The sequence below is a fragment of the Camellia sinensis genome, chromosome 11, assembly GCF_055761805.1.
Source record: "Camellia sinensis isolate YWXY chromosome 11, ASM5576180v1, whole genome shotgun sequence".
NCBI lineage: Eukaryota > Viridiplantae > Streptophyta > Magnoliopsida > Ericales > Theaceae > Camellia > Camellia sinensis.
In genome coordinates this window covers 133,307,663-133,379,751 of record NC_138971.1, presented here as the reverse complement: position 1 = coordinate 133,379,751, position 72,089 = coordinate 133,307,663, and the positions used below count along the sequence as shown (strand labels likewise).

At 34.0% G+C, this 72,089-nt stretch overlaps 2 protein-coding genes across 11 annotated transcripts; one reads left to right on the top strand and one right to left on the bottom strand.

Moving 5' to 3' along the window:
• Positions 1 to 31,326: 31,326 nt before the first annotated feature.
• Positions 31,327 to 42,768, top strand: LOC114313343 (nuclear poly(A) polymerase 4). Of its 7 annotated transcripts, none has more exons than XR_003647162.2 (12): positions 31,327 to 31,512; positions 32,149 to 32,290; positions 32,387 to 32,464; positions 33,229 to 33,336; positions 34,979 to 35,041; positions 35,157 to 35,318; positions 38,995 to 39,108; positions 39,190 to 39,252; positions 39,369 to 39,698; positions 39,811 to 39,975; positions 40,101 to 41,009; positions 42,478 to 42,768. XR_003647162.2 is itself a non-coding variant. In XM_028259726.2 (11 exons), the coding sequence occupies exons 2-11, from the start codon at positions 32,171 to 32,173 to the stop codon at positions 40,926 to 40,928; spliced, it is 2,031 nt and encodes a 676-aa protein (XP_028115527.2). In that variant the 5' UTR covers positions 31,327 to 31,512; positions 32,149 to 32,170; the 3' UTR covers positions 40,929 to 41,433. The 7 variants fall into 7 exon arrangements, 2 of the variants coding, with proteins under 2 accessions (XP_028115527.2, XP_082752366.1); XR_003647163.2 differs by having other exon boundaries at positions 41,738 to 42,768; XR_003647161.2 differs by lacking the exon at positions 42,478 to 42,768 and adding an exon at positions 41,233 to 41,433.
• A 566-nt stretch (positions 42,769 to 43,334) lies between these two features.
• LOC114313344 (mitochondrial import inner membrane translocase subunit TIM17-2) lies at positions 43,335 to 46,848 on the bottom strand. 4 transcript variants are annotated; one of them, XM_082896241.1, is made up of 3 exons: positions 46,603 to 46,848; positions 43,757 to 45,157; positions 43,335 to 43,647 (listed from the first exon to the last, which is right to left on the bottom strand). In XM_082896241.1, exon 2 carries the CDS (start codon positions 44,478 to 44,480, stop codon positions 43,782 to 43,784), a length of 699 nt encoding a protein of 232 aa, XP_082752367.1. In that variant the 5' UTR covers positions 44,481 to 45,157; positions 46,603 to 46,848; the 3' UTR covers positions 43,335 to 43,647; positions 43,757 to 43,781. The 4 variants fall into 4 exon arrangements, with proteins under 4 accessions (XP_082752367.1, XP_082752369.1, XP_082752368.1 ...); XM_082896243.1 differs by having other exon boundaries at positions 43,757 to 44,645; XM_082896242.1 differs by lacking the exon at positions 46,603 to 46,848 and having other exon boundaries at positions 43,757 to 44,645; positions 44,996 to 46,594.
• Positions 46,849 to 72,089: the final 25,241 nt, after the last annotated feature.

The window sequence follows — 72,089 nt, the reverse complement described above, 5'->3', positions numbered from 1 at the left end:
GTACAAACCAAGTGAAGGAATCTCGTATTGATATGTTTGTTCATAGTTATGAATTGTTTAAAATGAACTCTGATGAATCTATTTCAAGTATGTTTACTAGATTTACTGAAATTATAAATTTTTTGAAATCTCTTGGCAAAATTTATACTAACAGTGAGTTGGTGAAAAAAATTCTTAGGTGTTTATCAAAGAATTGGGAAGCAAAGGTCACGGCCATTATAGAAGCCAAAAATCTCTCCACACTTGGATTGGATGAGCTTATGGGTTCCCTTATGACTCATGAGATCACCATAAAAGGACATGAGGATGTTGAAAACAAAAAGAAAAGTGGAATTGCATTCAAAGCCTCATCAAATGAAAAAGAACATGAAAACTCCAGTGGGGATGAAAGCTATGCAATGTTTAGTAGAAATCTCAAAAAACACTTCAAGAAAAACAATTATGGAGGAATAAGACATTTCAAGAAAGAATACAACAAAGATAACAAGAAAAAGCCTATTATTTGCTATGAGTGCAAGAATCTGGACATATGAAGATGGTTTGTCCAAAATTGAAAAATCATGGAAAAGACTACAAAAGAAACAAAAAGGCCATGGTAGTAGCTGTAGACACCCCATTTTGACCGGCCTTAAGACTTGGGCGCTTTCTTTTGATTACCCGATGATAACAATTAGAATGTGTTTCTCACAGAGTCCTCAGTAAGAAAGATGGAATTTAAGCTTTAATCCCAACGTTTACACATTTTTTGGCCAAACTATTTCAGACCTTAAAACCCTCTTTTCAAAATAATTTTTTTTTAATGTTTCTACGATGTCCCGAGGCTCCAATTTCGATTAAAATATTGCCAGTAAACCGAGTAAGGACAAAGGGAAAATAAATTGAAGAGAGGTGAACTCTTTGAGAAATATTTAAAAACATTTTTTTTATAGGTTTGGAGTTGAAGGAAATAGGAGGGGATGGAAGAAAACGAGTTTTAGAAAAGAATGAGCATCAAATCATTAAGAAGGAAATGAACAATCTTCACTAAATTAGGCATATCTCTTTGTACACTTGGAATTTTGAATGTGAGGCCACTACCATTGAAAAAGTAGACTTCTGTGGCTTCAATTTAGACCCAAGAATCACCTAAGAGTAAGTCCGGATAAGGGAGATATGCCCATTTGAAGTTGGGCTTAAGAGTAGATTTTGTTGACCCAGCGTGAGACAGCCTTCACTAAATTAGGCATATCTATTTGTACACTTGGAATTTAAATGTGAGGACACCATCATTGGAAAGTAGACTTCTAGGGCTTCAATTTAGACCCAAGAACCACCTAAAACCAAATCCGAACGAGGGAGATATGCCCATTTGAAGTTGGGCTTAACAATAGATTTTGTTGACTCAGCCCAAAACAGCAGCAGCCCATTGTTCGGTTCGGTTGGGACACCCCATTGACCCATTTTCTAACCCAAACATGTCCCAATGCATGTATACTCATCTCCCATTACCTAGTATTTGCTCCATTGAAGATAATGCTCCATTTTTACTCCCATTAGCTCTATTAGTGTTCCTTTAGCTCCATTACCTTCATATATGCTCTATCTTGTCTTCCACCATGTCTTCCACCATTTCTCCACTTGCTTAGCCTATAAGTATACATCTGATTGTTGAGAGGAGGAGGAGAATAGATTAAGGAGAGAACATTTGAGTTAGAGAAACAAGGAAGAAAATAGAGAAAAGTTGAGTTTTTGAGCTAAACACACTTCTATCTTCCATATACCTTCCATATAAACTGAAATTTCATATTTTCGACATCCAAAACTCCTTCAAAAATTATGAAATACTCGAATTTCAGTAGCTTTGATCAAGAGGAAGAGTGGGTGTTGGTAAAAGTGAGCAAAAACAAGAGAAACAATCACTTTTGACCACATACATCTCCAAGCCATCATTCTAGCAAGAATTCCAAGCTTTCAAATTGAAGATTGAGAATATAATTCATACACTTGAGGGTGATCAAGAGGAATTTTGGAAATCGAGAAGTTCAATCTTTTTTTGGAAGGTGAGTTTCTAGTCTTTCATTTTTTTTTTTTTATATTTTGTATCTCATATTTATTTTCTTACTTCTTATTTCATAGTGTTTTGTTATAATCCAAGTGGTTTGTTTAGCTCATAATAATAATAATAATAATAAATTATTATTATTGTTATTATTATTATTATTATTATTTTTTATTTTTTATTTTTTATTTTTGTACTTATTTGCTTACTCTTGTTTCATATCAATTGTGTTGTAAGCTAACCGGTAGTCGTTAATTGAGCCACTTACATATTTTTTGTTTGTTCCTTTTTTTGGTTTCGCAACAAAACAGGTTTTGCTCGGCCTATTTGGCCGGTTGGTTAGCTTCTTTCGGACAAGATGGCGTAATCTCCTAATGTTGACCAATTTTCGTCGACGATTCCAAGGAACGTGAAGCTTTTATTTTGTTTATTTTTATTTTGAGTGTTTTGTGAGGCTTTATTTTATTTTATTTTATTGCAATATTCCCTCATCTTTCTCGTATTTGGTCTGTAATAATTTATTCAAAGTGTTGTAATAATTTCCCGCCCCACTTCTTTTTATCCCATTCTTTTACTTGCTTTCCTTATTTGTACATAAACATCATATTTATTTTTCATCATATTCATGCTTTGCATCCATGATTCATGCATCTTGATTCGACTAAGTTTGTATTTGTGGATTTAATCAATTTCTATGTGGTTATGTGCGCTACCTCATGTTCTTAAGATAATTCACATGTCATCCATGATTCATGCATCTTGATTCGGCTAAGTTTGTATTTGTGGATTTAATCAATTCCTATGTGGTTATGTGCGCTACCTCATGTTCTTAAGATAATTCACATGTCATATTTTAGAAGCCGAATCTTTAGTTGCATCTCATGAGTGAATTGTATTAGGATTTTGTATATAAAGATCATGCATGTTTTACTAACTTTGTTTTGTAGCTGTTCGCGGGACGTCAGTAAATATATAAGTTTTTATGCTTTAGCATCCGGCTCGTGTGTGTTTTTCTTATTATGTTTAAGCATCCTACCATGTGGCTACTTACTTACTTGATATAACTGTATGAATGCCAGTGGATGGAGGTTGTGTCGCTTAATTTGAAATGATGTTGATTTTTCATGCTTGTAAACTCAATTTATTTGGGTTGTATATTGTCAAAACTCTTTCAAAATGTATGATATCAAATTGTTCCAAAATGAATGGCATAGTCTATACTTGTATACTTCACATAGTAAATTTTAGAATTTATTAAATAATCAGAACATGAACATATAAATAAAATAAAATTCATATCATGGTTTAGTAGAGGTCGATCTTTGGTTGGGTGAGCGGAGGTGCTTATTATTGACCTCCCCCTTTTATACCTAAGGTTCCGAGCCAAGCATCTTTGGTTATGATGAACAGTGGCCTTGGCACGAGTCATGGGTTTCCTAATTTTCTCAAAATAAATATTAGGTGGCAACTTTGAGATCTGATGACGCAGTCCATTTTTGGCAAAAAGTTTTGCAATAAAATTGATTTTCAATAAACGTTGTCAAATCTGGACTCTCATCCATGTTTCACATTGCAGCGCTCGTGAGACTAGATCAAAGAGATCGAGGGTCCGAACTGTTTAATGCGCACGGGTACCCTCCGGGCATGTTACAGTTTCTGGCGACTCTGCTGGGGATTTTATGAAACCTTGACTCGAACTCCATGATATGACTTTTATTTTCAATTATATGTTTATTGCATTGCATACATTGGTGCACTGAAAGTTCCTGTGTTGCCCAGATACTGGGAGCACAAGCACACTTTTTTGTGACACTACACCTATCTCTACGTTACTTTGGAGGCCTTGTGTTATAATCTTTTGAGATCTGAAAGTTCTCAGACTTTGAAGAGAGGCTAATATTGACTCTTCTGAGTTCCTAAGATCTTCATTGGTTATGACCCAAAGGACTCTTTGGTAACGCCACCTTGACTTCAACCCGTAGAATAGAGCTAACCTTGTACATATAGTGAGCTATAGTACCTTTCAAAATTAGGACAAGATGCTCTCTCATTCCTAGGATGTATGATACCACTTGTTTGAATAGTGAAACCCCAGATCATTTCAAAAGCTAGGACAGGATAACCCTACCCTCCATAGGGGTGTTTGTTCTCTTTCTTGCTATGTCTTATGTGCAATGTATTGAATTTATCCAGGGGTTCTCAAATTCAAATAAGTGGTTCAAGCAGTTCAGTTTAGCACCATTACTTCAAAAAACAAATAAAAATAGAAAAAATAAAAAAGTATGATATCCCACAAAGTCTACGAGTGTAAACAAATAGAACTTGTGGGATATCCGACCATCTCTGTGATTGGGGAGTGACCACCTGTTGATTGCACAAACTTTATTTTGAATATTGTGGCTGGCCCACACTTTGATTGGCAATTTGAGAATGGTTTTATTTTGAGTTCTGAATTGAGTATTGAGTCTAAGTTTGATTCCACCAAGTTTGTAGAGATGGGATAGGCTCAAGTCATTCTAGTGAGTCAGAGTCTATTGATTTCGGGAGTGCTAACCTAGACATTTCTGTCCTGTCTAGGTCTTCTTTGTCATTTTTTTTTTGAGTCTGTTGTCATCGTTGTGTCGAAATGTCTTTTCAATAAAAGCGCGTCATCGCTGAGTCAAAATATATTTTCAATAAAAGTGCCATAGAGTCTGCCTACTTCTTTGTGCCTTTAAATCATCGCATTGACCAAAGGTTTTCAAATTTTTTTTCAAAACTCTAATAAAAATAAAGAGGAAAAATTTCCTCGGGATTTGCAAATTTTGATCAACTGAGAGGAAGAGAGGTGTGCTAAGCCTTTGATGAATAAAATCATTTCTGTTAATGTGGGTATTGAAAAGGATCCTGGCTTGGTCCAAATTGGTTCTATATTGTCTTCGTAAGAGCACGAGTGATTAGTCACTTTGTGAAGAGATTTCAAAAATTGTTTTTGCGTGGTCCTACGAAGACATGCCTGGAATTGATTATACAGCACATGATCCCTTTTGACTTGAGGTCCGACCTCCTTAGCTCCTTAGCTTTCAAACCGTGATTCGAAGTATTCAATGATCAATCAAAGTGTAAGGCTTGCATAGCCGAATTGGAAATAGCCCTTGCATTAGGGGCCATGATGTGATTCAAATGGAGGCAGCCCTTCAACTAGGGGCAATAAGGTCGAATGTGATTCAGATTTGAAACAGCCCTTGAACTAGGGGCAAAAGTGTGAGGCTTGCATAGCTGAAATTGAGGCAGCCCTTGAACTAGGGGCAATAAGGTACCACCCTTGAGAGGCTCGCTGGGCTAAAAATTCGGAAGGGCGATCCAGGCAAAAGTTAGATCACAAAAAAATAAAAATAAAAATGAAAAGCTTGCAAGGTTGAAAATCCGAAAGGGCGGTTTTGGCAAAAGTTAGGGCGTAAAAGGAGAGTGTCAATACCCAAGTGAACCTTAGCCAAAACTATGTAGGGCTTGTGATTTAGATTGGAAACAGCCCTTGAACTATGGGCAAGAAGGTCAGATGTGATTTAGATTTGAAGCAGCCCATGAACTAGGGGCAAAAAGTTGGATGTGATCAAAGAGTTAAAACTGTATCGTTTCCCAATGACGACCGCCCAGAAAGGCAAAACCTAGAATTTGAAAGAATGAATTTTATTATTGAAGGACAGTCGAGTTCCTATCCACTACACTAGGGGCAAATTCAGACCTAATTAGCCTAGTCCCTATATCATCATATCTACTGGTCAAGTGTAGCAGTCATTCTTATAGATGGCCTAGAGTTTTCACACCCAATCAACATGGACAAGCTAAAATGAAAGTAACCTTTGAGAGGCTCGCTGAGCTGAAAACCTAGAAGGGCGACCTAGGCAAAAGTTAGAGCAGAAAAAAAAAAAAAAAAAAAGAAACTCAAAAGAAATTAAAAAAAAATGAAATGAACAAAATGAAAAAAAAAAATGAAAGGCTCGCAAGGTTGAAAACCCGAAAGGGCAGCTTTGGCAAAGTTAGAGCACAAAAGGAGAGTGTCAATACCCGAGTGAACCTTAACCGAAACTACGAGGGCCTGATTCCTATCTTTAGGATACGTAGGTAGCTTCATCGTGAAGTTCAGCCCCAATAATTTTTCAACTCATTCATTTCGTCCATATTTGATTGGTGTATCTTTAGTCGACTTGGTTGTCCTATCCACGTTTGCTTGGTTTGTATTCATTATGCTCGGTTTAGTTGGTTTGATTCAATTTGGCTCCGTTCAATTCAGTTCGTTTGGGTCCAGTTCTGCTCGGCTTTGTTCGGTTTGGATCGGCTCGGTTTGGTTATCCCCATTGATTATCTAGCTTGGGGCTATGCACCCCGATGGTTGATTCCATGTTGGTTGAGTAGTGGCTATTTGCAAAAATAGGTTTTGATTAATTTGAATGAAGCTGACTATTTTTCTCGAAAATTGTTCCACTTTTGCAAAACTTGGACCATGCTTTGGACTTAAAAAAAGGAAAATTTTCAGTGCTCACAGTTTAGCTTACATGATTTCAAAATAGAAAATGGAATAAGTATGCTAATATACTCTTATGTTGATCAAAACATTTTTACAAAAAAAAATCAAGAGAAAAAAAAAAAAGAGTCAAGGCAATGAACTAGGGGCATAGTCGAGTTAGAGATTCTGTCTTCTCCACCGCTCGAGTCAACTATTCAGTGTATATAAGTGTGTATTCATACCAGTCAAGGTATTCATACCAGTCAGTGTATATAAGTGTGTTCCTTTCATACCAATCAGTGTATTTATACCAGTCGGTGTATTCATACCAGTCGGTGTACATAAATGTTTTTGGATTGTTTTGCTTCATTTTTCCTGCGTTAAGTCATTCTTTGATTCAGGTCAGTATGGAATCAATGTCCAATTAAGAGTTCAAAATTCAATTATTCTCAAATTCAATCAAACAAAATTATTTTCAAACTCAAAGTGACATGCCAGTTACGCCATTAATGTGAAAAATCGAAACTAATTTTTATTACAGTCAGGGGAGGACATCCCCGATTACAGAGACTCAAAAAAAAAAAAAACTCAAAAATAAAAGCCAGAAAATACAAGAAAAAAGAGTTGAAACTACTTGCCCACTCAAAACAAAACAAACCTATATATACAAAAAATAAAGAAAAAAATAAAGAAAAAAAAGGAGAGAGATCTTTTGTTTTGTTTCAAGTGACGACCGCGTGCCGACTTCACTTATTCAACTCTCCCGCCGAGTTCTTTCTCTTTTTGTCGTCTTGGGTGACCCTCAAAGGCCCTGCTCCAGCGTTTCCGCCGAGAGAGTCGACTCATCGCCGACTGTCAAAGGCGAAGTAAGAAGGTGCTCCAAATCGGGCCATAGAGGTGGCCTGCCATTTCAGCTCTTTGTTATCGGCCTTCAGTGCACAAATCTTTGCTCGCGCATCTTTGTACATGCGTTGGAGCAGGGAGAGTTGAGCGTTGACCTGGTGTACTTCACTCGTCTTGGTCTGCAGTCGGTGAGAAAAGTTAGTGACCGCCGCCACTGTCTCCATGCAGGACCTCAATGTGAAGTGGTTGGCTTCTGTGTCGGATTGAGTGGCCATTATTTGCTTAATCAACAACACAGGACGGTTAGGAAGAGAAGCAGCAGGGCCACTCGGTCCAGCAGAGCTTATGGGATCGTTCAGGTCTAGAAAAAAGAGTGAGGGGACGGGACGAGGAAGCCATGGATGTGTGGTGAGAGGTGTAAGAGAAAGGAGACTCAGAGAAAAATAGCAAAGAGCAGACTGAGAGCAGACTGAGTTTTGGGTAGCCTTTCTCCTCTGCTTAGTCTCTCTTTGTTCTGTCAGAACTCTTTCGACAAAGAAGGGGATGGGAGAGTGATGAAGAAGAAATAGAAAAGAATGAAGAAGAAGACAGAGAAGACTAATTAAGAAGAAGGCTGAAGAGAAGAGGCTGAAAAGAAGAAGACAAAAAGGGAGAGAGCCGAGGCAAGCATTAATCGAGGCCTACTTTTATCAGCCAGTGACGCAAAAGCGAGACCTTGTGTCCAACGCGTTTCTCGATGAAAGAGAGAGACGCAGGAGAGTTATACATATATGTATATATATTGTATAGCTATGTATTATATATATTTGTTTGAACATTTGGTCACAAGAGTGGCTAGGGTTCAATGGTTTGGCTCAGTGGTTAAAGGCTGAAAGGCTGAGCCCGAGGTTAGGGGCTCGAACCCCACAACAAATGTTTCTTTTGTTTTGTTTTGGTTTTATGTATATGTCTCATATCTATGTATATATGTTTGTTTGAACATTTGGTCATAAGAGTGACTTTGGTTCAGTGGTTTGGCTTAGTGGTTGAGGGACCAAGAGACGACAACCTGAGGTCAGGGATTCGAAATCCCGTATCCCGTGTCCATCCATTTTCTAATTTTCATTTCCTTCTTGCGTGTTTTGCATACGTGTGCTGACGTCAGCAAACGGAATATGTCTTCTCAGTAACGACATCTTCCTACTGACAGCCGCAAGCGAAATATTTCCCGAATCAATATATGTATACCGTATGCCCGTATCTGTGTGTATTTTGTCTGTATATGAATATGTGTATACCGTATGTACATGTCTGTGTCTATGTCCGTATTTGTATGTATTTTGTCTGTATATGGTATGTATAAGTATATGGTGTTTTGAAAAAAAACAAAAAGGGAGAGAGAAATCATTCTACTACACCATTGAAATTTACCTGGTTAAAACCATCCCTCTCTCCGTATAAAATACGTTAAGATACGCCTGTTGGTTACATCATTGTTATTCTACCCGATTAAAACCTTCTCCCTCTCCGTATGAGATATGGTCAGGTACGCATGTTGGTTACACAATTTTTCCTCCTCTCATTCTGTGCATCTATCACACAATAACCTCATTCTGTGCATCTATCGCACAATAATCTCAATTTGTGCATCTATCGCACAATAATCTTACTTTGTGCACCTACCATACAAATTTCAATTCCACCGCACTGCTTTGTGCATCAATTTCAATCGCGCTACTTTGCGCACCGCACTGCTTTGTGCATCAATTTCAATCGCACTGCTTTGCACACCGCACTACTTTGTGTATCAATTTCAATCGTGCTGCCTTGCATACCGCACTACTTTATGTATTTCAAATTCAATCGTGCTACCTTGCACACTACATTGCTTTGTGCATTCCAATTCAATCGCGCTACCTTGCGCACTGCACTGCTTTGTGCATTCCAATTCAATCACGCTACTTTGCATATCGCACTGTCTTATGCATCTCAAATCAATCGCGCTACCTTGCACATCGCACTGTCTTGTGCAATTTCAATTCAATCGCGCTATTTTGCGCATCGCACTGTTTTGTGCAATTTTAATTCCATCACACTATCTTGTGCATTTCAATTCGCTGGCGCTATCTTGCGCACCCTTGTATCGCACTATCTTGTGTACTCTTCTGGTCGAGGAGACCTTAAATCCTCTAGAGGTGCAATTCCTTTGGTGTTTGTCGTGTCCGAACGACTTCAGGCTGTTTGGTATAGCCACCTACCTATGTTTTCAATGAGTTCTTACGAGACCAACTGCGAATGTGGAAACTAGAGTTCGAATGGCCAAGGCCTAGAATACAAAAGGTTTAGAATTTTTGAAACTAAAGTCTGGTTCAAATACCCATGGGTGTATCCCCGGCTTGAAATCTGTATGGCAGCCCATAGGTTGAGGTAGTGTGTATGCGCCTCAATTCTGGATATTGAACCAACCTAGTCTGTTACCCCTTTGGAGATTAGGAAAAGTTGTGTATGAAATACAGTTAGGTGCGCCTATCTGTTCACGTAATCCCTTCTTTCATTTGTGTAGTATGCGATGCACCCTCCTTTATTTCCTATCATTTGCACTAAGCTTGCCTCTCATGTTGCCATCTTCATATCTTTATCAACACTCCATGACATTGCATTGCATTGCATAATCATGAATTTTCAAACAACTGGCTTCGCGAAGCGTGTAAGTCCAACTTTCAAACTGCATTTTAAGCATGTCATTTGCATTCTACCCCTGAACTATGCTGGTTTGATTCCTTGCAAAGGGACACGTAGGCAACCTTCGGGTTCAACCACTTACGTTGCATCTTGTTCGTTTGCCCAAGTTTTACGGCTTTGTCAAAAGGGTTGTCTTCGGGCTTTGACATTCACTCACGTCATGAAATGACTTCGAGCTCTGTCAAAGTGGGGCAATTGTAGACACTCCATTTTGACCGGACCTAAGACTTAGGTGTTTTCTTTTGATTACTCGATAATGACGATTAGAATGTGTTTCTCACAGACTCCTCATTAAGAAAGATGGAATTTAAACTTTAATCCCAACGTTTACACATTTTTTGGCCAAACTATTTTAGACCTTAAAACCCTCTTTTCAAAATATTTTTTTAAAATGTTTCTACGATGTCCCGAGGCTCCCATTTCGATTAAAATATTGCCAGTAAACCGAGTAAAGACAAAGTGGAAATAAATTGAAAAGAGGTGAACTCATTGAGAAATATTTAAAACATATTTTTTATAGGTTTGAAGTTGAAGGAAATAGGAGGGGATGGAAGAAAACTAGTTTTGGAAAAGAATGAGCATCAAATCATTCAGAAGGAAATGAACAACCTTCACTAAATTAGACATATCTCTTTGTACACTTGGAATTTTGAATGTAAGGCCATCACCATTGGAAAGTAGGCTTCTGGGGCTTCAATTTAGACCTAAGAATCACCTACGACCAAGTCCGGATAAGGGAGATATGCCCATTTGAAGTTGGGCTTAAGAGTAGATTTTGTTGACCTACCTCGAGATAGCCTTCACTAAATTAGACATATCTATTTGTACACTTGGAGTTTAAATGTGAGGGCAATATCATTGGTAAGTAGACTTCTGGGGCTTCAATTTAGACCCAAGAACCACCTAAAACCAAGTCCAGATGAGGGAGATATGCCCATTTGAAGTTGGGCTTAACAGCAAATTTTGTTGACTCGGCCCAAAACAGCAGCAGCCCATTGTTTGGTTCGGTTGGGACACGTCATTGACCCATTTTCTGACCCAAACATGTCCCAATGCATGTATACTCATCCCCCATTCCCTAGTGTTTGGTCCATTGAAGATAATGCTCCATTTTTGCTCCCATTAGCTCCATTAGTGTTCATTTAGCTCCATTACCTTCATTTGTCTTCCACCATTTCTCCACTTGCTTAGCCTATAAGTATATATCTGATTGTTGAGAGGAGGAGGAGAATAGATTAAGGAGAGAACATTTGAGCTAGAGAAAAGAAGAAGAAAAGAAAGAAAAGTTGAGTTTTTGAGCTAAACACACTTTTATCTTCCATATACATCCTATACCTTCCATACAAACTGAAATTCCATCTTTTCTACATCCAAAACTCCTTCAAAAATTCTGAAATACTTGAATTTCAGTAGCTTTGATCAAGAGGAAGAGTGGGTGTTGGTAAAAGTGAGCAAAAACAAGAGAAACAATCACTTTTGACCATATACATCTCCAAGCCATCATTCTAGCAAGAATGCCAAGCTTTCAAATTAAGGATTGAGAACATAATTCATACACTTGAAGGTGATCAAGAGGAAGTTTGGAAATCGAGAAGTTCAATCTTTCTTTGGAAGGTGAATTTCTAGTCTTTCATTTTTTTTTTTTTTTATATTTTGTATCTCATATTTATTTTCTTACTTCTTATTTCATAGTGTTTTGTTATAATCTAAGTGGTTTGTTTATCTCATATTTATTTTCATACTTTATATTTCATAGGGTGTTGTTGTAATCCAGGTGGTTTGTTTAGCTAATATTAATAATAATAATAATAATTATTATTATTGTTTTTGCTTATTTGCTTGTTCTTGTTTCATATCAATTGTGTTATAAGTTAATCGGTAGTGGTTAGTTGAGCCACCTACATAGTTCTTGTTTGTTTCTTTTCTTGGTTTCACAACAAAATAGGTTTTGCTCAGCTTAGCCGACCGACCAACTAGGCCGAGCAAAACCTGTCTTGTTGCGAAACCAAGAGAAGGAACAAACAAGAAATATGTAGATGGCTCAACTAACCACTACCGGTTAGCTTACAACACAATTGATATGAAACAAAAGCAAGCAAATAAGCATTAATAATAATAATAATAATAATAATAGTAATGAGCTAAACAAACCACCTGGATAACAACAACACCCTATGAAATATAAAGTGTGAAAATAAATATGAAATAAACAAACCATTTGGATTATAACAAAACACTATGAAATAAGAAGAAAGAAAATAAATGTGAAATAGAAAATAAAAAAAAAATGAAAGTCTAGAAATTCACCTTCCAAAGAAAGATTGAACTTCTTGATTTCCAAACTTTCTCTTGATCACCCTCAAGTGTATGAATTATGTTCTCAATACTCAATTTGAAAGATTGGAATTCTTGCTAGAATGATGACTTGGAGATGTATGTGGTCAAAAGCAATTGTTTTTCTTGTTTTTGCTCACTTTTACCAACACCCACTCTTCCTCTTGATCAAAGCTATTGAAATTCAAGTAATTCAGAATTTTTGGAGGAGTTTTGGATGTAGAAAAGATGAAATTTTAGTTTGTATGGAAGGTATAGGGTGTATATGGAAGATAGAAGTATGTTTAGCTCAAAAACTCAACTTTTTTCTCTTTTCTTCCTTTTTTCTCTGGTTCAAATGTTCTCTCCTTAATCTATTTTCCTCCTCCTCTCAACAATCAGATATATACTTATAGGCTAAGCAAGTGGAGAAATGGTGGAACACATGGTGGAAGACAAAATAGAGCATAAATGAAGGTAATGGAGCTAATGGAACACTAATGGAGCTAATGGGAGCAAAAATGGAGCATTATCTTCAATGGAGCAAACACTAGGTAATGGGGGATGAGTATACATGCATTGGGACATGTTTGGGTCAGAAAATGGGTCAATGGAGTGTCCCAACCGAACCAAACAATGGGCTGCTGCTGTTTTGGGCCAAGTCAACAAAATCTACTGTTAAACCCAACTTTCAATGGACATATCTCCCTCATTTGGACTTGGTTTTAGGTGGTTCTTTGGTCTAAATTGAAGCCCCGAAAGTCTAATTTTCAATGGTGGTGGCCTCACATTTAAATTCCAAGTGTACAAATAGATATGCCTAATTTAGTGAAGACTGTCTTGAGCTGGGTCAACAAAATTTACTCTTAAGCCCAACTTCAAATGGGCATATCTCCCTTATCCGGACTTAGTCTTAAGTAATTCTTGGGTCTAAATTGAAGCCCCAGAAGTCTACTTTCCAATGGTGGTGGCCTCACATTTAAATTCCATGTGTACAAATAGATATGCCTAATTTAGTGAAGGCTCTTCGTTTCCTTCTTAATGATTTGATGCTCATTCTTTTCCAAAACTAGTTTTCTTCCATCCCCTCATATTTCCTTCAACTCCAAACCTATAAAAAAGATGTTTTAAATATTTCTCAATTAGTTCACCTCTCTTCCATTTATTTACACTTTGTCCTTACTCGGTTTACTGGCAATATTTTAATCGAAACGGGAGCCTCGGGATATCGTAGAAACATTTAAAAAATATATTTTGAAAAGAGGGTTTTAAGGTCTAAAATAGTTTGGCCAAAAAATGTGTAAACGTTGGGATTAAAGCTTAAATTTCATCTTTCCTACTGAGGAGTCTGTGAGAAACACATTCTAATTCTCATTATCGGGTAATCAAAAGAAAGCACCTAAGTCTTAGGGCCGGTTAAAATGGGGTGTCTACAGTTGCCCCTCTTTGACAGAGCTCGAAATCATTTCATGACGTGAGTGAATGTCAAAACTCGAAGGCGACCCTTTTGACAAAGCCGTAAGACTTGGGCAAACAAACAAGATGCAATGCAAGTGGTTGAACCTAAAGGTTATCTACGTATCCCTTTGCAAGGAATCAAACCAGCGTAATTCAGGAACAGAATGCAAATGACATGATCAAAATGCAGTTTGAAAGTTGGACTTACACGCTTCGCGAAACCAGTTTTTTGAAAATTCATGATTATGCAATGCAATGCAATGTCATGGAGTGATGATAAAGATATGAAGATGGCAACATGAAAGGCAAGCTTAGTGCAAATGATAGGAAATAAATGAGGGTACATCGCATACAAAAATGAAAGAAGGGGGTGCATTGCATTCAAATGTGCATACCGCACAAATGAAAGAAGGGGTGTCGTGAACAAACAGGCGCACCTAACTGTATTTCATACACAACTTTTCCTATTCTCCAACGGGGTGACAGACTAGGTTGGTTTAGTATCCAGAATTGAGGCGCATACACGCTACCTCAACCTATGGGGCTGCCATACAGATTTCAAGTCGGGAATACACCCCTGGGTATTTAAACCAGGCTTTAGTCTCGAAAATTCCGAACCTTTTGCGTTCTAGGCCTTGGCCATTCGAACTCTAGTTTCCACCATCGCAGTTGGTCTCCTAGAAACTCATTGCAAACACAAGCAAGTGGCTATACCAGACAGCCTGAAGTTGTTTGGGCACGACAAACACCAAAGGAAGTGCACCTCTAGAGGATTTAAGGTCTCTTAGACCATGGGAGTGCACGAGATAGTGCGAGTGAGATGCACAAAACAGTGCGATGTAGGGGAATAAATGCACAAAATAGTGCTATGCAAGGTGCACAAAACGGTGCGATGCAAGGCAAATACACAAGATAGCGCGATGAAAGGTGAATGCAAGGTTCACAAAACAGTGCGATGCAAGGTAAATGCACAAGACAACGCGATATAAGGTGAATTCACAAAACATTGTTGTGTAGGTGCACAAGACAGTGTAGTATATTGTAAATGCATAAGACAGTGCGATGCAAGGTGAATGCACAAAATAGTGTTGTGTAGGTGCACAAGACAGTGCGGTACATTGTAAATGCACAAGACAGTGCGAATGAGGGTGAATGAATGCACAAAACAGTGCTATATGAGTGCACAAGACAATGCGATATGGGTGAATGTGTAGAATAGCACAATGTAGGTGCATAAGACAGTGCAATGGAATTTGAAATTGCACAAGATAGTGCAATGAATTTGAAATTGCACAAGACAGTGCGATGCGCAAAATAGCGCGATTGAATTTGAAATTGCACAAGACAATGCGATGCGCACAATAGCACGACTGAATTTGATGCACAAGACAGTGCGATGGAATTGAAATTGCACAAGACAGTCCGATGGAATTGAAATTGCACAAGATAGTGTGATGCGCTAGATAGCGCGATTGAATTTGAAATTTGCACAAGACAGTGTGATGCGCATGATAGCGCGATTGAATTTTAAATTGCACAAGACAGTGCGATACGCAAGATAGCGCGATTAAATTTGAATTTGCACAAGATAGTACGATGTGCAAGATAGCGTGATTGAATTTGAAATTGCACAAGACAGTGCCTTACGCAAGATACCGCAATTGAATTTGAATTGCACAAAGCAGTACGGTGCGCAAAGTAGCGCGATTGAATTGAAATGCACAAAGCAGTGCGGCGCGCAAAGTAGCGCGATTGAAATTGATGCACAAAGCAGTGCGGTGTGCAAAGTAGCGCGATTGAAATTGATGCACAAAGCAATGCGGTGCACAAAGTAGCGCATTTGAAATTGATACACAAAATAGTGCGGTGCGCAAAGTAGCGCAATTAAAATTAATGCACAAAGCAGTGCGGTGCGCAAAGTAGCGCAATTGAAATTGATGCACAAAGTAGTGCAGTGCACAAAGCAACGTGATTGAAATTGATGCACAAAGTAGTGTGGGGCGCAAAGTAGCACGATTGAAATTGATGCACAAAACAGTGCGGTGGAATTGAAATTTGTGTGGTAGGTGCACGAAGTGACATTATTGTACGATAGATGCACAGATTGAGATTATTGTGCAATAGATGCACAGAATGAGATTATTGTGCGATAGATGCACAGAATAAAACGAGGGAAGGTGATGTAACCAACAGACATACCTAACTGTATCTCATATGGAGAGGGGAAATGTTTTAACCAGGGAGAATAACAATGGTGTAACCAACAAGTGTATCTCAAAGTATTTCATACGGAGAGAGGGAAGGTTTTCATCAGGTAAACATCTAATCCTAACACGTTTCACGTAAAAGGAACAAAGGTATAGTAGAATGATTTATTTTATTTTATTTTATTTTTTTTTTTGAAAATACCGTATACATATACATACCATATACATAATACAAATATGTATACAAGCATACACAGGCAAAATATACATATGCGAAGACATACACACACACATATATGATATACATATACATAGACATATATGGTATACACAGATTCATGTACAGACAAAATTTGATCAGGGTTGATCCCTGACACTCATAAAACGAGTTTGTTCTGTAAATTCGGATGGCATGAATGGCAGAACACTGAGCATAAAATTTATTTTGTTTTGAATTTCGAACTTAGAAATGGTTGCAATTTAATGAGCCTATCACTGAATTTTGAACTAAATATTGAGCCTATCACTGACCCAAAACACAAAATACAACTCAATAAAAGGAAAATAAAGCAAAAACCATTCCAAACGCACCCTTTGACGCTTGCCAGAATAAAATGAACACAAAACAGAGCAACACTGGTCGACTGCCAGACGGAAAAGCATAGCCGGCGACAACTACTATGCATTTTCCAGCGATTGCTTGATTAAGGTGACGAGAATTCGAAGTGCGGGTAAAGGACAAAAACCTAACTCGACTGTGCCCCTAGTTCATCGCTTTGCCCTTTTTTTTGTTTTGTTTTGTTTTTGTTTTTTTTGACTAAAAATATTTTGATCAACATAAAAGTTTGATTAGCATGCTTATTCCACTTCTCCGTTTTGAAATCATGTGAGTTAGGCTATGAGCACATAAAATTTTCCTTTTTAAAATCCAAGAATGGTCTGGTTTTGCAAAAATGGAACAATATTCGAGAAAAATTAGTCAGCTTTATTCAAAATAATCAAAACCAATTTTTGCAAATGGCCACTATCCAACTAACATGAAATCAACCATTGGGATGCATAGCCCCAAGCCAGATAATTAATGGTGATAACCGAACTAAGCCAATCCGAACCGAATGAAGCCGAGTGGAATTGGACCGAATTGAACCGAACGGAGCCAAGTTGAATCGAACCAACTAAATTGAGCAGAACGAAGATACACCAATCAAACATGGATAGGACAACCAAGTCGACTAAAGATACACCGATCAAACATGCGAATGAGTTGAAAATTTATTAGGGCCGAACTTCAAGATGAAGCTACTTACGTATCCTAAAGATAGGAATCAGGCCATCGTAGTTCTGGCTAAGGTTCACTCGGGTATTGACACTCTCCTTTTGTGCTCTAATTTTTGCCAAAGCCACCCTTTCGGGTTTTCAACCTTGCGAGCTTTTCATTTTTTTTTTCTTTTTTTTTATCATTTTTTTTTATTTTCTATTTTTTTCTTTTTCTGCTCTAACTTTTGCATCGGTTGCCCTTCCGGATTTTCAACCAAGCGAGCCTCTCAAGGGTAATATTTTCATTTTAGCTTGTCCATGTTGATTAGGTGTGAGATCTCGAGGCCATCTATAAGAAAGACTGCTACACTTGATCAATAGATATGATGATATAGGGACTAAGCTAATTGGGCCTGAATTTGCCCCTAGTGTAATGAATAGGAACTCAATTGTCCTTTTTCTCTCAAATTTTAGGTTTTGACTTTCTGGGCAGTCTTTATCGGGAAACAATCCAGTCTTTATTCTTTGATCACATCTAATCTTAATGCCCTTAGTTCAAGAGCTGTTTCCATTTCGACTATGCCCCTAGTTCAAGGGTTGTTTCAAATTTGAATCATATCGTTGCCCCTAGTTCAAGGGGGGTTGATTCCAATCTAACTCATATTCGACCTTATTACCCCCTAGTTGAAGGGCTACCTCCATTTGAATCACATCATTGCCCCTAGTTCAAGGGCTATTTTCAATCTGAATCACAGGCCCTACGTAGTTCTGGCTAAGGTTCACTCAGGTATTAACACTCTCCTTTTATGTTCTAACTTTTGCCAATGTCGTCCTTTCGAGTTTTCAACCTTACGAGCTTTTCATTTTTTCATTTTTCATTTTTGTGCTCTAAGTTTTGCCTGGGTCGCCCTTCCGGGTTTTCAGCCCAGCGAGCCTCTCAAGGGTGGTACCTTATTGCCCTTAGTTCAAGGGCTGCCTCCATTTTAGCTATGCAAGCCTCACACTTTGGTTGATTATTGAATATTTTGAATCACGGTTTGAAAGCTAAGGAGGTCGGATCTCAAGTCAAGTCAAGAGGGATCCTATGATGTATAACCTCAAGATCAATTCCAGGCATGTTTGCACAGGACCGCGCAAAAACAGTTTTTGAAATCTTTTCACAAAGTGACTGATCACTCATATTCTCACGAAGACAAGATAGAACCAATTTGGACCAAGCTAGGATCCTTCTCAGTACCCACATTAACAGAAATGATTTTATTCATCAAAGGCTTAGCACACCTCTCTTCCTCTCAGTTGATCAAAATTTGCAAATCCCGAGGAAATTCTTCCTCTTTGTTTTTATCAGAGTTTTGAAAACAAGTTTTGAAATTTTTAGTTAATGCGATGATTTAAAGGCACAGAGAAGTAGGCATACTCTGTGGTTTTTTTCTTTTTTTGTTTATTGAAAAGAGACTATGACTCAGCAATGACAACAGACTTTTGACAAAAGACTCAAAAGAAAATGACAAAGAAGACCTAGATAGGACAAAAATGTCTAAGTTAGCACTATCGAAATCAACAGACTCTGACTCACTAGAATGACTCGAGTCTAATCCCAACTCTACAAACCTGGTGGAATCAAACTTAGACTCAATACTCAATTCAGAACTCAAAATAAAACCATTCTCAAATTGCCAGTCAACGTGTGGGCCATCCACAATATTCAAAATAAAGCCCATGCAATCAACAGGTGGTCACTCCCCAATCACAGAGATGGTCGGATACCCTACAAGTTCTGTTTATTTACAATGGTCAACTTTTTGGGATATCAAATTTTTTTTTTATTTTATGTTTTTGTTTTTGTTTTTGTTTTTGTTTTTTTTTTTGTTGAAGTAATGGTGCTAAACTGAACTGCCTGAACCACTCATTTGAATTTGAGATCCCCTGTATAGATCCAATACATTGCACATAACACATAGTAGGAAAGAGAACAAACACCCCTATGGAGGGTAGGGTTATCCTGTCCTAACTTGAAATGATCTAAGGTTTCACTATTCAGACAAGTGGTATCATACATCCTAGAAATAGGAGAGCATCATGTCCTAATTTTGAAAGGTACTATAGTTGACTATATGTACAAGGTTGGCTCTACTCTAGGGGTTGAAGTCAAGGTGACATTACCAAAGAGTCCTTTGGGTCATAACTAATGAAGATCTTAGGAGCTCAGAAGAATCAATATTAGCCTCTCTTCAAAGTCTGAGAACTTTCAGATATCAAAAGATTATAACACAAGGCCTCCAAAGTAACACAGAGATAGGTGTAGTGCCACAAAAAGTGTGCCTATGCTCCCACCAGTATCTAGGCAACACAGGAACTTTAAGTGCACCAATGCATGCAATGCAATAAACATATAATTGAAAATAAAAGTCATATCATGGAGTTCGAGTCAAGGTTTCATAAAATTCCCAGCAGAGTCGCCAGAAATTGTAACATGCCCGGAGGGTACCTGTGTGCGTTAAACAGTTCGGACCCTCGATCTCTTTGATCTAGTCTCATGAGTGCTGCAATATGAAACATAGATGAGAGTCCAGATTTGACAGCGTTTATTGAAAATCCATTTTATTGCAAAACCTTTTGCCAAAAATGAACTACGTCATCAGATCTCAAAGTCGCCACCTAATATTTATTTTGGAAAAATTAGGAAACCCATGACTCGTGCCAAGGCCACTGTTCGTCGTAACCAAAGATGTTTGGCTCGGAACCTTAGGTATGAGAGAGGAAGGTCAATAATGAGCACCCCCGCTCACCCGATCAAAGATCGGCCTCTACTAAACCATGATATGAATTTTATTTTATTTATATGTCCATGTTCTGATTATTTAATAAATCTTAAAATTTACTATGTAAAACATACAAGTATAGACTATGCCATTCATTTTGGAACAATTTGATATCATGCATTTTGAAGAGTTTTGACAATGTACAACCCAAATAAATTGAGTTTACAAGCATGAAAAATCAGCATCATTCCAAATTAAGCGACACAATCTCCATCCATTGGCATTTATACAGTTATATCAAGTAAGCAAGTAACCACATGGTAGGATGCTTAAACATAACAAGCAAAACACACACGAGCAGGATGCTAAAGCATAAAAACTTACATATTTACCGACGTCTCGCGAACAGCTACAAAACAAAATTAGTAAAACATGCATGATCTTTATATACAAAATCCTAATGCAATTTACTCATAAGATGCAACTAAAGATTCAGCTTCTAAGATATGACATGTGAATCATCTCAAGAACACGAGGTAGCGCACATAACCACATAGGAATTGATTAAATCCACAAATACAAACTTAACCGAATCAAGATGCATGAATCATGATGCAAATCATGAATATGATGAAAAATAAATATGATGTTTATGTACAAATAAGGAAAACAAGTAAAAGAACGGGATAGAAAGAAGTGAGGCGGGAAATTATTACAATACTTTGAATAAATTATTACAGACCAAATGAGAGAAAGATGAGGGAATATTGCAATAAAATAAAATAAAACCCCACAAAATACTCAAAATAAAAATAAACAAAATAAAAGCTTCATGTTCCTTAGAATCGTCGGCGGAAATTGGTCGACATTGAGAGATTACGCCATCTTGTCCGAAAGAAGCTAACTAACCGGCCAAATAGGCCGGCCGAACAACTAGGCTGAGCAAAACCTATCTTGTTGCGAAACCAAGAAAAGGAACAAATAAGAAATATGTAGATGGCTCAACTAACCACTACCGGTTAGCTTACAACATAATTGATATAAAACAAGAGTAAGCAAATAAGCAATAATAATTATTATTATTATTATGAGCTAAACAAACCACCTGGATTATAATAACATCCTATGAAATATAAAGTATGAAAATAAATATGAGATAAACAAACCATTTAGATTATAACAAAACACTATGAAATAAAAAGTAAGAAAATAAATATGAAATAGAAAATATAAAATAAAATAAAAAATGAAAGTCTAGAAATTCACCTTCTAAAGAAAGATTGAACTTCTCGATTTCCAAACTTCTCTTGATCACCCTCAAGTGTATGAATTATGTTCTCAATACTCAATTTGAAAGTTTGGAATTCTTGCTAGAATGTTGACTTGGAGATGTATGTGGTCAAAAGCGATTGTTTCTCTTGTTTTTGCTCACTTTTACCAACACCCACTCTTCCTCTTGATCAAAGCTACTGAAATTCAAGTAATTTAGAATTTTTGGAGGAGTTTTGGATGTAGAAAAGATGAAATTTCAGTTTGTATGGAAGGTATAGGGTGTATATGGAAGATAGAAGTATGTTTAGCTCAAAAACTCAACTTTTTTCTCTTTTCTTCCTTTTTTCTCTGGTTCAAATGTTCTCTCCTTAATCAATTTTCCTCTTCCTCTCAACAATCAGATATATACTTATAGGCTAAGCAAGTGGAGAAATGGTGGAACACATGGTGGAAAACAAAATAAAGCATAAATGAATGTAATGGAACACTAATGGGAGCAAAAATGGAGCATTATCTTCAATGGAGCAAACACTGGGCAATGGGGGATGAGTATACATGCATTGGGACATGTTTGGGTCATAAAATGGGTCAATGGAGTGTCCCAACCGAACCAAACAATGGGATGCTGCTGTTTTGGGCCGAGTCAACAAAATCTGCTGTTGAGCCCAACTTCAAATGGGCATATCTCCCTCATCTGGACTTGGTTTTAGGTGGTTATTTGGTCTAAATTGAAGCCCCCAGAAGTCTACTTTCCAATGGTGGTGGCCTCACATTTAAATTCTAAGTGTACAAAGAGATATGCCTAATTTAGTAAAGGCTGTCTCGGGCTGGGTTAACAAAATCTGCTCTTAAGCCCAACTTCAAATGGGCCTATCTTCCTTATCCGGACTTGGCCTTAGTTGATTCTTGGGTCTAAATTGAAGCCCCAGAAGTTTACTTTCCAGTGGTGGTAGCCTTATATTTAAATTCCAAGTGTACAATGAGATGTGCCTAATTTAGTGAAGGCTCTTCATTTCCTTCTTAATGATTTGATGCTCATTCTTTTTCAAAACTAGTTTTCTTCCATCCCCTCCTATTTTCTTCTACTCCAAACCTATAAAAAAGATGTTTTTAAATATTTCTCAAAGAGTTCACCTCTCTTCCATTTATTTCCACTTTGTCCTTACTCGGTTTACTGGCAATATTTTAATCAAAATAGTAGTCTTAGGACATCGTAGAAACATTTAAAAAAAATATTTTGAAAAGAGGGTTTTAAGGTCTAAAATAGTTTGGCCAAAAAATGTGTAAAGGTTGGGATTAAAGCTTAAATTTTATCTTTCTTACTGAAGACTTTGTGAGAAACACATTCTAATTGTCATCATCGGGTAATCAAAAGAAAGCGTCCAAGTCTTAGGGTAGGTCAAAATGGGGTGTCTACAGTAGCTTGGGGAGAAAGTGAAGATGAAAGCTCAAGTGATGAAATTGAAAATGAAGTAGCCAACTTATGTCTCATGGCTTTTGAAGATGAATACTCTACTCAAGATGAGGTAACTACTCTTTATGAAGAACTTGAAAGTACATTTCATGAATTACAAAATGAATTCAGAAAAGTTTGTGCCAAAAAAAATGTGTTGAAAAAATCTGTTGCATCTTTATCTATTAATATAGAAAAATTAAAGAAAGAAAAAATTGTTTTTAAAATGATTTTGATACTATTTCTAATGAGAAAACTACTTTAAAAAACAATATTGATGATTTAACAAAAACACTTGAAAATTTTGTAAAAGGTAGAAATAATCTCAACATGCTTCTTGGAAATCAAAGATGTGTTTTCGATAAAGCGGGCATTGGATATGACCTTATTAAAAAATAAAAAAATCTCAATACAATTTTTGAAAAGGTACCTCTCATGACTCACCCTCATATTATTTGTTATTATTGTAGAAAGAAAGACCATTATATATCTTCTTATCTATTCAAAAATAATATAAACATGGGAATTAAAAAGATTTGGATTGTTAAGGGATCTAACAAAACTAACCAAGAAAGACCTAAGAAATTATGAGTACCAAAAACCAACGCTTGATTGTCATCTTATAGGTTTGTTTTAAGTCCAAAGCTAAGGAAGGGAAGTGGTACCTTGATAGTGGATATTCTAGACACATGACCGGAGATAAATCCTTCTTTACTACACTATCATCCAAAGATAGAGGCTTTGTTGCTTTTGGAGACAACAAGAAAGAAAAAATCATCGGTATTCGCAGCATCGGTATTTCTCCTAACCATTTTATAGAAAATGTTTTACTTGTTGATGGACTTAAGCATAATCTACTTAGTATTAGTCAATTATGTGATAAAGGTAATCGAGTTATTTTTGATAAATCACATTGCACAATTGAAAGCACAAATGATCAAAAAGCTTTATTCTTTAGTAATCGTCATGATAGTGTTTATGTTTTTCATCTCAATATTCTTTATGCTAGTGATGTTAAATGTTTATATGTTACTAATGAAAATAGTTGGTTATGGCATAGAAGACTTGGTCATGCCCATATGGATTTAATTGCTAAACTTTTGAGAAAGGATTTGGTCATTGGACTTCAAAAAATTAAATTTGAAAAAGATCATCTTTGTAGTACTTGTCAACAAGGAAAACAAACTAAAACATCGTTTAAATCAAAATCTCATATTTCCACTACTAGACCTTTACAGCTATTGCATATGGATTTATTTGGTCCCTCAAGGACATCTAGTCTAGATGGTAAACATTATTGTCTTGTTATAGTTGATGATTATTCAAGATTTACATGGGTTATATTTTTAGCACACAAAGGTGAACCATTTTCTTCTTTCACAAAACTCTATCGTAGAATTCAAAATGAAAAAGGCTTTCTTATTACTAATATTCGAACCGACCATGGTAGAGAACTTGAAAATGAGAAATTTGAATTGTTTTGTGATGAGCATGGTATTGGACATAATTTTTCAGCACCTAAAACCCCTGAACAAAATGGTGTAGTACAAAGGAAGAATAGAACTTTAGAAGAGATGAGTAGAACAATACTTTGCGAAAATAATCTTCCTAAATATTTTTTTGCCGAAGCCGTTCACATCGCATGCTATATTTTAAATCGTGCATTAATTAGACATATTCTCAAAAAGACTCCTTATGAATTTTGGCATGATAGAAAGTCCAACATTAGTCACTTACATTTTTTGTTGTAAATGTTTTGTGCATAATAATGGTAAGGATAACTTAGGTAAATTTGATTCAAAATCTGATGAAGCAATTTTTCTTGGCTATTCCTTAACTAGCAAAGCTTATCATGTTTTTAATAAAAGAACTCTTGTTGTGGAAGAATCTATACATGTGGCATTTGATGAAACTAACATATTTGCTCAAAAGCAAATTGTTAGTGATAATATAGATTTGGAACAAAATGTGGAAGATTCAAGTATCTACAAATAAGAGAACCAACCATGTAAATTGAACAAAGAGATTGAACAACCTATTCTTCCATCTCAAGAAGAAGGAGGAAACAATGATGATTTGTCAAGAGAATGAAAGTTTGTTCATAATCACCCTAAGGATTTAATCCTAGGTGACCCTACAAAAGGTATTGAAACTCGCTCTTCACTTAGACACATTTGTAGTAACTTAGCTTTTCTCTCACAGATTGAACCTAAAAACTTTCAAGAAACCGAATTCGATGAACATTGGATGATAGTTATGCATGAAGAGCTTAACCAATTTGAGAGAAACAAAGTGTGGGAACTTGTGCCAAAACCTAAAGATTATACCATTATCGGTACCAAATGGATCTTTTGAAACAAGCTTGAAGAATCTAGCACAATTATAAGAAACAAGGCTAAACTTGTTGCACAAGGATACAATCAAGAAAAATGTATTGATTTCGATGAAACCTTTGCTCCGGTTGCTAGATTAGAAGCCATTCGCATGTTACTTGCATTTGCATGTTTTAGAGATTTCAAACTTTATAAAATTGATGTAAAAAGTGCCTTTCTTAATGGTTTTATAAATGAGGAAGTTTATGTTAAACAACCCCCAGGTTTTGAAGATCATGTTTTTCCATATCATGCTTTTAAACTATCAAAAGCTTTATATGGTTTGAAACAAGCACCTCGTGCATGGTATGAACGATTAAGTAAATTTTTGATTGAAAATAATTTTTCTAGATGAACAATTGACACAACACTTTTTGTTAAAACTAAAAATGATGATTTACTTATTGTGCAAATATATGTGGATGACATTATATTTGATGCTACTAATGAAACCTTATGTAAGGAATTTACCAAGTGTATGCAATGTGAGTTTGAGATGAGTATGATGGGGGAGCTAAATTATTTCCTTGGGCTTCAAATCAAACAATGTAAGGAAATAATTTTTATCAACCAAGCAAAGTACACAAAAGAACTATTCAAAAAATTTGGTATGTATGACTCAAAAATAGCTGGAACACCTATGAGCACATCCATTAAGCTAGACAATGATGAAAAAGGTAAGTCCATTGATCAAACAAAATATCGAGGTATGATTGGTTCACTTCTTTATTTAACTGCAAGTAGACCCGATATTATGTTTAGTGTTTGTATGTGTGCTAGATATCAATCAAATCCTAAGAAATCACATCCCAATGCTGTTAAAAGAATTTTTAAATATCTTGTTGGCACTCAAAATTTGAGACTGTTTTATCCTAGAGGTGTTGCATTTGATTTAATTAGTTACTCGGATGTCGACTTTATCGGATGCAAACTTGATAGAAAAAGCACCAGTGGCACTTATCACTTTTTTGGTAATTCATTAGTATCTTAGTATAGCAAAAGGCAAAATTTTGTTACTTTATCAACGGCCGAAGCTGAATATATAGCTTCCGGAAGTTGTTGTGCCCAAATACTTTGGATGAAACAACAATTGGAGGACTTTGATTTGCATTATGATCATATCCGTATTAAATGTGATAATACTAGTGTCATCAATTTAAGCAAAAATCCGGTTCAACACTCACGAACAAAACATGTTGAAATTCGACATCATTTTTTAACAGATTATGTTCAAAAAGGGGATATTGTACTTGAATTTGTAAAGACCGATATGCAAATGGCAGATATTTTCACAAAACCTCTAAGCGAGGATCGCTTCAATTTTATTCGTGGTGAGTTTGGAATGTCGATTTCTACTTAAAAAGTTTTGTTATGACTGTGAAACTTGAATTTTTGTTAAAATGATATATGTGTATTGCTACATTGATATAGAAACATTTATATCAATTGCATGCTCTCAAGTCCTTCATACATTTATTATCCTTAACAGTTTGCTATTCTCAACTGTATAATTTTTTTTGGATTCTGCATCTTGAGGTAAAATTTACTTTGTATACATTGATTTTCTTTAAAACCCTCATGGTATTTTTTTTTGTATTACCATTCCAGCAACACCGGCGTCCCATTAAGTATAATTTCTGGCTGGTATTATTTTATTTTAATTTATTTTTTTGTTACTATTAAGCTTAATATCTTTTACTTTTTTATTTATTTTTTTGTTGTTTTACTAATAGGCTTTATTTCCTTTATTATTTTTTTCTTCTTTTATTTTCATTATTATTATTATTTTTTTTGTCCTGAGGCTTAATTTTGATTTTTTTTCTGCACTTTACTTTCATCTTCAAGTGATTACATTAAACATAAAAACAAACACAAATCAAAATATTCATATATACAAAAAAAAAAAAAAAAAAACAAACAAACAAACAAAAAATTCCCTTCATTTTTCCGGCTATTGGCCGACCTCACTTACTCGCCTCTTCCACCGATCTCTTCTTCTTTTTATCACCTTGGACGACCCTTGAAGGCCTTGCCCCCGTGTTTTTGCCGAGAGCGACGACTTCTCGCTGACTATCAAAGGCCAAGTTGCTCACTCGTTCTGTTCTGTAGTCAATGAGCCAATTTTGTGACTGCAGTCACCGTTTCCATACAAGACGTCAATGTGAAATGATTGGCTTCAATATCTGATTGCGCTGCTATTATTTGCTCAATCGACATCATCGGCAGGTTGAGAATAGTAGGAGTTAGGGCACTCAACCCCGCAGCGCTTGAGGGATTATTCAGGTCCGAAAAAAAGAGTGAGGGGATGGGATGCGGCCATGTGGTAGCCGAGAGAGATGTACTTGAAAGGAGGGTAGTTTTTGGCAAGTCTTTATGCTCTGCTCGGTCTCTCTGTTCTATCTCTCTCTAAAAGAAGAAGAAAGGGATGGACGCGAATAAGGAAGAAGAAGGAGAAGAGAGTGATTAAGAAAAAGAAAACGGAAGAGAAGAAGACAAAAGGGAGAGAGAGTCAAGACAGTTGATTGACCCGTCTCGTTTTTGTCGATCAGCTGACGTAAAAGCGAGGCCGCGTGTCTGACGCGATTTTCGACGGAAAAGAGAGCGGTGCGCGAATCGTATATATATGTTTTGATTATCTATTTTTTATGCCATTTATAATTATCATTTTCCTCCTCCTCCTCCTCCAGATTCTGAGCCATGATTTCCTTTTAATAATGTTATAGGGGGAGAAAATTAATGATGTTATATATTATGTATTATATTATAATTTTATGTATTATGTATTATATTATGATGTTATGTATTGTGGTATCATGGTAGTTTTTTTTTTTAAAACTGATATAGACCAACTAATATTTATAATTTTTTTTCTTTTATAGTTGGTTAATCTCAAGTCTCATATCATGTCTCTGATTAAAGCTTATTTATTATACATGTGCTAACTTATGTATTTAGAAATGAATTCAAGGAGCATGACTTGAGGGGGAGCCTTTCTAACTCCCAAATCAAATCAAAACATCATTGTGTGTCATCATCAAAAAGGGGGAGATTGTTAGATTTATTTATTTTGATGATTTATTTAATTATATTTTAATTTATTTGAAAGAGAAAAAGAGAATCCAAAATTTATTCTGATGATTTATTTAATTATGTTTTAATTTATTTGAAAGAGAAAAATAGAATCCAAAATTTATTTTGATGATTTATTTAATTATATTTTAATTTTTTTGAAAAAGAAAAATAGAATCCAAAATTTATTTTGATGATTTATTTAATTGTGTTTTAATAGAATCCAAAATTTATGTTGATGATTTGTTTAATTATGTTTTAATTTATTTGAAAGAGAAAAACAGAATCAAAATAAATTTTGTCCCATTATTTCTCACCTAAACTTTTATCTTAAATATTGTTTGAATGTATTTAATATTTGCTTAAATCAGAAGTTCATTTCAACCCAAAAATAATGCCCAAACTAGAGGTTCAAACAGCCCAAAACAAAGTTTCAAACAACCCAACACAGTAACAGGTCAAAAAGTTCAAGTAGAAGATATTCAAATTAGTAATGATGGAGTAGAAGATATTCAAATTAGTAATGATAGAGTGAAATATATTCAAATGAATACAGCGGTTATAAACGGCTATAAGTTTCATTATATATACTAAAGCCTCTAATGTAAACTAGTTACAAAAAAAAAAACTAGAAAATATTCTTTGATCTATAATCACTCACATCTATTCTCTGAAAAATTTTCTGAGAAGTGTTCTTCAATTTTTGTTTACATCCTCTTTCAGAAATTATGCATTGAGACGTATAGCTTTAAGCCCATCTTTCCTGTGTGAGGTTTACAGAAAAAACCAGAACTTCATTTTTATATTTATCTTTGAGAGATAATTCTTGTAACTTTTTGTGAAAGCAAAAACACCTTCTTTTCAGCCTTGTAAGAGTGTAGTACACTCAGTGTTTTTGACTTAGAAAGTCTGTGTAAAATCTATGGAGGATTGCTGCATCTGTGAAAAGGTTGTTAGTACCCTGTGAAGTTAGAGTATAGTGGAAAATCTCAAGTGAAGCTTGAGGAGTGGACGTAGACCGAGTTAAAGCCGAACTACTATAAATTTGTTTGCCTCTCTCTCCCTTATCTCTTTATTTTATTTAAATTGCCATAGCTAAATTTCACATTTTCACTGTATTAAAATCATTAACTGGCATAGTTGTTAGAACACTTATTTTTATTATTTTTATTTCATTAACTATATTTATCTATTGTGCTAGTCATAATTTTTATTAGGATATTATTATTTTTATTTGTGAAAATCTAATTCACCACCCTCTTAAGTTGTCTTTTGGGTAACACACTTTTAGAACATCCTAATATAATATTTTAAGGCAAATTATATTGCAATCCTATATTTGGCCCTTGTTTTTATCACAGTTTGACTTCATTTCTAGCCCTTGTTTTTATTTTGATTTTTATAATTTAAATTGTTTGATTTTATGACTTTTATAACAATTCGATCATATTAATTATAATTATTAGTGTATTTTTTTTAATAAAAAATGCCAACATAATATAAATTTTTATAAGTTAAATTATAAATTTGTTCAACTAAATTAAGTTTTGTTAAGGGTGCTTGTCTCCCGTCACCGTCAAGATGGACTGGACGGTATTGTTGAACCCGTAGGCAAAGGCGGAGACACTGAGAGTCTAGGGGTTAACGCGTCCCCGTTGAGTTTTGGATTTTTTTTTGACAAACATAAAGAAAATATTTTAAATAAAAAATTATAAAAATATTATGCAGAGTGGAATGTCCATGATAGTTTTTAAATTATGAGAATAATAATTGTTGTTTTAATTGAAAATAAAGAAATTACGATAAACCATATTATTATGGCCCATTTTGGCAATTTTGACCGTTTTAGCTCTTTTACCTTTTTTCTTATCACATTATTTGTCTACTTTTTTACATGTTTAAAAAAAAATATATCAAACAAAAATCAAAAAATTAATTTTTAACCTACTTCCCAAAATAACCTTTATGAGCATTTTAATATAACAGTAATATCTATTATTATTAACATGCAAACATAATTAATCTTATTAAATATACAGATTTTATTAGATTGTTAGATATATTTGTTTCCTTACTATTGGTTAGTGATATCGCATGTTAATGATGACGTAATATTATTATTACATTGAATTTTTACTCAAATTTTGTATAAAAATTACTTTATCATTATATAATTTATTTTAAAATTTAAATCCATGACCCTTTTTTATGTTGTCTATGATATAATAGTTACAAATAACATTAAGGGCGTATGGTTTCAATTTTCTAGAAATTGAGTTTTTTTTTTTTTAATGAATATTTTTAAAATTGTAAGCAATTGTTTTTACGTTTTATATGCACCTTACTCAAATGTATCTAGATAGTAAAATATTTGTGAAAAAATATTTAAAAAAATAATAAATACACATATGAAAGATGTATTGAATTTTCTTTTTCTTTTTCTTTATATATATTTTTGGTATTTAGTGATTTTTTTTTTAAAAAAAAAATCACAAATATCATATTTTTTAAGTGTATTTATGTTAAGTGTGTATAAAAATATTTTAAAAAATGTGAAAATAAAAAAATACAAAAAATAAAAAAAATAGAATTTTTTGAAAAATGAATTATGGAAATAGAAACCAAACTAGTGATTATTATTATTTTTTAAAAATATTTTTTGAAGTCGATTATAAAAATTTATGTGAAATATTTTTATAAAAATTTTCAATATTATAATTAATAAGCGTCTCGTTTGATTTAATCTCTTGACTCCGTCACTGCCCATGGGGCCATCGCGGGTCATGTTTTAATAATTCGAATCATACCATGTGTAGAGCTCGCTGAGCATTTTATTTTTGTAAAAAATCACGTTAATTGAATATTGATAACTAATTGATCAGATCATATTTTTGTCAATAATTTATTTTGTAAATTATGTATACCATTGATAAAAATCTGATCCGATCAAATAATTATTAATATTTAATTAACGTAATTTTTTATAAAAATAAAATCAATAAATTTATTATATTAAATAATTTATTTAAATTATCAAAATGATACCCGTAATATACATCTATGATTAGAGAGAAGTCTGCCTTTTTATAATTTCAATTGATGATTTTGTCTACAAGTATAAGTGTTTTTACTTTTTCATCTAAAACGTGACTGCTATCCAAACGCTGCAACAACACTTGAACTACTTCATTGGAGCCGGTTATACGATCTTTCGCTCTCGGTCTCGCTCTCCTCCTCCTCTCACTGGAGCCCTTCAATCCGGTTCATTCTCTCTCTCTCTCTCTCTCTCTCTCTCTCTATACATATGGTTATGATTAAGTTATGAGCATTTTTAATCGGTCATCAAATATTTTTTTAATTTAAGTAAAAATTTAAAGTATTAATGAAGTTCTATTAAAAATAATTCTTAATAAAATTATCGCTAGAATTTTTCGGAAAAGTTTGTTCGTATATGATCAAATCCGGCCGGTCATCCAGCCTCCCAAAATCCGATTGTCCGGCCGGTAACCACCAACAACTACCTGTAAAATGATGAAAGGTTAAAAGTTCCATTGATTTGATAAAAAATATTCCTTTCCCTACCAACTTGATGAAACAGTTGGAATAACATTTTGACTAATTTTTTATCAAATTCAAATTTGATGAAAGATATGAGTATGGATTGGAGATGGTGCATGAATACGTATCTCGTAGGTTTAGGGTTTTTCATCACTTGTCTTCGTCAAATTCCATACCAAGCCTTTGTCTTTGCTTTTTCTTTTTTGTCGTTCTGGCCCAAATCTCAGTTCGATTTCAGTTTTATTGTGTGAATGCAATTTTTTTGTAATCTCTGTCAATTAGGTTTGGGGATTTTATTAATGTTTGGTTACTAAGTGTTAATTTTTTGCATTTTCATAGGGGTTTTGCCCACTATCGTGATATGGAGCAGGATCCATATGGGTCTTCGCCGGCTGCGGAGAAAAAGCATGGTGTGACAAAGCCAATATCGCTTGCCGGGCCAACTGAGGCTGATTTTCAACAAAATGCAGAGTTGGAAAAGGTAGAAAATTTATTCAATCATTTGGAAAATTAACTAGTTTGTATTTGATATCGCAAAGCTGCAATTTTCTGATTATGCTGTTGTAATGTTTGGCAGTTTTTGATTGTTTCGGGGCTTTATGAGAGCGATGAAGATGCTGCGAGAAGAACAGCAGTTCTTCAGCGCATTGATGAGGTAATTAATTTGTTTGCTTGTTGAATTTAAAATAGTTAGAATAGTCTTTTGAACTGCACTCTATGTTTAGGTCTCATATAATCCACGACAAATTCATTGTCATTGTTCTGGTGTAAGTGTTGCCTGTGGGTTTTGCACAATTGAGTAAATGTCATTGAGGATGAAGGCTTGTAGTTTACATGTTTGATGAATTGATTATGGATGTATAATATATTATATACTAGAAAGTGGCACACGCAATGTGCGTGTATATGATCATTTTATTTCAGAAAAATAAGATTGTAAACTGTATAATTGAATTCAAATTTGAAATAAGAAGTTGAGAGACTTGAAGGGGAAAGAAAAACCTGAATTTAAGGTATGACTATTCACCTAATTGCTATAGGGGTACTTTGGAAAAACCAAATAAATGAGACATAAACACCAAGTTGTGCCTCCTCTTTATTATAGTATAGATGTAGATATAGAAGATAGATACATATATAAATATATATATATATATATATATTCCAGTGACACATGATTCACAGAAGATGCATTGCTTTGTACTTCGATATCTATACTATTATATAAATCCTACAACCAAATGTAGACATGTAACATTTTTTTGATTTCTGAAGATGCCCACAAGAGCAATTACATAAAAGCAAGAGCAGTTATGCCATAGATTCATTTTTTTGATTGATGTGTTTCATAGCCTTTTCCAAAAGCTTATTTATTTGTTAATGAGTTGATTGATTGTCATCAAAATTATTATATTGTAGATTGTGAAATGTTGGGTGAAGCAATTAACCCATCAGAGAGGTTACACAGATCAAATGGTAGAAGATGCAAATGCTGTCATATTTACTTCTGGGTCATATCGCTTGGGGGTAAGTACAGGCTTGCCGTACATTTTTTTGGTTTTCTGATTCCTTAAATTTACTTTTTCTTGCTTATTATGGATTGCATCACTTTTGCGTTGATACCAAATTTATGTAACCAGGATCACATGAGACTATTATTGAACACTTGGTTAGTAAACAAAGCTTGTCAATTTGTTGTTTTTTTTCTTTCTTTTTTTTCTTTTTAATGTATGGAGAGAGGAGTTGAAGGATAAAAATAGACAGATACAATAATACAATATAGGAATAAGAGATGGGAGACAACATGGAGATAGATATATCAATAAGAGATGAAGAAATCGAGGAGAAGGAAATAGAGTGAGGAGAAATATATGGAGTACCGAGGTAGACAAGAGATGAAAGAGCGAATGGAGATATATCAGGGAAGAGAAAGAGATGATGAGTGAAGAAGAAGAAGATAAGTTCTTCCATGTTCAACTTTTAGTCATTCTCCAAGGCCTATTCTCATTTTTTCTTACGAGGTCATGTTATAGGCCTTAAGAAACCCTATAATAAATAATTGTCATATAAAACAACCTTCTCAATAGTAACAGCTCTTGAATCATAAAAACAGTTAAAATTAAAACATGGTAACATAATTAGAGGAAAAACTCATAATAGAATTACAATGTGTTAATGTGAATCTTGCATCTATCATTCCGCCTTATAGGAAGATTTGAAATTGTATATGACGAATTTAGCTTTGATATTTGGATTTTCAAGATGCTATAGAGAGCAAAATATCATATGTTCAACTTCCATTTTTTGGTTAAGAGAGGATTCCTCTTCTCTATGTTGTCTTTTGTGTGGTTTTTAAGAGGTTTGTACATGCATGTATAGCTTCCAAGCTTTGGCCTTTTGAGTGTATAAGATTTGCCCCTTCAAGGAGTTTTGGATAATGTACTTTTTTACTAATAAAAAATAAAAAAATAGGCCTTGTTTGGTTTGTGTTTCTCAAAAAATTTTGGGAAAAATTCTCTACAAATAAGTTTTCAAAAGTAATCAAACTAAACAAATTTTTCCAAATTTTTTTTCCAAAACTTGTTTGGTTTACAAATTTTCCAAACAAATCTCTCTCTCATACACATCAAATCAATCACTTATTCCAAAACTCTCTCAAAATAATTTTTCAAAACATCTTTTGAAAAAAAGCCAAACCAAACAAATTTTCGTACTTTTTATCTCAAAACATGTTTTTCAAATACAAACCAAACAAGGCCATAGTTTTTAGTCACGAGTTAGTAGCCGAGGATGAAAACTGAATGAAGGGGATGGTTTTGGCTTTTAGTGGTTGAGAAGAGTTATTACTAGGCTAGACTTGTCAAAGGGCTAAATGATATGTTGAATAGGAACTCAAATTTTGTGCACTGGAAACACCTTTGGAATTCCAGGATGCTTTATAGAACAATAAGTCATAGTATTTACGATGTGTTTGATTTGGCTTCACAGGCTAGTCTGCAGCAAGTCTATACTCAAAAACAATACTAGAATTTATTGACTTCTGCTGTTTATAAAAACTTAAGAACTATGGCAATTTTCACTTTTATTTATTTGTTTTAAAATGCCTTTTATGCTTAGTGAGTGAATTCAGATCATGTGGGGATTCAGCAACAAATTTTTATGTTGACAGTTATACGAGCCTGGGGCTGACATGGATACCTTGTGTGTTGGGCCGTCTTATGTGAATAGAGAGGTTGGTTATAATTTGGCTTGTTCTTTCTTGTTAGGTTTGTGAATCCACAAGCTTTATATTTAAAGGTTGACATAAGGTTTTTGTTTTTGTTTTTGTCTTTTTTTTTTTTTACCAGGAAGATTTCTTTATTATATTGCATGATGTGCTGGCTGAAATGGAAGAAGTTACTGAGCTTCAACCAGTTCCAGATGCTCATGTTCCAGTAATGAAGTTTAAGTTTCAGGGAATATCAATTGATCTTCTTTATGCAAGTATATCACTTTTGGTTGTACCAGAAGTAAGTGTGGAATACCCCTTTTTCTTGTTGCATGGTTGCTAATTTTTTATTTTATTTTTTTTCTTTTAGTTTTAATTTTTTATTTAAATAAATTTTTATGAAACATGAAATGGCTATTGTTTGCCAGGTAATCATTGTTGGGAAGCATTTATTATTTGCACTTTCAACCTGTGTTGTCCAACAAAATGATATCCATCACGGACATTGTTTTCAAATCCTGAATATGATTATGAATCATTTTGTTAAAATAGTGAAACGTAAGATTATTTAATATGATATATAATTTAATATATTTATAACAACAATGCTACATCCTCCTCATTTATCACCCCTAAATGACCCCTAATGATGTAGCATTGAGGTTAAACCCCACATGATGGAATATTTGACAAATCAAAATTTGACACTTGTCAAATACATTATTAGGGGTGGTTTTTAGGAGTGATAATTAGGTGTCTCAAGCATTTTTCTATATATAAATACACACATAGTCATTGTTGTCAAATCACGAATCAAATCATGAATTGTTTTGCTAAAATAGTGAATCGTGAATTGTATCGAATCATGAATCGTAAGCTTCATTTTATTTAATATGATATATTATTTTATATATTTATATACATATAAAAATGCATACAGAGTTTAGAATAAAGTAAATTATCAATACGACTAAATTATATATATATAATATATATACATATAACATCGCGTATAGTAATATAACTAATTATTTTCTTCTATATATTTTCATAGTTTAGCAAAAACGATGTTGTTTCATGCATTATGTAAACAAAAAAAGAAATAGAACTGAATCGTAGTGAATCGCAATGAATCGTAAATTGAATTGTACGATTCACTCAATTTCCGATTCGATAGGATGATTCGAATCTTTTTTGTTGAAACTCGTATCAAATTGTATGAATCGAATCGTGAATCGTACGAATTCTAACAACCATGCACATAGTGTTTAAAAGAAAATAAAATTATGAATATAACTAAATTGTATATATGTATATACATATAAAACCTTGTAGATCAATATAATTAAATGATCTCTTTTTTATTTCTTGATAGTTAGGCAAAAACGTCAGTTTCTGCATTATGCAAATAAAAACAAAAACAAAACTGAATTGTGGTGAATCGTGAATTGAATTGATTCACTCAATTTCCGATTCAACAGTATGTTTCAAATCTTTTTAGTTGAAACTTATATTGAATTGTATGAATCGAATCGTGAATCGTACAATTTTAACAACCCTGTCCATGTATTCTTTAAATTAGACAGTGTTGATTCCCTCTTCTGCCTGCATAATGCATAGATCACTTGAGACTTTCTAATTATATTTTTTGACACGCTATAGCACACAGTAGCCATTTTGGTTCTGCCTGAGCCAGACGTTTCATTCTCTGTGATGAGATGTTGAGATCAAAACTTGCTCTTCTGTATCACTAGCAGGGTTGGTGTTATGATTTGCTTGTTTCTTGTCACAGGGATTCTTTTTTGTTAAAGGGTAATGGTATACAAACTGAACTTTTGTACGAAAATCTCTTACTAAATGATGTGGCCTTTGTAATTCATTCATTTCAAGCCAAAACACCCATCATTGTGGCTAATAATTATGAAAATACTTCTACCACGTCATTCTGGCTGAGTTTTATGTATAAAACTTCTGTTTTGTGAATCATTTTTTTGTTATATTGTCTTCGCAAGTGCATAATGTGTTTAAAGCTGCTGCTAAAACTGTGGTGTATATTCTCCAGTAATATTTTGATCTCTTAACTATTCTCTGCTTCACATTGTACTTGTGAAATGTCTTATTGTCAATACGATGTTGATGATCTCTTTGGTAATGTGATATTTAGCAGCTCATTGATCATTTATTTTTCATGATTTGGCACTATTTCCATTCTGAAAGCTTAAATTCTTGGAATTTGTTGAACTACATTTTAACTTTCTCAGTGCTTATGGTCTTATCATTTCTTTCACTTATTTTAGTATAGTTAGCTTCAATTTTTTGCTTCCTTGGGCCTAAGTAAGCTTTATTGATGGGACTTTCTAATATGCATTTTAATACCTAAAAGATGGGCCATTGTTTGGACTAGCTGATCTGATGCCATCACGGTGTCATGGCAATTTTGTGTAATCATAGATACCCTTGCTTTTATAGGACTCAAATTTGGCTTTTTAGATGTGGAAGCGCTATTATGGATTCAAATATTGGACTGGTTGTTTTCCTGCATGTAGCAATTGAAATTAGGGTAATTTACGTGTAGGTCCTAATAGGTGGACTTATTATCCAATAGGTCCTATGATAATTAATGGCGTTTTTCATCAAACACAATTAAAAAAAAGTCACTAATTGTTAATTTTCAGTGACAGTTTAAAAATTGTCACAAAAAATGTCACTAATTATATTTTAGGGACAGTTTAAAAAAATTGTCAAAAAAAAGTCATTAATTTTTAACTTTCAACGACAGTTTGTAAAATTCACTACCAAAAAAGTCACTAATTGTAAGTTTTAGGGACAATTTATAAAAATCATGACATAAAAAGGCATTAATTGTCAATTTTTAGCAACTTACGTAAAAAATAGTCACAAAAAATTTTTTAGCGACGATTTTACTAGGACTTATTTTCAATAAGACTTTATGAGAATTAAGTCTAACTACTAGGAGTTATTAGTAGTTTACCCTTGAAATTATAAGGCATGCAATAATTTTTTATTTTGAGGCCATGTTTGGTACCAGCTGAAAAGCCCCAAAAATAGCTGAAAACAAAGCCCCAACAAAAAGCACCTGCTAAAAAAGCTTGAAGCATTTGCTAACCATTGGAAAAGCTGTTTATTTTATTTATTTTAAATCAGCTTTTATTTATGAATTTGTAACCTGAAAAGACATCCTTTTCCAATATGCTTGGCCAACCAAACATGCCCAGCCTTTTGGGGCTTAGCCAACTTTTAAGCTGGTGCCAAACGTAAGAGTTTTGTGATCAATTTAGGGTGCATACCTTTTTGTACTTTTTGATGCCTTTATTTAGATATTTCCATGCATTGTATTTTCTCACTTCTTAGTATGTTTCATTTCAGGGAAACTTGCATCTGCTCTTGCTCTTAAGCCTTTTGTGACTGCTATTTGTCTCATTCCATTGACACTTGAATTCCTCTGGTCCTACTAACTTTTAGATTTTTTCTATTTTCCCCCTTTCTTGGTTTTGGGGTTTTGGGGACTATGTCATGGCTGGGCAGTTAACTTAATGGCTAACAAAGCAAATGAATTATGGTTCATGGTTCTTAAGATTGGTTGCATAATTGGCATGCATTTTAAAAGTGAATGGTGAAGAAAGTCACAGATTTACTACCTTGCATGGATGCATATTTTATGGATTATTTCAATAATTTAGTGGCATTTACTTGTTATTAATTGGAACTGGTTCTTAGATTCATTTATGCTTTTGATATTTTTCATGGATTATTTCCACAATCTAGTGGCATTTACTTATTATTAATTTGAACTGTTTCTTAGATTCATTTATGCTCTTGACACTTTCTGGCTAATATGTTTTCTCCATTTAATTTGCAATGTTCTATTTTCTGAATCTCATTGCTACATAGTTTGCATTTATTGTTGCTTCTACACAATTTTTGTCATTGGTGCTGTGAAACTAACATCTTAACAGGACTTGGATATCTCAAATGGATCTGTTCTCAGCAATGTTGATGAGCAAACTGTTCAAAGTCTTAATGGTTGTAGAGTTGCAGATCAAATTCTGAAACTTGTTCCAGATGTCAAGGTGAACATATTGTCTTCTTTACTTGGAATCATCAATACCAATATTTGTTTTGACAGGTGCTTAATCCTTTAAATATTATAGCACTTTCGCATGGCACTCAAATGTTTGAAGTTTTGGGCTAAGAGGCGCGGTGTTTATTCAAATGTAAGATAACATCGTGAAGTTCTATCTCGCCATTGTCATTTCATTTTCAGATAAAGGTGCTTATTTTGTGTGTTCCCTCTCACCCCCCCCCCCCCCCCCTCTCTCTCTGTGCATAGGTTACTGGATTTCTTGGTGGTGTAAATTGGGCTGTTTTAGTTGCTCGGGTTTGCCAGCTTTACCCCAATGCAATTCCCAGTATGCTGGTTTCTCGATTCTTTAGAGTTTATACACAATGGCGTTGGCCAAACCCTGTGCTGCTATGTCCAATAGAAGAGCACGAACTTGGATTTCCTGTATGGGACCCTCGAAAAAACCCTGGGGATCGAACTCATCTTATGCCAATTATAACTCCTGCATACCCTTGCATGAATTCTACCTACAATATCTCTACAAGTACTCTTCAGGTTATGATGGATCAGTTTCGTCACGGTAACAAGATCTGTGAGGTAAGGACAAATCGGGTAATTTCTTATTTTCTTAATTTTTTTCCCTCTGCCAAATTGCTGACTCCGTTTGACCAACGATGCCTATGTCTTTCTACTGTTTTTCTGAATTCAGGAGATTGAGCTGAACAGAGCCCTGTGGAGTGCTCTGTTCGAGCCGTATCTGTTTTTTGAGGCATATAAAAACTATCTGCAGATGGACATAATTGCAGCAGATGCTGATGATTTGCTAGCTTGGAAAGGCTGGGTGGAATCTCGGCTTATACAACTTACTTTGAAGGTAAAAATTTGCTTTTCTAGTAAGCTTAAACCAAAATTTCTGCCCATGATTATTGATCTTATGGATGTAATAATGAAAGATGATAAATTTTTCCTTTCTTATCTTTGCTTTTTGTCACATTGCAGATAGAACGGGACACATATGGCATGTTGCAGTGCCATCCTTATCCAAATGAATATGTAGATGCTTCCAAACCATGCCCACATTGTGCTTTTTTCATGGGCTTACAGAGGAAACAAGGGGTAATAGTTCAAGAAGGCCAGCAATTTGATATACGTGGAACAGTCGATGAGTTTAAGCATGACGTAAGCATGTACATGTTTTGGAAACCCGGGATGGATATTTATGTTTCTCATGTTCGTAGGAAGCAAATTCCTGGTTATGTTTTTTCAGATGGGTATAAACGGTCACAACCATTGAGGCACACAACAAGCCAGCATGTTGAAAGAACTTATGAAGAAGATGCTGAAAAAGGCTGCAAGTCTCGCTCTGCCGAAAAGCAGCTCAAGAAGAAAAAAGATTCTGAAATGTCGGATTCAAAGACAGCTAAAGCAGAGAAGCGGGCTTCTATTAGCCCACAGAGGCTGGGGTCTATTTCTCCAGAAAGTTGTATAAGTAGGTCTGGTGGAACATCTCAGGGCAGCTTCTCTGGGGAGGTTAAATTGAAGCCTTTGGCTGCTGGGGATGTGGATAGTATTTCTGATGATTGGTTGTCTGGTGGGTTGTCACAGAGTAGATGTAATGTGGATGGAAGTGACAATCAGAAATGCATTCTTGTGAATGAACAGATATTATGTGAATCTAATTCACTTGGGATCAGCTTAGAAGGGGCCAAAATGGGAGATTTGTCATTAACTGATGTGGATTATGCTGAGACTGGATATACTAAGAGAGTGCTAAACCAGAAAGAGGGTGCTGTTGTGGATGATGGAAGAGCTAGTGAAATCCTGTAAGCAGATTGCACGGGTAGAAAATGACTTAAGCCTGTTTGGATCAAATTTCACATTCAGAACATTCAGAACCTCAATTGCTAGGTGAGTTTCTTCCTTTCAGGATTTTAGACTTACATTTGGAAAATGGGTGTTTAAATGGGAGGAGAGTATTTAAAAACAGCTTTGGAAGAAACATTAGAGGTTGTGAATCTAAGCTTCTAATTTTTTAGTTTTTCCACTTCCTGTTATATTTTCCATTCTTTAACATATATCATTGTTGTTTGTGCACTGCTTTTACCCATTCCTATCTCTTGCTTTTTGATAGGGTTATCAGGACAGAGACCAAGACGTCTTTCTAGATTTTTGTTTTGAAAAATTTCAGAAAAAGGGTACTTTAGATTTTTGTAGGCATATAGAGCCTTGTTAGCTTGCAAGTATAGGATCAGTCAGTGTGTCCTTCCCATGTAAGATGATCTAATGGTGAAGGATCAGGATAATCGGTTGATATTGAAACGTTGTCTGACTACTCTCTCTCTACTTATTTCCTTACGTTATCTTGTTTGTTACCGATCTTATTTTCCTCTTGATTTGTACTGTATCTGACTGTTGCATTTGGAATGGTGATTGAATCCCAGAATGGGGCTAGTTCTGAATCAGTGCAGAATCCGGTGATGAGGCGTGTGTTTTGCAACTAATTTTGTGATTTGATTCATGTTTTCTTTGTACTGTCCCGTTTGGTTGTTTCAGTGTGGCCTTTTCTTGCTGGTTGAGTCTGAAATCAACAGCATGAAATTAGGAAGCAAATAATTCAGTTTTGATCAATGATGTAGGAAAATAGAGGAACACCACCCTGGATAGGTGCCACAGCAATTGTGGGCTTTTGTCATGGGCTTTCAGGTGTACACATCTGTTTTTATCTTGCCGATTGGGGACAAGAGCATGGCAACAGGGAGGACTCTGCCCCACTCTGCATAATGGGTCCGTTTAGTGTGCAGTTCTTGGTATCTTATGCTGTGAGTATTTGTATTACCAAAAAGGAGGGGAAAAAACAAAACAAAACAAACAAACAAACAAAAAGAAAATAAAAGGGGAAAAGAAATGTAAAAAAGACAGATTTAAGCATTTGAACTTGATAATCTATTGGAAGAGAGCTTGGGACTTGCTGACTTTGCTACTCGTTTGTGTAGTGTGGGAAGTGTGCCTTTGTGTTTATGTTTATGGAATAGATGGCCTAATTGGAGCAGCGGCTTGTTGAGTAAGGGCCAGTTGTGTTGTTATAGTTGTAAGGATGCCTTGAATTAGGCCCGTGACTTTCATTAAACCTTTGTTGGTGTATGTTCATTGGTGCTTTTGCAATACTCTCTCTCTCCCTCTCTCTCTCAGTAATTTGTTCTTGTTCAGATAGTGATGAGGAAATCATAGTTCAAATGCAGTGAGGTTGAAAAAATATGCCTAACTAAATTGTGTTTTCTTTGCCCTCTATAGAACAACGTTTTATTGGCCATTTGCATGTTAAAAAATTCTTCTCTTGGGAGATGATTAGCTTAACGTTTCTTCTTTTTTCCCACAGGATTTCCCATGCCCTTTTCTGTCTGTCTTTTGCACTGAGAAAATTGTGTATGAATATTTCAGTGCATTGCAGGTCAATTGGAAGATATTCTTAGCAAAAATTATTGCAGTTTGTTGTATTCATGGTTTGGAAAACAAGCTGATATTGGGAGAAAATACTGTAATCAATTTTGGTGATTAAGTAGATTTTGGGTGCAATTCAATTGATATGCATACTGTAACAGGGTAACTAGATGATTTTTCCCAGTTGTGTAAGAATTACAAATAAATTCTAAGACCATGTTCATACCAACCTTCTGCTCTTAATTAGAAGATATATGACTAATTAGTTTCAAATGTCACATTAGGGTTTTGATGGGTTCGATCAATCTTTCATTTACTTGGTGGTTTCACAGGTTTTACAGTGTCATTTTGTAAGACAGTTAATTGTTGGCTTTACAAAAGAGTTTGAAGGTTGTTCTAGATCAGTTTGAGAGCCTAATTACTAATACTTCCCAGCCAAATTAATTTTTCAAAATAGTATTATTACTATTAGTTGTTGTTCAAGAAGAAGAATTCGCCAAGCTGCCAAGAAGATTTCCACAAAAAGCAGCAAGCAATGGATGCTATTAGACATTATCATTACCAAAAAACTATACCCATGACTCATTTGTTTGCATCTGCATACATTTTCATTTTGACTTCTATGTCACGGAATGATATTTCAAAACAAATTCTGGAAACACAAGATTGTTGTTCAACTATCCTGGAAAAGAAAAGTGGAAATTTTCTCCGTCTAAGAAAATGGAACTGGCAAACTCAAGAAAGTAATGCATGGCCAACCTGTTGAACCATATTCACATACCAACTCAAGACACAGAATTTCAAGTCACTTTTATAGTACACAAATGTAAATCACTTCTGGTTTCTGAAACAAGTGTGACTTGCGTAGTGCATACTAAAGTATCCGGCAACTAAAGGCAGCAATCTGTTCCAGTGAATTATTTGGTAGTAAAGTCATCCTTAATCCAAAAAATACTACGATAAGAAAAGAAACTAGCACAAAGGAAACTGTTCTAGAGAAGCCTTCCGACTTGATTTGACGCTACTTGCTAGCTTTACCTTTACCAATATCGAAAACTTGTGAAAGGGCACCCCATTCAACAAGCCAATCAACCATGCTCCCTAGCCCCTACACAATCAGAGAGAATAATAAAAAGGGCCCAAATTGATAATTCAAAAATTTTCAGAAACCAAAATCACAGTTTCACACAACTAGTAATAGTGTGTTTTCTGCTTACCACATCACAATATTTGCTGCCAATCTCACTTGTACTCAAACGTGGGAGGGCTTGGTGAATCAAAGCTCTCCAAGACCTGTGTCTTGCTTCCACTGCTCATACCTGTTTCCTGCTTTCCACCACCAAAAAGCCCTCCGAACCATGATGAAGATGAAGAAGATGTTGATGATGACGATGATGAAGATGAAGATCCATCTCCCAAGCCACCCATGGTTAGTGGAGCTTGACTAGGCAATTGTCCCATTGGATATCCAGGCACACTGGCCGAATTGGGCATTTGTTCTTCCATTGGTGGAAAATTCTGTTGTGCGCTCATTACTTTATTCAACATGATCCCAGCTCCTTCAATCAAAGCAAGTAACACCCCACCAAACAGAGCAGATCTTGAAGCAGCACCCAAACCCTGACGCATCTGAAGGAAACCTCCCGTGGCAGCACCTGCGATAATTGAATTCCATGGGTCCTCTTTCTGGCGGACATAGACCATTGTGCAGTCAAATGTGGAGAAAAGACCACCCCAGACGGCAAAACTACCACCAACACGAGGTGCATTCATGCGCACTGCTTGTGTGCCTCCAATTAAGCGCTCACCTTTTGGCGAATTATAAATACCTTTAATAAAGTGGAAAGCCGAACCTCCAACAGCACCCATGCCGAATGCACCACCAACGTCATCGAGGATACGATCTGGGCAAGGTTCCCGAGAGGTCTCTGGTGTTCCCATGGATCAGGAAAGGAATGAAATTTTGGGCTTCTTTTTGTAAAATATGATCAAGGAGAAGCTAGCAAGTTCTGGAGAGGATGGAAAAGTACAAGGAACTTTGTATTATCTGAACTTTGTTACTCTTCAGGAATAGGAATTCAACTGTTTGGAATTGTGCTACATTCCCTGCAGAGAAATAAGAGGTAGACCTAAGAGGAAACATAAATTTAAATAAATAATTGTATATTCCTTGTATTTCAGATTATGAGTGCATTTCTATAATATCATCTTTGTAGCAATAGTATCATGATGATACCACCAGAGTCACAAAAAAGTTGCCAGTTGCACGGGCATTCAATAAGAGATATTCACTAATACCAAACAATCCAAGTCTCAAAGGTTATTCAGTTGGCACCTACATCCTTGTCAATATTTGAGATGAGATGCCCAGGTAGCCCATTTGAAATAACAATTCATGCACTAATCATGGAAAATTTATTTGTAGATGTAGCATGGACTTGTAAGTTCTAACTTGCCTGACAAAACAGTTTCCCTTAAAGCATCACCAAAAAACGCATTCACTTTTGTTGCTCATAGTTGGATTTAATCCCCCTTGTCAACCACATTGTTAAGCATTATAACCCGTTACCACATATGTCTATAGTGACGCCACCAACTACATCTGTCTCTGTCTCAATCTGCAGTTTAACAATTTGACGGTCATCTTGATTGTCTAACAATGAACAAAGTTCAATGTTAGATCCCAAAACAAGCCTTGTGTACCAATCAGGTCAGGTCGGCTTCATGAATTTTTTTTTCATCATTTTGCTCTAGCAATTACTACATATACCTACTAAAAGGAGAAAGAAAAGCATCCCTCTTATAACTAGAGCATAAATATTAAACAAAACCCATGTGCACTACAAAAAGGCAAACAAGGAAACATAATAGTTTGCAAAGCACATAAAATATGCATGCAAAAGCCATGCTAGTAATTGCTAGGTTGCTAACATCTGCATAATCTGGCATATGCAATAGTTGGTTTCATAGAATTTGAAATCTTTTACCCTCATTGTGACCTAAAAACGGTAAGAAATTAAGAATCCATATATGATAATAGAGATTTTCAGTCCAGCTTTTGAAACGAGAATACCTCAAAAATTCAGAAACTATAATTTCACCAAACGCTAGAAAGTACTTTCAGTTGGTATGAAATTGGCTAAGAGTTAAAGAGAAGGCATACTTGTACGGAACAAAAATAGTTGCATCCCAACTGCTTGTGTAATCTGTAGCAACGTTTTTTTGCCACTCATTTCAATCTAGTTCCATATCTTTGTTAAATCATAAGTCATTACATTTACACCTTGTTTCACCATCTCCACCCACATTTCTTTCAGCATTCCACTGGTACAAGTTGCACACAAAATCATTAAACATCTCCGCCTTAGAAGTCCACATTTGTTTAGGCGATAAAACCACCTCATAAGCTACCACTCACCTTCAATCCATGCCATCTCCTTCCTTCTTACACATCCATCTCAACAATTACTCCTTTTCTAATATATTCCCTCAACTGCCCAACATTCACTATTGCATAACATAGCCAACACTACTGTAATCTATTCTATTATATAAAGCACATAATTCACTAGATTGAAGCTTCGTCTCGCAATTTCGATTCCAAAAATTATCCCACCAACATTAAATTTTTCCAAATAAACATTGTAAAAGTAAAACCAACCAACAAAAACTGTTGTTCAGTTGCCCACTATTCCCTCTCCACTCTCACCCACAGTCTCTTCAATTGCACACCTTATCTAGTTCCATTTATAAAATTAACGACATCAGCAAGACCATGAACCCCAATCAAGTAACATACCAACACAAAACAATTGAATTTTAAGTATCGGGGAGAGAGATCGAAGTTCATTCAATAGAATTTCATCATGAAACTATAAAATAACCTAAAAAATACACAATAAAATCCTCCGCTTGGTAACCCAGAAAATTATAAAAAATAAGCTGCTAAAGTGAATCTTCAGAACCACCCTTGAACAAGAAAAGTTATACGAGTTTCTAAAGATTTTTTCTTTTTCCTTTTGGATAGTTTTCTCGGCCAAGAAACTGAAATACAAATACATACCAGCACAAAACATCGAATATCAAGAATTCGAAGTTTATTCAACAGAATTTAATCCTGAAACTACAAAAATACACAATAAAATCCTCCATTTGGGTGACCCAGAAAATTATTTGAAATAAGCTGCAGTTGTGAATCTTCAAAACCACCCTCGAACAAGAGAAAGTTATGAGTTTCTGAAGATTTTTTCTTTTTCTTTTTCTTTTTCTTTTTGTCCTCTTTCGATAGTTTTCTCGGCCGAGAAACTGAAATACAAATACATATATGCGTGTTGTGTGCGTTAAGTTTTGAAAATGTATAATAAATGAATCGATCGGGAGCTGGCTCGGTTCACCTTGTTAAAGGGTTGATTCGGTTGGGCTCCGCGTTCGTCATTACTTAAAAATATTAAAAGTGAAAAATTTATTATTATATTATTTTATTACTATATTTAAGTCACCTTATCTTTGTATTATATTATTTTAAAATCAATTTATATTCAATTTATATTTCATAAAATGTAAAAAAATATATTTATTTAGATCATTTTAAATTACCCCTTAGACTCAAATTCAAATATTAAACTCGTTTAACAAATGAGTTGAGTTCGAATTCTCAAATAAGTATAATTGCCTTATTTTTATTTAAATTATATAATAAATATATTATTTATATATTAAGTAATATAAATAATATTTTTATTTTTTAAATATTTATTTAAATAATAAAAATAAAAATAAAAAACTTTATCGAGTCGAGCTCAAATGCTTTTATTATTAATGAGATGAGTTTGAGTTTAATAAACGAATTTGGTAAACAACTCGACTCCACTCAACCCATTTCTAGCAACAAAAATAGATACATGTGTTGGATGCACGTGGCATGTACGTGTTCATTGTGTTTCATAGGAGGAGTTCTTCGGGACCTATTTTTTTTAGTTAATTTTTTATTTTTTGATTAAAATATAATACGAAAAAAATTAATGTCATGTTTAGTTTGTGTTTAGGAACAAAAAAAATTTTAAAATGTGTAAACTATTTTTTTCTTTATTTCTTTCATCAAATTAATTTGTATTTTTTAAATTATAAAATAAATTTTTGAAAATCAAATCAAATGTGGCCAATATGTTTGAAATGACTTTTGAATTTATTATTTTTTTTACAAAAATATGTACAAAAGTTAAAGTGAATGGAAATCAATATTTGACTTTGGGTATTTATTGACTTTTTAATTTTTTTAAGTGACTTTTTGACTTATAAAATTGCCAAATGATGCCTAATACGCTAAATTATGTTGACATTCCTTAATTTGTGAAGATAAATACAGTAAACATTACAGTTATGACATAATTATGTTGATTTTTCTTTCAATAAAGTTAACGAGACAAAAAATAATGCACATACTATGAAAACACAAAAATATATAAGGTAAAATATATATTTAAATGTAAAAGATATGATAACATTATTTTTTCATTCATATAACTAATAAATTTCTAATGAAAATGGTGTCAAATGATATGTGAAATAAAAAACCTTAAGGAAGTTTAGTGTAATTATGCCAAACTTGTATGGCTTGCTTTATTTTTTTCTAAATCTCAAGGAGATCAATGTAATTTACCCTAATAAATAAGGTAAATTAAACTAATCTTCTCTAAGGTTAATACAATAAGCTCTCGTTTGGTAAACTTGTTGGAGCTAAAAAAGTACAAAAAAGACAAAACAGGCTATATAAGTCAATAAAACAAAGGGCAGTGATTCATCCCCCGAAAAGGGGGGAACCCGAATCCCCCGAAATGCCATTTCAAGTAAAAAAAAAAAAAAAAAAAAAGAAAAGAAAAAGAAAACAGTTTCCAAAAAAGGAAATTAGGGGGATTAGGGGGAGGGATTTTAGAGCTACCAAGCTTTATCCTAAAACAAAATACAACTTTTTATCCATAATCATTATACTTTTTCTCTCACAATAGTCAAAATAGTCTCAAAACAAAAACCAAACGTGGCTAAAAAAGCCAGGCTAAAAAAGTCTCAACACAAAAAAGTTGACTATTTTAGCCAATGCCAAACGACACCTAAGTCCCGCGAATATTGCATAATTATACTAGGTTTTCTTAAGATTTTAATTCGGATAACATTTTTTGTCCGTTTTCATCATAAATTTGTTAGTTGTATGATTGAAAAAAAATAATATGGTCAATTTTTTTATATTGAGATGTATATTTACTTTGTGTATATTTGTGTCTTCATATCACCTATATTAATTTTTGCCTCTTTAACCTTATTAAAAGAGATTCTAGAATAATTATATTAACTGTGAAGGTTGTTATGTTTTTTCTAAACCTCAAGAAATATCTTATAATTATATTACATTGTTCTTAAAATTTTAATTCATAAAACAATTAATTCAGTTATCGTTATTGTTGGACAATCTTCACTGTATTTAAAAGATTTAATTCTATTGTGTACAAAACAACAATTAGAATTTAAAGAAATAAAGAAAATGAGAGAATTTGTTTGATTACAAAAATCAAACTCGAAATAATAAATAAATAAATAAATATAGATTTTATTTTGTTACAGAAACAAAATTAAAATCTGATTTAAATAAATAACAATAACACAAAAATTAATTAAATAACTTACTTGATTTAATTTCTTCGAATTATAAACTGATCAAGTCCAGTGTTTAACACTGTGTCCTTAAGACAGATTCGTCCTCTCTACGATGCTTTCAGAATGTGGACATCTATCTCCCAGAATAAAATGATCTACTACAAACAATAGCAGCACTACAAATTGTTTGTCTAACGAACACACAAAGTGTTTATACTCTCTCTAACAAGAAAATAATGCAGCAAAATGAAGAGGATGTTTGCAGAATTATGAAGGACGAAAATTAGAGTTATAAAAATCCAAATGAGGGCTATCCTATTTACAGATGGAATGGTGGCTCTAGGTTTTTGAATTGAACAGGTATGATACCTGTTGGTTTTGAATTCAAACAGATTTAAATCTATTGGGTTACAATTCAAACAGATAACAAAAACGGGAAGGGCCTTGTTTGGGTGTACAGTAAATCCGGATCAGATTATTTCCGGTTTAATACGGGAATGGCCCTGTTTGGATATACAGAAAAACCAAACCAGTTTAATTTGAATTCTGGATTTTATTTTACCAAAAATAAAATAAAATTCAAATGTTTTTGGCCCCAAAAAGATTAGTATTGGGCCTAACAAGCCCAACCCAACCTCACACCACACACCCGCGCCCAAGCCGAGGCCCAACCCAGCCCGCCCGACCGGACGGACGGCGGCAGCGCGCGTATGTGGTGATTTTTGGGTTCAATGGGTCTAGCCCATTTTGCACATAACCTCTCCCTCTAAAACACTTGGGTACCACTTAGGGCACACCCCAAGTACTAAACCCAAGCCTTATAAACCCATTCAAAACCTCCCACCAAATCAATGTGGGACAAGCCATTTTACAACCTTAAGGAATTTCCACCAAAACTCCATTTCCATGGAGCACACTTTGGCTTCAATTTTCCATTCACTCGGTAATGGTTTTGAGCAACCAAATATACCACGTGAATCACAACGCAGCATAGAACGCGTTACCACTTTGACCCGTGAAAATCGACGCACGGGCCATACCTAAAAAATAGACCAAACTTAGAAAAAAATTCTGATTTTATCCAGAATTTTGAATTTTATAACAATTTCTAACAATCCCCCACATTAATAGAATTTGATAACAACGGAAATGCAACAATATGCAGATTTATCGAAAGAGTATAAGTCGAAAATATCTTGCATCAGGATAGGTAGTTTTCGGCCTTGAACCTTCCCTAGTGATAACCTATCGGACTTACTGGCTAACCAATGGACGCGATGCCTTGAATTATTCAGCCGTTTATGTAAGCCAAGATAATAGATTTCACACAAAATATCTTCTAACACATCGTGGTTCTCACTGTTGTGTTCATTTTGGCCTTGAACGCGCCTGGTTTTCATAAGTGTTTCTAGAGAATTTAGCCTCTTCATTCTCATAGAACCGGCCCCAGTTCAACACTCATATAGGTGATTCTTATTGTGAGTATCTCCTTATACTCGTCTTGATTTATGCCTCAATCAAGATATAAGTAATCATTAAAAGCAAAGCTTATCCTTATACCCCTACATACAACATATGTTGTAGATATCACTCTCACCATAGGAATGGGTAGGAACTTAATCCTTTGGTGATTTCTGGCGAGCCATACATAACTTAGTTGTCCCTTTGAACTTAGTTCTTGGGATCTCCAGTCATATAAGTAGGGTTACCATTATGATGACTCTTATGTAATAGGCTTTAAGCCCATCCTCTTTGATGAACTATACACTAGCTCTTTAGTCAAACCTTTTGTTAACAGATCCGTAATATTCGCTTTAGATTTTATATAATCTATTGAGATTATTCTGTTTGACAACAATTTCCTTACGGTATTATGTCGACGACGAATATGTCGTGACTTACCATTATACATATGATTCTGTGCCCTGCCTATTGCAGATTGACTATCACAATGAATGCAAATAGCTGGCACAGGTTTTGGCCACATTGGAATGTCTTCTAAGAAATGATGAAGCCATTCTGCTTCTTCACCTGCTTTGTCTAAAGCAATGAACTCAGATTCCATTGTGGATTGTGCGATGCAAGTTTGTTTCGTGGACTTCCAAGAAACAACAGTGCCTCCTAGAGTCAAGACATATCCACTAGTGGATTTTGAATCTTTGGTATCCGATATCCAATTGGCATCACAATAACCTTCGAGTACTGCTGGATATCAAGTAAAGTTCAAACCATGATCACGAGTAAATCTTAGATATCTAAGAACCCGAATGATCATTTTCCAATGGTCTTCTCTAGGGTTACTAGTGTACCTACTCAATTTACTGATAGCATAAGCTATATCAGGACGAGTACAATTCATTAGGTACTGATTAAGGCCGAAATGTACGTCATTGAGACCGTTAATTAGAATCTCTTAACTTCACTTGCTGGTCAAACTATATATTTTATGTGTGTTGAGTGTCAATCAGGTTGTACATCGTCGGAGCATAAAATGAGCAAAAAGACAGAATTTGGGCAGAGTTGACTTTCCCGTACGTGCGTTGACTTTTTCTGCACGTGCGTTGACTTTTTCTGGGAAAGTCAAACCGACGTTTTAAACCTGTTTGGACGAGATTGGAAGTATAAAAAGGCAAGTAAAAGGCTGGATTAGGGTTCGGAAGTTGTTTTGACCTAAAGGGAGAGGCTAGGGTTTGAAAAAAAAGAGAAACAAAATCTCCAAGATGTCTCCCATGGTGGTTCCTTCTCCTTCTACCTCCTTCCACTCCTCCATGAGTGGCTAGTCTTCTTTTTCTAGGGTTTTGATGAAACCCTAGCCATGTAATTATTTAGTTTTCTTTTTGATTTTTAATTATGTAAAGGTTTGAACATTTATATGGTGATTTAGAAGTTTGTTTTATATAATTTTCATTATTCTTTCGAATATTTGACTTTCTGTGATTGTTAAATATTATCCATACAATTGTTTTCTTTTCCTTCACATTCAAGGTATGGGACGAACCATACTACGAAGAACGAGTCGTATCACTACCTTAGTTTAGAGTGAACGGTTCGTATTACTTGAGATGGTTCGTGCTCGTATATTGAATGTGATGATCTTCTTGTTAAATGCTTTGAGCTTGTAATTGCGAAGCATTAATCCGTTCAAACCATAGCATAATTGATTTCAATTGAAAACCCTAATTATGTGGTTAGTGGTGAATTCTCTACCCTAGGATTTTTCCCCAATTCAGTAAATCCAATTTCATTTATTATTGATAATTTAATTCCTTAGTTTAATTTATTCATTATTAAATTAGGTTATGATCATTCAATCTTTTTATCAAAATTAATTTAGGAATTTAACAATTAAATTAGTTTAATTTCACAATAGTCCCTGTGGATCAATACCTGAACTTGCCATTATTCTGATTGAATTTGGTATAGTTTAGTATTTAATTTTGGTGTGTTCAACGACCCATCAAATTTTGACGCCGTTGCCGGGGACTTCTGGCGAAATTAGTTAATTTAAAGTTACATTCTTATTTTAATTTTTAGTTTAGGATTTTATGCTTTTGGTGTTGCTAAGTGTGCAGAGCGTTTGAAATTGGAGCTATCACTGAAGTGCACGCGGAGCGCAGCCAAGCTTCAAAAATAAAAAACACCGCAGCGCTAAAGTGAGTAAACAGAAGCAAACACTCACAAGCAAAGCACCAAAGTGCTAAAACGGAAGTCAAAGCTCAAACAGAGGTTGGAGACAACGTCTACACGTCAAGCATCCGCAAGACGAGTAAAGCGTTTTCGTTAAACCATTGTGAGTATTTCTTCCTTTGGTATTTTGCTTTCATACTTAGTGCACAGAATCGGAACTTGTGTGTGTGTTTGGGTAGTGTATGCACGGGCGTCGTTCTTGTCGTCCTGAATTGTGGAGTTTGGACCTTGAACTAGAAAGGACCCTTAGGAGACTTAGGACCTCTGCCCGTATTCCTAGGCTTGAATATTCATACATTGAGCCATTAGAGACGGCAGATCCTAATGTCCCGAATGTGCCTAACCGGACACTTAAGGATTATTTTACACCCACCGCATATACATCACCATCATGCATCTAATTACCCAACACCATTGCTGCTCATTATGAGATTAAGTCCAGCACTATACAAATGCTCCCATCATTCCATGAACTAACTCATGATGGTCCTTATAAGCATTTGAATGAATTTCTGGAAATTTGCTCGACAGTGAGGATCCAGAATTTCACAAATGAGGCCTTAATGTTGCGATTGTTTCCATTCTCGTTAAAGGATAAAGCCAAACACTGGCTAAATTCTTTACCTGCTAATTCAATCACAATTTGGGACCAATTACAGCAACGGTTCTTAGAGAAGTACTTTCCCATAGGTAAAACCAACCAGCTTAGGTGAGCCATCACAAACTTTGCTCAAATAGATGGCGAGCAATTCCATGAGACGTGGGAAAGACTGAGAGACCTTCTCCAACAGTGTCCTCACCACCAAGTGCCTAATTGGCAACTTGTTCAAACATTTTATTATGGCTTAACTGAGCCGCACCGCCAAATGGTGGATTCGTCCTGTGGTGGGACATTTATGTCTAAAAATGATGCCGAGGCATGGCAATTGTTTGAGAACCTAAGTGATAATTCCCTTCACCATGCATCCGCAGCCCGGTAAGTCCGGCAACCCGTAGTTGGAGCCCCGAAAAGAGGGGGCATTTATGAGGTCGGGCAAAACCTAGAGTTAGCCCAACAAGTAGAGGCACTATCCCACAAGATAGACCACTTATTAACTACGGGACATGCCCCTACCTAGCAAGATCAGCCTCAATTCCGTGAGGCATGTGTTATATGTGCGAGCCCTGCTCATGACTTGAGTGAGTGCCCTTCGACATCATAATTTCCGGAGTTAGTCCAAGAGCATGTGAATGTGGCTCAAGGATTCTCCAACCCGGGTAATGATCCATACTCCAACACATATAATCCGGGATAGAGAAATCACCCTAACCTCTCATGGAGACCCCCTTCACAAGGCACTTCTTATAATCCTCCACCACCAAGGTAGAATTTCAATAATTTTGCCAACCAATCATCCTACCAACCACCGCAACCTTATCGACCTCCACAACTGTACCAGCAACCACAACCCCCGCCTGTTCCTCAGGGCAACTCTGTCTTTGAGACTCAGGTGTTGGAAGTTCTCTCAAAACTTAAGGGGTTAGCACCAATAGTTCACTCCCACACTCACTCTATTGCCAAGATAGAGACCCAATTGGGTCAAATAGCTAACTACATGAATCGGAGAGAGGAGGGAAAATTACCAAGTCAAACTGTGGCCAACCCTAAAGGACAATACAGGGCAGAGAGTTCGTGTGGGAATGGCAAGCAACATGAGTAAGTGCAGGCGGTGGTTGCTTTGAGAAGTGGTACGAAGTTAGAGCCTCAGTCGGTTGTGCCAGATGCAACTAGAGTTAAGAAGGGTGACATTGGGGGTACACCTAATGAGAGCAAGGGTGAGGGGGAAACACTTAAGAGGGATAAGTTAGTCCCTAGCACTCCATATGTGCCTAAAGCACCCTTTCCCCAATGCCTCAATACACCATCCCCTTTTAATAAGAAGGCGGCATCTATGGAGGCAATGATGGATGTCTTTAAACAGGTAAAAATCAACCTCCCCCTGTTGGAGGCGATTAAGCAAGTACCATCATATGCGAAATTTCTGAAGGACCTTTGTACGCAAAAGCGTAAATCTAGGACACATGTGTCCCAAAAGGTCCTACTCATGGAGCAAGTAAGCTCCATCTTGTTGAATGACACACCTCCTAAGCTTAAGGACCCGGGTGCCCCAACCATTGCATGCATTATAGGGGACCATTTCATTGATAGGGCCTTATTAGATTTAGGGGCTAGTGTCAATTTATTTCCGTACTCTGTGTACGAGGAATTTGGGCTTGGCGAGTTGAAGCCCACTACTGTCACTCTTCAATTGGCTGACCGGTCCCTCAGAGTGCCACGTGGCATGATTGAGGATGTGCTAGTTAAGGTTGATAGATTCTACTTCCCTGTTGACTTTTTGGTGTTAGATATGGAACCGGTAACCAGTTCTAAGAAACAAATCCCGGTGATCTTAGGTCGACCTTTCTTGGCTACGGCCAATGCATGCATAAATTGTCGAACCGGGGTTATGGAAGTTTCATTTGGTAACATGCAAGTGAAACTTAATGTTTTCCAAGCATCCCAACAACCTCATGAGAGAGAAGAGTGCTTATTAGTGGATGTTGTGGATGAGATTGTGGAGGAGGCTTTGCCCTCCATTATTGTAGAGGACCCTTTAGAGGCTTGTCTAGGTCATTTTGGGTTTGAAAATTTTGATATTGATGGGTCAGTTAATGAGGTTTTGAAATTGTTGGATGCGGGTATCATGTACCCCATCTCAGATAGCAAGTGGGTGAGTCCCACACAAGTGGTGCCCAAGAAATCAGGCATCACCGTTGTTGAGAATGAGGGAGGAGAGTTAGTTCCCACACGAACCACTACTGGGTGGCGAGGCTGCATTGATTATAGGAGACTAAATTCCTCGACTAGGAAGGATCATTTTCCTTTACCCAGGGGTTTGATGGACCCATTTTATTATGATTGATAGATTGATTCCTTATTCTCTTTTATTTCCCTTCTATGTTATTTTGTTTTTCTTTGTTTTCGTTATGCTTCACTTGCGTCTAGGAGACTTTAAATCCTCTAAAGGTGTAATTCCTTTGGTGTTTGCCGTGCCCGAACGACATCTGACGGTCTGATATAGCCACCTAACCGTGTTTGTAGTGAGTTCCTAGGAGACCAACTGAGACGGTGGAAACTAGAGTTCGAATGGCAAAGCCTAGAACACAAAGGTTTGGGATTTTCGAGACTAGAGTCTGGTTTAAATACCCAGGGGTGTGGAGATTGCTTCAAAACTACCTCAGCTTGAACTCTCTATGGCAACCCCATAGGTTGAGGTAGCTTTATGCGCCTCGATTCTGGATACCAAATCAACCTAGTCTGTCACCCTGTTGGAGAATAGGGAAAGTTACAAATACAGTTAGGGAGAAAAGTAGTACCTGTGATTTTCGCGTGAAGATTATACCTTTAGTGGGCATTCCGTTATGTTCTTATGTGCTATATTTATTTCGGATGTCAATTGAAGGTAGAAATGGTTAAGTATATTTGGGTTATACTAGCCCGAAGGCTATACACTACGCTGGGTTTTATTACTTGGGGGATTCTGAAGTGGCAACTTTATGTCATAACTCTGGTGCCTTTTGTTAGGTGCTGAGAGTTAGTTAAAAAAAAAAAAAAAATAGCCTGCTTTCTTGTTTGTTTTCTGTGTTTAAAAAAAATAAAAATAAATAAATAGTTGTTATACTTGTTCAATTTAAAAATAAAAATAAAATAAAATAAAAAAAATTGTTGTTATACATGTTCAATTGTAAACAAATACAAATAGAATATATATATTTATATATATATAAAAAAATTGTGAATTTGAGCTGTAGCACCCTGCTTTAAAGCAGGTGCGGCACCAAGGGCATTGACCAAGCCGCGCGTGCGGCTTGGGCCTCGCACGTGCGGGACGCCGAACCAAAAAATAAAAAATAAAAAATTCGCCTGGAATGGATTGAAATCGCCGCACATGCGGCCTGGACCCCGCACGTGCGGGAAAGTGGCAAACTCACAAATCGCACACTGCTTAATAAGCAGGTGCGTGGGCCAGTGCGGAAAGTTTGAAAAAAAAAAAAGAAAAAAACGGTGTGGTTTTGTTTTGTTTTGTTTTTTTATTATTTATTTATTTCATTTTTAATTTATTTAAGTAAATAAATTTTAAATAAATACATAAATAAATTTTAAAAATAAATAAATAAAGATACAATTATTTTATTTATAATTTTTTATACAAAAAAAATTTGAATTTTATTTATTTATTTATTTATTTTTAATTTTCTATTTTCGTAAATAAATAAATAAATAAAATAAAATAAATCGGTTAGTTTAGGTTATTTTATTCTATATCTTAGTCTATTTTGTAGTTTAGTTATTTTCTAGTTTAGTTTAGTGTAGTTTCTAATTTCGTTAATTTAATTTAAGGTCATTTTTATTCATTTATTTAATTATTTTTGTTTTTATTTACAAAAAGAAAAAAAAAACAAATAAAAAAAAAAAAGGGAAATTGCATGTGGGACATTAGTGGGCCAACTTGTGCTTTCATATTTTATTTTATTCTCATGATTGGTTCTACGGTTTATTTTATTCTCATGATTGGTTCTACGGTTTTTTGTCTATTTGCTTTTAGTGTGTGCAGGATATGGGTCGACGTGTATCTGCTCGGGCCTCCAAAAAGGCCAGAGGTTCCACCTCTTCGGCGCCACCACCGCCACCGGCTTCCCCATAGTACCCACCTGTATATTGCTTTGTCTTTTTTATTTTTATTTTTAGTTCTTTCTTTTCTTCAAAAAAAAAAAAAAAAAACAGTGTGAAGTGTCTATATGTTACTCTCTGCCTACCTGGATGTGCACCTACAATTCTGGTAATATTCTCTCATTTCTCTTTACTTTTCCATTGAGGACAATGTCATATTCAAGTTGGGGGATGAGGGTTATATTTTATTTTGTGCATTCCTATTTGGCTCATAATCCATGCTTATACCTGTTTCACTTGACTGCATTACTTCACCTAATGTGACTTTTTGCTAGTAGGGTGATGATATTTGCATATGTTATTTGGAGATCATAGTAGACTTGTATGAAAAGGGTTTATTGGGTAGATACTTGCATGTGATGTTTGCACGAGGAGAGTTGTCTGTGTTTGTGGTATTAGTACACTTGTCATGAGTATGCCTTAATTCACATGAGCACACTATCATAGCAGTGATCTTTTTATTATAATCCCTGGTGTACATCATTGATAATAGCTAGAGTTGCAAAAAAGAATAAATGAGGAGCCAAGATTCTTAAAAACAAAAAAAAAAAACAAAAAAACACCACTTGACCAGTTTGGGTCCGTAGCCTTTTTAACTCGAGTTATTAAGCCCGTAGGGGTGTCTCTACACCTAATGCCCTAAAACCGTCTGGTTTGGGAGTCATTGGCCCAATGCTTGTTACATGCGTTAATTAGAAAGCTTATGGGACATGGACATTGCACAGTTAAGGAAAAATAAGAAGAATGACTTGTTCGGATTCGTAGCCTTTTCAACTCGAGTTATTAAGCCCGTAGGGGTGTCTTTACACCTAGTGCCCTAAAACCGTCTGGTTTGGGAGTCATTGGCCCAATGCTTGTTACATGGGTTGATTAGAAAGCTTAATGGATCAGGACATTACACAGTCATTTAAAAAATAATAAATAAATAAATAAAAACAACTTTTGAAAATCTTGGCTGCAACAGGTTAGTTTTTCTGTATATGATAGGTGTTATTATGAGTTACACTGGGCTATTATAGTGGATAGTTAACTAATATGGAGATTGCACTTTACACCGAGGATACTCATGACTTGTCTACTAGCATGCACAAGTATAGAGAACTTTACTTTTGTATTAACTGAATTGTGGTTTTGACTCAATAGGTTCCTTCATGCTTGTCCACTATGTCTTTAATGACTCATGATGTCTAAATATCACACTGTAGTGGCACATAAGTTGATTGTTAGGTGGAGTAGTGTAGTCATTTGTTGTTGAGCATATATGAATATGTTAATGTTTGTGGGTATCATTTCTGGAAACCCTCACGAGACTTTACTCGTCCACTTGAGGCAACCTTGTGGTTTAAAGGCTTGTTGCATATGCTAAATGCAACCGTTTTCCCACGAAAGAGGAAATATATAGATTTTGTTTAATTTTATTTTATTTTACTTGCTTGAGGACTAGCAAGTAGTAAGTTGGGGGATGTGATTAAGGCCGAAATGTACGTCATTGAGGCCGTTAATTAGAATCTCTTAACTTCACTTGCTGGTCAAACTATATATTTTATGTGTGTTGAGTGTCAATCAGGTTGTATATTGTCGGAGCATAAAATGAGCAAAAAGACAGAATTTGGGCAGAGTTGACTTTCCCGTACGTGCGTTGACTTTTTCGGCACGTGCGTTGACTTTTTCTGGGAAAGTCAAACCGACGTTTTAAACCTGTTTGGACGAGATTGGAAGTGTAAAAAGGCAAGTAAAAGGCTGGATTAGGGTTCGGAAGTTGTTTTGACCTAAAGGGAGAGGCTAGGGTTTGGAAAAGAAGAGAAACAAAATCTCCAAGATGTCTCCCATGGTGGTTCATTCTCCTTCTACCTCCTTCCACTCCTCCATGAGTGGCTAGTCTTCTTTTTATAGGGTTTTGATGAAACCCTAGCCATGTAATTATTTAGTTTTCTTTTTGATTTTTAATTATGTAAAGGTTTGAACATTTGTATGGTGATTTAGAAGTTTGTTTTATATAATTTTCATTATTCTTTCGAATATTTGACTTTCTGTGATTGTTAAATGTTATCCATACAATTGTTTTCTTTTCCTTCACATTCAAGGTATGGGACGAACCATACTACGAAGAACGAGTCGTATCACTACCTTAGTTTAGAGTGAACGGTTCGTATTACTTGAGATGGTTCGTGCTCGTATATTGAATGTGATGATCTTCTTGTTAAATGCTTTGAGCTTGTAGTTGCGAAGCATTAATCCGTTCAAACCATAGCATAATTGATTTCAATTGGAAACCCTAATTATGTGGTTAATGGTGAATTCTCTACCCTAGGATTTTTCCCCAATTCAGTAAATCCAATTTCATTTATTATTGATAATTTAATTCCTTAGTTTAATTTATTCGTTATTAAATTAGGTTATGATCATTCAATCTTTTTATCAAAATTAATTTAGGAATTTAACAATTAAATTAGTTTAATTTCACAATAGTCCCTGTGGATCGATACCTGAACTTGCCATTATTCTGATTGAATTTGGTATAGTTTAGTATTTAATTTTGGTGTGTTCAACGACCCATCAGGTACATTAGGCTTCCAATGATTTGGGAGTATTTTAACTGAGACACTGCATCACCTTTATTTTTCGATAAATAAAGACTGATGTCTACAGGTGTTCTAGTTAAATTCAAATCATCCTTGATAAATTTATCAAGAATTTTCTCAATATAATGAGATTGAGATAATGCATATCCGTCAGATGTTTTAGTAATTTTCATTCCTAATATAACATCTGCGACCCCCATATCTTTCATATCAAATCTTTTGTTAAGCATCTGCTTAGTTGATTTGATCATGTTTTGACTGCTTCCAATGATAAGCATGTCATCCACATAAAGACAAATTATGACATATCCTTGGTCAGTGTTTTTAACATAGACGCATTTGTCACATTCGTTTATCTTAAACCCATTAGTAAGCATTGCATGATCAAATTTTTCATGCCATTTTGACTGCTTAGGTGCTTGTTTTAATCCATAAAGGGATTTTACAAGTCGACAAACTTTCTTTTCTTACCTTGATACTACAAACCCTTCGGGTTGCTCCATATAAATCTCTTCATTTAGATCACCGTTTAAGAATGCTGTCTTAACATCCATTTGATGTATTTCTAAATTAAACAACGCTGCTATAGAAATAAGCATGCGAATGGATATTATTCTTGTTACAGGGGAATATATGTCAAAATAGTCCAGGCCTTCCTTTTGTCTGTAACCTTTAACTACAAGTCTCGCTTTATACTTGTCAATTGAACCATCTGTTTTCATTTTTCTCTTGAATATCCATTTATATCCAAGAGGTTTAGAACCTAGTGAAAGATCCACCAATTCCCAAGTATGATTTTACATAATGGATTCAATTTCATTATTAACAACCTCTTTCCACAAAGGTGCTTCAGGACCTGTCATTGCTGCCTTAAAGTTTTGAGGTTCATTTTCTAATAGGTATGTTAGAAAATCTGGACCAAAGGATTTTGATGTTCTCGCTCTCTTACTTCGTTTTGGTTCATCATCAGTTAAATCCTGTTGGTCGAGACTATTACTAGTCTCTTGTGTTTGATTGTCATTAGTCTCTTGACTTTGTGTACAATCATAAGTTCTTTTCTGTGAACTGAACTCTTGTCCTTTCTTGTAAGGAAAGACATGTTCAAAAAACACAACATTCCTTGACTCTATAATAGTGTTCACATCTATATCAGGTATTTCTGATTTATAAGTCAGAAACTGATATGCACTACTATTCTGAGCATAACCAATAAACACACAATCTACTATTTTTGGTCTAATTTTAGTCTTTTTAGGAACAGGAACTTCAACTTTTGCCAAACACCCCCACACTTTTAAGTATTGGTAGGAAGGCGGTCGACCTTTCCACAATTCATAAGGAGTATTGTTGGTTTTCTTGTGGGGTATTCTATTAAGAACATAATTAGCAGACAATATTGCTTTCCCCCACAAGTTCTGTGGTAAGCCTGAACTTAGTAACATGGCATTCATCATTTCTTTGAGGGTTCTATTCTTCCTTTCAGCAATTCCATTTTGCTGTGGAGAATAAGGGGCTGTAGTTTGGTGAATAATGCCATGTTGTGCACAAAATTCATTTAATGGTGCATCATATTCACCCCCCTATCACTTCTAATATAAATCAATGAATTTTAAAATAAATTCAAGAAAAAAATCAAAATAATTATGACTACTCAAGTCAGAATTAATGTTTTGACAAAATCATATCCTCATAAAAAAATTTGCCTAAGAATCAAACAATTCAAAAACCCATTTGATTGTATACATTCTTGCAACTCAATAACAAATAAATGTCACTGTTATAAAAATATTTGTGACAGAAGAAAATTAAATTATCTCAACTAATGCAAGAGATACACCCCCATATTAATAAAATGGTTCATGGTTTAACAAATTCTACTACGCAAGTAAAATAATTATTAATGACATCTCATGTCACATAATTCAATAATCAACATAAAAGATTTCTTAAATTACTTCCTAATTAAACGGACCGATATAATTACATACATCTTTATGTTTAAATTTCTCTGATGTTTAAACACCCATTCAAAATTGATTAGAAATATTCAAATTAACCTGCTTATGTCCAAAGTCGATATAACAATTTATCATTCCAAATCACTTGAAATTATTGTTAAGAAATAACTTGAGTTGATATCATACATGCATATTAAACGCATCAACTAAAAATAATGAATTAACAAAATAAATTAATCATGCACGATCCCATCACTTGCATCATGAAATAAAAGGATTCTCAACTCATAAATAAAATCCAACGCATTTAAACTTTAAACTTCAAAATGACAAAACATACCTTCATTTAATAAGTTTGATTTGTACATAAATAAACAAATTAAATATGCATTAAAATGTTCTTGTGAATATATATATATATATATATATATTTTCCGACTCAAGTGCATAAACAATTCAAGACTATGAATCTACATTGTAATAAAAATAAAATTAGTTTGTAAAACTAATATTTTACTCTAGAAACAAATTCTTCCATGTATACTCACGATGAACTATGATAAAGTCAAAATAATTAACACATTTTCACAAAGGGTTCAAAAATAAGTGGTCTACCAAACGAAACCATATGTTACTTACAAAATTAACAGATTATGACCAAGTCACAAAGTTACATGATTGATTAACAAAATTAATTTTCTAGTTACTAAAACCAGAAAATAAATTACAATACAAAATAATTTTATTTTCCTTGTTACTAGAACTAGTAAAATAAAATACCGAAATAACATCTGATTACAAAAATCAGAAAACCAAACCACAACTTAATTTTCTAGTTACTTAAACCAGAAAATAAATTATAACACAAAATCATTTTATTTTTCTTGTTACTAAAACTAGAAAATACTGTAATTTTATTTTCCTTGTTACTGAAACTCGAAAATAAAATACCACAAAACTATCTGATTACAAAAATCAGAACAAACACAAAATAATTTTTTAGTTACCAAAATCAGAAAATAAATTAAAACACAAAATAATTTTATTTTCTTTGTTACTAAAACTAGAAAATAAGATAATTTTATTTTCCTTGTTACTAAAACTAGAAAAATAAAATACCAAAATAATTTTCTGCAACACCAAATAATATTCTGCAATTGTTAATGACACCAGTATATTACTACTAGTTGTCAAAGAAAAGAGACAGTATATTACTATTATCTGTCAAATAGCATAAATCACTATTTATTTTTCCAACCAGAATATTAGTTTGAAAACATAGAAAATTAAATACAATGAAGATACCAAAAAGGATTCTGTCTTAAGATTGTTGGACAATCTTCACTGTATTTAAAAGATTTAATTCTATTGTGTACAAAACAACAACTAGAATTTAAAGAAATAAAGAAAATGAGAGAATTTGTTTGATTACAAAAATCAAACTCGAAATAATAAATAAATAAATAAAAACAGATTTTATTTTGTTACAGAAACAAAATTAAAATCTGATTTAAATAAATAACAATAACACAAAAATTAATTAAATAACTTACTTGATTTAATTTCTTCGAATTATAAACTGATCAAGTCCAGTGTTTGACACTGTGTCCTTAAGACAGATTCGTCATCTCCATGGTGCTTTCAGAATGTGGACGTCTATCTCACAAGATAAAATGATCTACTACAAACAATAGCAGCACTACAAATTGTTTGTCTAACGAACACACAAAGTGTTTATACTCTCTCTGACAAGAAAATAATGCAGCAAAATGAAGAGGATGTTTGCAGAATTATGAAGGACGAAAATTAGAGTTATAAAATCCAAATGAGGGTTGTCCTATTTATAGATGGAATGGTGGCTTTAGGTTTTTGAATTGAACAGGTATGATACCTGTTGGTTTTGAATTCAAACAGATTTGAATCTGTTGGGTTACAATTCAAATAGATAACAAAAACGGGAAGGGCCTTATTTGGGTGTACAGTAAATCTGGATCAGATTATTTCCGGTTTAATACGGGAAGGGCCCTGTTTGGATGTACAGAAAAACCAAACCAGTTTAATTTGAATTATGGATTTTATTTTACCAAAAATAAAATTAAATTCAAATGTTTTTTGCCCCAAAAAGATTAGTATTGGGCCGAACAAGCCCAACCTTGCCCATAACCTCTCCCTCTAAAACACTTGAGTACCCCTTGGGGCACACCCCAAGTACCAAACCCAAGCCTTATAAACCCATTCAAAACCTCCCACAAAATCAATGTGGGACAAGCCATTTTACAACCTTAAGGAATTTTCACCAAAACTCTATTTCCATGGAGCACACTTTGGCTTCAATTTTCCATTCACTCGGTAATGGTTTTGAGCAACCAAATATACCACGTGAATCACAATGCGGCATAAAAGCGTTACCACTTTGATCTGTGAAAATCGACGCACGGGGCATACCTAAAAAATAGACCAAACTTAGGAAAAAATTATGATTTTATCCAGAATTTTATAACCATTTCTAACAGTTATTAATTTGTTAGGAGTATATATCATTTTTCATTATTAATTTGTTAGGTATATAGAAAGATAGTTTGAATATTGAGGTTTAGATATAGCAAAAAAAAAAGGTTATTTATTTATTTTATATCGGACAGTAAAATTTGATTGTATAAGCTAATGTTAACACAGTAAAATTTTAATCTGTCAATGTTCTTATTTAGTTGTTTTGATTAAAAATATAAATAAAAACTTATACTTCTCTTAAAAATGGTATTGTTTTCATTGTTTAAATGCAAAATTCAAATAATAAAATTTGATAAAATTTTACTGTACTCATGTTAACTTTGATAAAATTTGTCTTTGATTTTTTTTCCCTATGGCCTTGTTTGGAAAGTTGGATCTAGATTAAAATAGTTAATAAAGACAAAATAAGCTAAAATTGTTAATAAGATAAAATGACACATCCAAATCATAATAAATTTACTTTTTCTTTCACAAATATCAAATAAACTATATAAAAAAAATCAATTATCATTCCAAAAACAAATTTTTTTAATCAGTCTAAAATAGTTAAAAAGTTAAAAAATCAACTAAAATAATTTATTCCTAAACAGATTTCATAGAGGACGTCGATCTTATTTGATAGAATTGGACCAAACAAAAACAAAAAAACAAAATTGCCAATTTTATCAAAAAACTGATATTTACATAAAAAGTGAGAGTTTAAAGTTAAAAATTAAAAAAAAGACTTTTTCGTCAGTAAATTATAAATTATACGCATGTTAGTTGAGCTGGAAGTTATTAAAATCATAATCTTTAGGTAGGATTGTTTGGTGGATCTTATGGATCGGATTGTAAAATCGAACAAAGAATCATAAGATATTACTTTTAACATAAAATAAAATCATAAATTATCTATAATAAAAATGTATGTTAAATAATTATAAAGTCATTAAAGACAAATGTTTAATTTGATATAATGCATCTTTATGTTGGAATGATACTAGATGTACTAATTAATGTACTAATTAGTATATCAACAGATGATGCGACATAATTTAAAGGTTTTGAATATTCGTTATTTGTATAATAGATGGGTTAGTAATAATGACATAACACTAGTCGATACACTAGTGTGTATATTAATTAGTGCATGTAGCACCACCAATTATGTTATCATAAATTATAAGAGAGGTTTATAGAAAAAATTTATAGTTAAATTTCTTATATAAATATACATATATACATACGTATATAAGAAATAAATATATATATATATATATATATTTTTTTATAGTATCGGAATCCTAATCAGTGTGTTTGTTTTGAATTTTCTGAATTAAGTTTTTGATAATTGAGTATTTTTGTTTTCGTATTTTTTTTTTGTTTTTAGTGAATATTTTAAAATTTTAAACTTTTTTTTTTCTTTTTTAAATGCACCTTATTTAGATGTATCTAAAAAATAAAAAAATTGTGAAAAAATATTTTAAAAAATTAATAAATACATAAAAATACAAGAAAAATGTATTGAATTCTTGTATTTTTTTTTTTGTATTTTTGGTGTTTAGTGAATTTTTAAAAGATTTTTTTTATAATTTTTTTACTTTTTAGGTGTATTTATGTTAGGTGTGTCTAAAAAGTAAAAAAAATTACTTAAAATATTTAAAAAATTCAGTAAAAACAAAAAAATACAAAAAATAATAAGTATAATTTTTTAAAAAAGTGTTTTTGGAATAATAGAACCAAGCAAGCTAATGCAATTTTGCATAATTTTATGATTATGATTGTAGTCAATTTAAGATCTCAGTACGATTTAGATCATTTAGACCAACTAGGATTGTAGGATCTTAAGATCCTACTATCCATGTGGTGATTCTAATAATCTTGATTAGTGTTATAAAAAAGTCTAGTTGATGTCTTTTTCACAAGGCAATTGTTTGGCTAATGATGTCTTCCCAAAATTTTCATATTTGGTTTGAGTTTTTAATTTATATATTTTTGTTTTTAGTGCAAAATTATAACATTTTAATTGATTTATTTTACTTAAAATATTTGTAAAAAAAATTTAAAAAATCAATAAATATAAAAAAATAAAAAATAATTTGTATTTAGTGAAATTTTTATAAAAAATTCATAAATTTTGTACCTGCAAGTGTATGTGAATTTAGTAAATCTAAACAGTAGAAAAATTATTAAAATATTTAAAAAATCACTAAAAACAAAAAAATTACAAATTCAAAAAATTATTTTTAAAACTAAAAAATGGCACAAAACGTGTCATATATACCATACTTATGTGTGGTTTGGCAACAAGCCTTAGCTAAAACAACTTATCGACTTATTTGTATCACATTATTTTTTTACTTTTATACCTTTTTTTTTTTTTTTTGGGTGAAAAATTAAAAAAATAGTCATACTCAAACCACTATGCTTCCTAGTATCGTCTATCTACGATGTTTTAAAAAAAGTTATTCAATAATATAGGACAATTTTCAGACGGTAGAATTTGATGGAATTGGGGGAACCTAAAATAACATAAAAATGATTGGTGATTGGATTTCAAAAAAAATAAATATATTATCTAATCTCATTATTCATAGTGTCACACTACCTTTCATTTTTTATAAATTTTCTATTATTTTATTTTATTTTATTTTTTTATCTATTGGCGAAAACCAAGAACTTTAAATGCTGTTTTCATATTATTAGGCCACAAGTCATTGGCGTGAAGGGTCATGCTAATGATAGTGAGTAAAATATTTATAATTCTAATGCATTTTTTACATATGTTTAACATTTATACAAATATATTTACAGGAGAGTAGGTAGGATTTTTTTAAAAAAATTATATTAAATAAAATTTATGATAAGAGTATTTATAATTTTTAGAATCATATGGTACAATCCGTATTCTATTGCCGCATTTCCTACTGTTGCCCTTTTATAATAAATAAATCTCAGGAGATGTATTTGTAATTTACCCTATAAGTACATATTAAATGTCTAAAACATCAATTTCCGTTGAGTTTAATGATCAAAATATTAATTTTACGGTCAATTTTACCTAATATAACATAAATTAACAAAATAAAAAATTCAAAATTTAGAGATTTATCTATAAATCCCATTTGGTGGATTTATAACCCAATAAGTCCATAAAGTTTTCTAGTGTTCCGTTAAATCCCATATATTTAAACTTCTATTTTAGGAGGTCATTTTTGCCTAATTTATTTTTTTTGGGACTATAATACCCTTTTGTTCTATTTTGATAATATGTATTATACACAATAAGATATATACGTTTTCCATGTATTGTTATTTCTATTTTGGAAGTTTTGGTGATCAGTAATCTTGGAGAAATCATTTTATACGTTTTTGTAAGGATTTTATTTATACGTTTGTCGTAAGAGAATAAAAGAACATTGTCTTATTCCATTGTTACCGTTTGAAGCTCTATTTTATTTCATTGTTGCGGTTTTGAAACTCTATTTTCTTTGAGTCAGATATCGTAGGGACGATTTTTATATCCATTACAAGTTCAAAATTGTTGAATAAAAGTTAACACCATTTTTGTTTTGCAATTGCATGTAGATATGTGTTTGGTTATTCATGTTTAATAATGTTTGGTAAGGATGTATGTTTAGAATTGTTTAATAATTGATTAAAATTGAATTCAACTTTTAATTTCAAGATGGATTAATATGAAATTATCTATGAATGTGTGTATATACTTATTTGGTTGGGTATTTATTTATTATGAGAAAGAGAGATGACATATATTAAAATAGAGTTTAATAGGGTTATGGGAAAACAACCCCATTAGCATGGTCATCAAAATGTTTTACAATTTAGGTAGGAGCATAAAATAAAATATTGGCAGGGTATTTTAGTAAATGTGAATGTTTACATTTACTAGAGTCATTGTTGTTATGAATTATCATATCTTAATATTTTGCATTTGGTGATATGAACTTTAACATTTGAAGCATGTGATGTTTCATGATGTACAATGTAGACTGATTATTGTATAATGTGAATGTTCACATATCACTAATTATTACATGAGTTTTGCATGATTTTTGCATAGTATGAATGTTCACATCGTATGGAGACATTGCTTGTTGTGAATTATCACATTGTAGTGTGTTACAATTGGTATTGTGATTATCACATCATTAACAAATGTTAATATTCATTAGTTTTTTTTTTTTTTTTTAAACAGTGTTAATATTTACATTTAGGAATAGTTATGCAAGCGCAAACAACAATGTGTTAATATTTACATTCGAAAATAGTTATATTAGTTTAAACAACAATATGTTATTTTGGTCACAAACATAGCATATACATAGAGATGTGAATATTCACACTAATTTTGTAATACAAATAGGTAGTCGCACCTAATATTAATATCCACACCCTCATGTAACATTGAGTGTATGTATGAATTCATGAGGGAATGCTATTTGCTAGCATGCATATGTAATGTGAAAGGTTATATCAACATTTAATGAGAGATTTTTAGAAAGTAGATGATTGATGATTTTGAAAATATGAGATATTTCATTCATTGGAATAAATGAGAGATTTTCTTCATAAAATAAAAGATATATTTTTTCATAGAATAAGGAAGAGATTCTCCTTACTCATGAGGGAGATATTTTTTTTTTTATAAAATAAAGGATATAAATTTTCCATAAAATAAAGGATTGTTATTATTTTATAATTTTGTATTGATTTCCCAATGAAAACATGCTAAAAAATTTGAAATTGTGATTTGGTCATATTATTTTAAATAGGATCTAATGGAATATTAAAAACGGAGATGGGTTAAATGAAACATAATATTTAAGAGCAGGACTTTACCAAAAATGATCCTTTGTTTTAGGAGGACTTATATGTAGGTTCTAATTTATTATCTAATAAGTCCTATGATAATTAATGACACTTTCCATCAAACACTATTAAAATGTTACTAATTATTAATTTTCATCAATAGTTTGAAAAATGTCACAAAAAATGTCACTAATTATAAATTTTAGTGACAATTAAAAAAAATCCTTATAAAAAAGTCACTAATCTTCAACTTTTAATGGCAGTTTAAAAAATTCGTTGCAGAAAAATATCACTAATTTTAAGTTTTAGCGACAATTTATAAAAAAATTGACAAAAAAAATCAATAATTGTCAATTTTTAATAACGTATGAAAAAAATATAACAACAAATTATTTTAAACGACGATTTTATTAAGACTTATTTTCAATAAAGTTAGGTGAAAATTAAGTTTAACTATTAGAATTTGGGGAATTTTTTTTTTTAAGGCCCCTGGTATTAAGATTTCATAGCATAAAGGACACTCAATATTTTTATGATATCTAAAGGCTCTCAATATCGATCCAGAGAAAATTCAATTCAGAGAATTTCTCTAGACAAATCACAGAGAAAATTTTGAATTTCTCTGGATTCAACCCAGAGAAATTTCCCTCTCCACTCCAGAAAAATTTACTCAACCTCAGAGAAAATCCTCTCCAACCAGAGAAATTCACTTGTGTTGTCTATAGTTTGATGACTTTAGTGATTTGGATACATATTCACAGAGAAAATTCCCTCTCCACTCTAGAGAAATTTACTCAACCCCAGAGAAAATCCCCTCCAACTAGAGAAATTCACTTGTTGTCTGCAATTTGATAGAAGGGTTCAAGAATATAACCAATACGAGACACAATGCAATACATGGAACTAAAGAGTGTGCATCTTGATATTGATAGCTGACCAATGCCTTAAATCAACACTTCTGTTAACACTGTAATGCACTTATCCAGCGAGAAAAAGAGAGATACCAAAGGACCAGATATAGGTGCTGTGCTAATATCAAATGTCTTTTTAGTTGTTTTATGACCATAGACCAGCTCAATTTGAGGATGACAACAATAAACAATGTACTTACATGTTTAAACAAGTCAAAAAAAGTTTGGATGCACAAGTAATATACCATTAATAGAAGATTAAAAAATGAACCAGTTAAACCAAAGAACCCAGTAACTACAGCCATTACCCAATGTTGATCATGAAAATGTAGGATGCTGGGAGAGACAGCTTTGGTACTATAGAAATAGTCGAGCATGATTGCATGAATTGATTGACTTGAAACTATAATAGATTAAATAACACTAGTAATTAATTGAGCATAGTTTTAGTGATGGCAATTGAACCTTCTGGCTATGAAATAGACTAAATAATATAACTTGTCCATTGTGTTTTCTATAGCCAAAAATATGAAGTCTGCTTGTTATCTGCAAGACTTTCTCAAAACAATAGCATTTTTAATTCAACAAACCAGAAATTTACTCAATCCAGAGAAATTTCTCTCTCCACTCCAGAGAAATTTACTCAATCCCAGAGAAAATCCTATCCAACAAGAGAAATTCACTTGTTGTCTACAGTTTGATGGCTTCAGTGATTTGATCCAATATTATTCTTATGTTACAAGAAGAGACTTGATTCAATAACTATATTTATGTCTATATTCAAAATGAATTCAACATACAAAGCAATCCTTGGAATTTTTCTGGATTCAAGACCTTGAACATTCAGGGCTTGTTTGGTTTGTTTTTGGGAGAGTAGTTTTTGAAAATTGTTTTGGGGAGAGAGTTTATAAATTTTTTTGGTTTGTTTGATTGCGTATTTTGAAAGTAATTTTGGAGTTTGGGAGTTTGTAATGATTTGATGTTTTGTTATAATTGAGTACATGTGTGTGAGAGAAAAAATGATTAAAAATTAGAGATGAGAGAGAAAAAGTGATTGATTGATAAGTAAGAGAGAGAAAGTGATTTTGAAAATTGTTTTAGAAAATTTACAAACCAAACAAATTTTCTAAATTTTTTTTTCCCAAAATCACTCTAGAAATTCAAACCAAACATATCCTCAAATTTCTAACCTTCACTGGGTATATTGTTCAAGGTAGGCTTATCCTCAAAATCAACCATTTCACCAGAAGAGATGTCTCTTGTGGAAGCATCATTGAAAGTACTACTTGATCCTGGTTTCTCGTGATCACTATTTTTATATCTGCTAATTGAAAGCTGCCTTCTAGAGCATCTGGTGCGCATTATTGGATGGGTGATGGAGCCACCTGAACCACAAAATTCTCTACCTTTGATTGATTAACATCTAACCATGATTGTTCTTAATGGCTTTCTTCATGGATCGTAGCGAGGAGGAGGAGAGGTTATGGGATCGGGAGATCAACGCTCTGAAGAAGCTTTAAGAGTGGTTGGAGATCGTCGCTGAGCTACGGTGGAAGAACTTCATACGGTGGTTCAATCGGAGCAAGAGTGGCCGAGGAGTTCTTGACATAGGGCTTCTTGGATTGATCGAGCTGGATCGACGAGAGAGAGAGAGCGTAGAGCAGCGAGGAGAGGGAATAGGTGAAGCGTGA

Coding starts and splice junctions, on each gene's coding strand:
- LOC114313343 (XM_028259726.2), top strand. CDS start 32,171: ATGGAGCAGGATCCATATGGGTCTTCGCCGGCTGCGGAGAAAAAGCAT. Junction 35,319..38,994: donor CACTTTTGGTTGTACCAGAA/GTAAGTGTGGAA, acceptor ACATCTTAACAG/GACTTGGATATCTCAAATGG. Junction 39,699..39,810: donor ACGGTAACAAGATCTGTGAG/GTAAGGACAAAT, acceptor TTCTGAATTCAG/GAGATTGAGCTGAACAGAGC.
- LOC114313344 (XM_082896241.1), bottom strand. CDS start 44,480: ATGGGAACACCAGAGACCTCTCGGGAACCTTGCCCAGATCGTATCCTC.